Below are 72,089 nucleotides of genomic sequence, written 5' to 3'. Positions count from 1 at the left end.
GGGCCCTGAGGGGTGAGCATCTGCCCAGCCTTCAAGCCACCCCAGGAGCCCTTTTCCCTAGCTTTTGGCTGAATAAAGACCTCAACAGTCTTTTGGTTTCTCAAATATTCCCATTTCCTCTCGATCTCTGTCTGAAACCTGCTCAACCACCTCCCTCTCTGCTGCCCCCAACTTATACACAAACCCCCTTACCCTTGAACTGAATAACTCCCAGCCGTTTTTCAGATCTTAGATCCGAGTTCCTATTTTTAGGGATGCCTTCCCAATTACCCCGAGTATATCAGAGTCCCCGTTGTATGCCTACAACTCTGTGCCTATTTTTCGAGCACGTACAGTATTTTCAGTTACATATTTGTATGCTCATCTAATTCATACTTACTCCCTCCACTAGACCGTAAGCTCCATGAGAGCCATGTTGTGTTTGTCTTGCTTTAAATTTTATCCTGGGTGCCTAGCATAACCCTGCACAGAGTAAGCATTCCAAGAATATTTGTTGAGTCAATATAGAAATGTAAAGATATGTTTCTATTCTGTATCACACTGGGTCAGATGTTGAGGTGTAGGAAGGTGACATCTTACTTTCCCCCTGTCTGAGTTTGGAATGAACTTGGAGATAGATGCAGGAGCAAGCAGGTAAAGATAAAACCTTCACTGTTAGTACTAAAGAGAAATAATATAAGAAATCCCCTCTCCAGTGTAAAGGAATGGAGGCTCCTTGGAGAAGTGGTTGATTTCAGGTCTGGAGAAGAAACTATACAAGATGAGCTTGAAACATCTTGCAGTAGAAATAAAGACACTATTTAAAGTTTAATGGGGATATATTGAAAGGACACAAGAGCTAGTTTCAAAAAGACAAATGACATTAATGGGTCATACATAATTAAATAAACAAAGAGTTCATGAGTCCATAATGATACTCAAAAAAGAAAGGAGTGGGGTGAAGGGGAGGAACGCTCTTCTTTACATAGAATGCCAGTTAAAAAATGTAGAAGAAATGATACAGAATTAGAACATTGTCATTTGCAACTACCACTGTACTAAAAGATTAGCAATGGATACAAAAACCATTGGGTATAAAGTTAGTTGGAAAACAGGATATTCATATTGTTTCGTAGTTATCACCCTACAGATTGTTAAGTATAAAGGAAAAGATACCTCTAAACTGAAGAGATCTGGTGGATACCACCTTAACCAAGGGATTAAACTCAGCATCAGAGATCATGGGACAAACTAACACTATGTTCTTTCTGATGTGATGCAATTGGAAGCACATCACATTGTCAACATAGTATTCTTGCCAAATATTTAACATAAATTTGTCAATGTTTTGTACAAAGGAGGGAGATTATTCTAGATGACGGAGAGTAAAGATACAACTATGCAGTGCGCGGTCCTTAAAATAGGTATACAGGAAATTTTGAGGTAAATTGGAGAAAATTAAATATGCATTGTACATTAGATAATGTATACTTGTTAAACTTCCTGGGACTAAAAATGGTATCATGATGAAGTAGGAAAATGTCCTTGTTCATAGAAGATGCTTACATCAAAGTTGGGGAGGTAGGTGGTTGGGAGAAGATGGCTTTAGGTGTGTTGAGTAAGTCAGCTTGCTCATACTTCCTTATAGCTGAATTTGATAGACTTACATTGCCCTAGTCACTTCTGGACAACCACAGGCTTCTCCTACCTTCTGTTTCCTTGGCCCCTTGCCACGGGACCTGTTATTATAAAATTGATGGTTCAGAATAGCAGAATAAATTTGGTAAACTTTGTAGGCAGGCAGATCCCACAGAAAACCCAGTAGGGCCTGAGTTACGAGGCCAGAAACCCTCCTCTAGGGAGTGGTTCTCAGACTAGATAGCACATTAGAATGACTTGGGGATCCTCTGCCTAGACCATCACCTAGAACAATGAAATCACAATCTGTGGGGGTGGAACCCAGGCCGCCTTTCCAGTGTGCAGACAAGCTTGAGAATGGCTTTAAGGTGAGTCACTCCATGTGGAAATATGATTAACTGAGAAATAAGTATTCGCTCCCAACATCAGTCAGCAAAGAAAAGCAATCCACCTGGCGCCCCTAGGTTGGGATAGGATACGGAAGGAAGAAAATAAAAAAGCTCCTCAGGGCTTTAGAGAAGAAAGAGAGAGGGCCTTGCCCCTCCTTCCGTCCAGCCCCTACCCTGCTGCAGTTTCATTGGCCACAGTATTGTACCACTTGCTGATTAGTCCCAGTAGCTATTTTGTAGACCTCATAGGATTTTCTACACAGTAATAGTTGTCTGCAAATAAAGACAGTTTAACTTAGTCTTTCCAATCTGGATGCTTTTTATTTCTTTTTCTTGCCTCGTTGCACTAGCTAGGACCTCCAGGAAAGCATTAAATAGAAATGGTGAGGTCCGACATCTGTCTTGTCGCTGATCCTGGGGAGAAAGTTTCTGTCTTTTGCCATTAAGTGTGATGTTAGCTGTGGCATTTTCATAGGTTCTTATTAGTGAGAGACGGAAGAAGTTCCCTTCTATTCCCTAGTTTGTTAAGAGTTTTTTTTTTTCTTTAATTAGGAATAGATGTTGGATATTGTCAAATGATTTTTCTATTTCTCTTAAAAAAACTTTTTGAAATGTAAATTTCAAACATAACAAAAGTAGGCAGAATAGTAATATGAACATTCATGTACCCATCATCCAACCTGTTAGAAACTGAAATTTCCAGGCATCCGAAAAGTCCTGAAGACTTGGAAACTCTGCAGCAGGGCCCAGTAATCTGTGTTTTAACAAGTCCTCCGGGTGGTTCTGATGCCTGCTACAGTTCTAAAACCACTGCCCTAAAACATTAAGGAATCTTTTAAAAGCTAACTGCAACACAATTCTCACACCTAACGTTTTAATCTGTAATTTTTTATCTTCAATATCTATTTAGTTTTCTAACTTCCAATTGTCTAATTACTTTTTAAGATTTTTTGGTTTTGTTATTTTTATAGTTGGTTGAATTATGATCTAAATAAAGTTCACACACTGTGATTAGTTGATTTGTCTTTCAAATATCTTGTGGGTTGTCCCTCCATCCCCCACATTCCCCTTTCCTTGCAATTGCACACACCTGGTCATTTATAGACTCTTCCACATTCCAGATTTTGCTAGTTTCAACTTCTCATAATTCTCCTCTTCTCTATATGTCTTACAAATTGGTAGTTGAAACATAATGCTGAGATCAGGTTTAGGTTGCATTTTGGAGGCAAGAATTCTAAGTAGATGGTGTTGTCCTCACCTCTTTAAAAGCTCCTGGCCAACACTTGGTTCTAGCTATTTGCACTGCAGCTCTGTAGTTACTCCAGGCTCTGCCTCAACCTGCCTCGCTCATCCTACTTTCTCTGTTCCCGTCTCCTTGCATTCTATACTTCTCGTGGCCCAGTTTGGAGACCTGATTTGACTCTCCTTATGACCTTTATCTAACATTAGGATGCTACGTCTGGGTAACTTCAGCTTTAAGCACAGAACAGGCAAGAGGCTCTCTCTTCCAGGATACTGCCCAGGTCCTCAGGGCACTTCCCGGCAGGTCCTGCAGAACCCCACCTTCAGCCCTCAGCTTACCTGTGGGAGGGGATCAGAAAATAAAGGATTTTCTGTGTCACTTCTCTGGTGTCTCCTCTCCCCAAAGAACTCTTGTCCGGACACCTGGAGTCAGGCCTGCATCTGTGTTTCAGTAAGTCTCCAGGGTTCTGGTAAGTAGACAGGCTGGGGGCCACTTCACTAACTCTGCAGAGCCACTCTCCCTCCTGATCCCTCAGTAGAGCTGGAATCAAAGCACTGCCCTATTGTTAATTCCAGGAACAGTCCAATAAGAGACTTTACAGAGAAAGCTAGATAAGAAAATGCAGTCAAACAGGTTTGAATATCTAGAAAGTCTCTCTTTAATTTTAAATAAAAGGAGAAAAATCCACATATGGTAGTCAAGCTTAAAACTAAATGCTATGGTTTTTTTTTCCACTAAGAAAATCCTTTAATCCCCTCACTTTTCATAGTTGGTTTTGGGGTTCCAATGTAGATGGACTAAATTCCTGGTAATTTGTGAGTTGGCTCGTGTTCCCTCTTTGGTCTGGGCTAAACTCCTTGTTTCTTTTATTTTCTTACAAGTAAAGGACCTGGGCCAGTTCGCCTTAGGGGTGGGGTGGAGACTGAGAAGGTCTGCTCATGTGCTGGTTGTTTGTGTTTTGTTTCTTGACCTGGGTGCTGGTTACAAGGATGTGTTCCGTTTGTGAAAATTCCCGAAACCCTATGCAGTTAATCATGCGTGTCTCTATATGTGTTATAATGCAAGAAAAAGTTGAGAGATGACCTGTGTCAGAAATAAACAAAAAATGTAAAACATGAAGTCATCATCATCAGTAAGGACAAATGCTTAAAATGATTTTGTTGTGTAATCCAAGCCAGTTTCAGTGAAAATAAGAGTGGCAGTGTTGCCGGCATACACAATAACCATTGTTGCCTTTGTCAGCTCTGTGAGATGGCCCAACACATGCAGACACCCTGCCCCAACCCCAGCTCACAGACCTCCCTTGTTCTTCAGCTGCTTTTGCCCCACACTCTCATTTGCATTCCACTCTGGCTTCGTGCTGCTGACCACTGTCCCAAATAGGGCTCTCTGGGCTCCTGTATTTGTTTGTGGTCCATGGGCCTCCGCTGCCAGGCTTTTCCGCTGCTGCCTCCAGGCGTAGGAAATTCCCTGTCAAATATCTTGCCCCCTACCCTGGGCACCTGGCTGCGAGACCTAGCTGTAGTGTTTTACAAAAGTTCTGCCCATTCTCCCCTTCTTCCACTTTTTCTTTTTGTAAATTGAATTCTTTCTGGCTGTATTAGGTACATTGGCTATTTCAGGGACCATTCGTGATGAATGTTCTAAAAGTGGAGACAATTTTATCTTGCTTTTCAGATTTTTCTTAAAACTGAGCTAAGGTGCTATAGGTCAGACAACTGATCTACTAAAACTGGAGTTGATCATTTGACTGTTTGTCAGCTACCCGAAAGTTCAATAACAAGTAATGATTTGTAATTCTGCTAAGGCAAACACTTGAGTCTTGTGACTTTGAGAGTGAAAATAGAAGAGAGGGTCTTTGATGGAGGTCCAGAGTTCACACTTCTAGGGAGGGAACCAAGAGTGGGACAAGGCCTTTGTCCAGCTCTCCCTAGCCCAGGGCAGGCTGAGGAAGTGCCAGGAGTGGGCCGAGAAGCCCAGGCTCAGGGGTGAAGCAGCAGGGCTGAGAGCCGGAGAATCAGGTCCGTCAGGGTAGGAAGTCCTCGGTTCTTCTCTCTATATTCTTTCTTCCTCACAGTCCTCATTTATCTGCAGGCCTTCAATGTCCCAACTCTATCCTGCCCTCTTGATCTAATATTTTCAACCATGGGTCATCTCTCTTTGGATGTTTCACTGTCAATCAAATGCTGCATATCCAACATCTTTTGGCCTTTAGCATTTACGAGGAACAGGTCCAATGACTTGGGTGAATTCTCAAATACCAATATAATATGTTTTCCACATAACATGCGTAGGCCTGAAGAGTAGACAACATAAAAGTCATATTGAGCAGGGGACCCCAGGTGGCTGGGGAGGCTCATTTATAAGCTGGGTGACATTCTCTTGCATACCTGCCTTTATGATGCGATTGTGAAGGTTTCACCTCATCTAAATTAGAAACCTGTACATGTCATGGATCTTTGCAGTTCCTGCTAAAGAGTCAAACCATACTCACCTAAGGAAGCTGGGTATTTATAGATCACTCTGTGGGTGGAATCCATAAAATGAATTTTAAGCAAACTATTTGGTAATTCTTAATGAATAGTAAAGTCTCTTCTCAGGGCTCCTTCTTGCTACCCAGACAATTCCTGTTTCATTGTGGTTAATGGTTCAATCTTTTGCTAGTCATGCAGATGACATGTAAGGCCACCTGTAGCTATTTCTTCTCCCTTATCCTTTGTAGCCAACCGTTCACTAAATTTTGGCACTTCTGCTATCCCCTCTTTTGCCATGTGTAGCTACAACAAACATTTATTGAGAGCTTGTATATACAAAGTGTCTCAGTTTCTATTGTGATGTAAGAAATTACTATAAATTTAGTGATTAAAAACAACTCTCATGTATTAGCTCACAGTAGGTCAGAGATCTGGTATGGTGTGGCTGTGGTCTCTGCTCAGTATCAGAAGGCTGAAATCAAGACATCAGCCAGGTTGAGTTCCCCTTTGCAGTCTCTGGGGAAAAAAAGAACTGCTTCTAAGCTCACTCAGGATGGCAGAATTCAGTTCCATTTCGAATCTCTGATTTTTGCAACCAGCTGGAGAAAACGCTTAAAGGATCATGTGATTAAGTCTGGCCCACCTAGATAGTCTCCCCATTGCAAGGTCCACTGATTTGAGACCTTCATCACACATGCAAAATCCCTTTCCAGCATTAGCTAGATTAGTGTTTGGTTGAATTAGTGGGAGAAAGTGTGTATACATCAGGGCTGAAAATCTTGGAGATTACCTTAGAATTCTACCTACTATACAACGGAAGCAGAATTCTAAGAAATTTGCATGTATTTTTCTCAGCTAAGTCTTTCAGTAACTCTGTAAAGCAGATGCCACTATTGTTTCCATTTTATTGGTTAAGAAACCGAGGCACAAGAGGAGTCTTGTCCAAGGTTAAGCAGTTATTGTCATAATACTCCATTGCTCTTGGAATTTCATGTCTGTATTCATTAACTACCTTTTTAAATGGTTTTCCTCCTTCTACATCTTCCTCCTCTAATTCATCCTATATTCCTTGGCCAGTCCAATGTTAGTTAAAACATTTTTTTTCCCCTTTAGGTCACTTTCCTAGGTATAGAGAATTATACTTAGCTATAGCAACAAAGAGTCATGGCTGTGATATGCCAGAAACTGAATTTATGCCCAAATGAGAATCCTTTCAGCTCTATCCTTCGTAAAGGTTTTATTCTAACTGACCATTGTAATGATGTGAGTGTGGAGGCGGCAGGAGGTGTGTGTGTACGTGAGAGTGATTTTAACACCAGGTATGGAGTGTGGATTGTATCTTCCCAGGCTCCAAAGGCAGAAGCAGTACAGATAATCTTCTAGCGAGAAGACATAACAGAGTAGTAGTAGGTTCAGAAGCAAATTTCATAGGTTAAATTGAAAATGTAAAAGTTAGCTATTATAGAGTGTATATATATATATATATATATATATATATATATATATATATATATAAGAAATTTGCTTATAGACCAGAATGAATCTCATTACTCTTTAAGAGAGAAACTTTTCAAGTTTAGTTTTCACTTGCTTATTCATTTACCCATTTAATAACCATTATGGATTGTCACTGTGTCAAGCACTGTACCAACCAAATTTATTAATTTTTTCTACTGGAGCATTGCAACAGCCTCCTAACTGGTTTTCCTGCTTCCACGCTTGCCGTCCCCTCCTATGCCCATCCCAGACATTATCTACATAGCAGCCAGAGTGATGTTTAAAAAGACCTATGTAAGACCTTGACACTCTGCTGCTCAAAGCTTTCTAATGCATTTTTAACTAATTTCAGAGTAAAATCCAAATTCCATGGCCCATCTTGTGGCCTAGAAAGCCCTTCTCCTCTCTGTATCCAACCCGTCTTCTCCACACTCACTCTACTCCAGCAAACACTGGCTTCTTCCCATGTTCCCTGGACATGGCAAGCATGTATCCACCTCAGGCATTCACGTGGCTGTTATTCCATCATCTTAAACAGCTATTCCTTTAATTCATACAGATTGTCTACTTTAATATCACTTCATCGGAGAAGTGACATTTAGCCACCTGAGCCAAAATAGCAGCCCCCCCCCCACAACCCTCTCCTCTTTCTTCTACTTTTCTTCCCAGCACTCAGTTACCACCGGATAGATATATGTACATATCATGTGCGTATATATACTTTTAAAAAATCTATTATAGTTGGCCGATTGTCCCCTCCCCTACTAGGATATCAGTTTCTGGAAATAAGGGCTTTGTTTAATCTACTATATTGCAGTGACTGGAACAGTGTCCAGCACATAGTAGGTACTCATACATGTTGAACAAATGAATGAATGAATGTAAATTCTCTCATTTCTTTGTGGCATTTATTTTTTAAATACTGAAGTAAAAATATTATTCAACCATTTCAATGAAAGAGTATGGTTTTATATTTTTGACATATTTTTATCATTTCTTGGTCACCCATGCCCCCTAGAATATGATGCACCCGTTAGTGAATAATATTGATATAATTTCTAGGGGGGACATTTCCCCATCAAGTGGAGACGGTATAGACCAATAGCAGTGGAAATCAAGTCACGGATTTTAGAACTTTTAAGAACCTCAGCAAATGGACTGTCCTGATGGCTCAAATGCCAACAAACACAGCTGGATGCAGTGCAGTACAATTGGAAAAGCTATAGTCTAATGTAAGCAGTGAGTGACTTAGATTTCAGCAGAGGAGTTCTTTTGAAATGACCCATCCAACCAGTTGGGAGACCTTGCAGACAGCAGGACTGAATGTGGCAGTCAGGAATCCGTCTGGGAGTAAAGGCACCGCTCCCAACCACTCCCTCCTCAGTGTGATTGAGAAATACGACTTTCAGCCCCACAACATACTTGATGCCAATGTTGCTTTTTGCACCACAGTTTGGAATTTTCTCATGTCAGTGAAAAGTCAGCTTGTGATGGTGAAACTGCCAGTTCTCAGTATACAAAGACTCACCTTATATAGATGTTCTATAGCTGAATCAAAGCTTGTACAAGGATCTTGATGGCCTCCCACTAAAATATGCCACAGAAGAGTATGCATAGTCACTTATTAAAATTGCTATGCTTAGAATGTGGAAGTGAATTTTAATAATTTAATTGAGATAATAACTGAGAGTTCAACTTTTGTGGGGGGGTAGTAACCTGATTACATTTATACTTTATATGCAATGAATCCCAGTTAATACAAAAATAACAACAAGCCAAACCATAATCAGAGGGTTGAAAAAGAATTCAAATGTGTGACTTTTATGAAACTCATTCCTGGGAAGGGTCATTTAGATAGACTTATGAAAGGTTTCTATCTTGTCCTTTCCCCTCTCCTAAAATGTATCTTGCATAAATATAAATGCAAAATTCAACTTTATATTTGAAAATCATCCTTTTTGATTCCTGAAGGTATTAGTAGAAACCAACCCATCTAGCAACCAAACCAAGCCACATCAAACTCCCTGGGCTTTCATGGAAGAAGGACTAGGTTCAAGCCCAAGTTTGAATGATTGGTTATGGGACACTTAACTTCTCTAGTTAAGCAAGTCACTCAACTTCTCTGAAGCTTAGCTTCCTCAACAGTTAAAAAGAGGTTATTCATATTTACATTTGATCCAAACAGTTCTGAGGATCAAATGAGATAATATGAGAAAGCTTGGAAAGCTGCTTTACAAATGTAAGGATTGTAATTTATTTCTTATAAGAAGTGGGTACCTCTTTCCAAAAGGGAACAGAGGCAGCTTATGATATGTTTATGTAATATCATAGAATAAGCAGAAAATAAAGCTAGAGAAATAAAATAATTCGCCATTACATTCTTTATAGTTGTTTGGAATTGGCCACAAATTTGACACTAAGTTCCCAGGAGATAAATCAGAGGTAAATATTCAGTTACAATAGTCATGAGTCTGTCAGACAAAATAAATAAATAAATAAATAAACTAACATTTGTGTGTGTGCTTATTCTACTGGGGTAACTATGGAGAGGGAGGGGGGATTGTGGTATGCTCAGGAGTGAAAAGCCGTAGGATAAACTTTCTTGTGCTTCAATTTTACTTGAGTAAGTTAAAACATTTTTACATTAAATTAAAGGTATATCATTAATTTAAAGTTTTGTTTAAGTATCTGCTATATATCAGACATTCCAGGAACTGGGATGCGACGGGATAAAAAAGGTCCTTAGTCTCATGGAGTATATATTCCAGACCAGAGCAATGTTTGTAGATGCATCAGAACCAATACCCTTTTTACTTTGCTAAAATGAAAGTCACATATAATCAACCTACACATAATTAAAACTTAATCCTTTTATATAAAGGTGAAATAAAAAGGCAGTAATTTATAATAAAGCAATATTCATTTGAAAATGTAAATAAATATCTAAGCATGTCTACACCTAAAGATATCTTGAAATAGGGAGGTACTTGCATCTACTTACAGAAATAAATTTGAATTAAAGGGAAATAAAGGACTAAGTAAGTATATTGCATCCATATGTACCACATCCATGAATTCAACCATTGCAAATGTAGAATGTCACAGATATGTGTCTTAAAGACTACAGACTGTGTTGCTATTAAAACACCACAAGCTATGTTGCCATACTGACATGGTTTTTTGACATGGCAAGCAACTTTTCCTAAACAAAACAGAGATTACTATTCCTGGAAACTTCAGTGTGTATAAAAACTGGCTGAAGCCATTTTTTATTTAAATGTAAAATAGAGTTAGGTCCTCAGCTCAGATAATTACAAAGAGGGTTTTCACTTACACGATTGCCCAGTGGGACACTAAATGTCATGCAGAACATGGAGCAGTTGTTGGTTGTGCAGCCTGACTTAAGTATCATAGGATGTCTAGCTCCTGCCCACCAAATACTTGTAGTGGCCTCCTGTCTTTTTGAAAACCAGCAAACAGCCCTGCAAATGTCAAAAATACTCCCAGAAGGTGGGACCCCTTTATTGATAACCATGATTATAGAAGTAGAAGACAAAAAATAAATCATTTAGATACAGGTAAATGCTATGAAGGAAATAAAACAGTGCAAGAGTGGGGTGGGGTGTGAGATTTCTCTATATAGGAAGGTCAGGGAAGACTTTTCTGGGTTGGAAGCATTTGAACTAAGACCCGAATGGTGAGATGGAGACAGCCTTGGAAAGAACTGGGGCAAGAACATTTCTCACAGTGAAACAGTCCAAAGGCCGAGAGGTGGGAACAAAGTTAGTATGTTTAGGAACAGAAAGAAGACCACTGTGGTTGGAGCTAGGCCAGATAGGTAGAAAGCACTGGCTTTTTAGGGCACGGAGAAATTTCCCAATTATTTTTATGCGAATGCTGAAGACTGATAATCAGTAGCCCAGTTTAAACTACATTCTCAAAGACTGTCTTTGCAGGTAGCCTCCGATCATTTGATGATGTGTCTTTCCAGTAAAAGGAATTATTTGTCCACCACTCATGATGGACTCTTAGGAAAATGCTCAGGGAGCACGGCCTGATGTTTTGTGTCAGCTCCCAGTTGCACCACTGTGGCAGGTCCTGGAGGGACAAGGCTCTGAAATTCCTTTTCTCCTTCTGTCTCTTGTGCTCCATTGGTATTCCTTGCCAAGGACAAGCAGACCTATCTATCCTTGGAATTCAGAGAAAAGAAAAAAGTTTGACAAGGATTCAATCATTGGAAGTAAAATGATCTTTATTGCTTTTTCTGATTATAAAATATGTATATATCAACCCAGGAAATTTTTGGTTTTCCCAAAATGCAGATAAATACATACCTAAACCAGCAAATGGAGGAAGGGTGTTAGGAAGATGGGCTAAACTGGGAATGTAATCTTTTACTCCGCTCTGGATCTTTTCATGTCTTGTTTTGAGTACTCACTGAGGTGATCAGATTTGAACTTTTAACTCGAGTCCTAGTTACTCAGTGGTGGCCTCATTTGTCCTTGCACATCAGAACACCAATTCCTAGAGGGAAAATTCTGAGCATCAAAAAGGACTCACAGCTCTATGGCAAAGCACTGAAAATTTCAGTCTGATACAACATACAGAACTTAAATTCAAAGAACAAATAGAAAGCAGAATCCGGGCTCTTTTCCAGCTCTTCATTTTCTTACACGCCATCGACATTCCCTGTAGCCAAGTGCTCCTAACTACTTCTAAATTGTCCCTTCACTTGTAGAGGCTGTCCACTCGCTTCATTTCACTACCCACTTCTTCCAATCTTGGCAGCACCTCCGGGTTCACAGTGCACTTGGAAGGGCGAATAGGGATTTGTCTATCCAGTCCAGCCTAGTTTCGGTCACTGAGTTACAGTTTTTCACAGGCGCTTTTGCAGAGAAAGCATATTGTGTGCGGGGTGGATGGGTCTAAGGGAGGACAGCCGCCAGGTTCGCCCTAGACGTGGAGGAGACACCCACGTACGACCAGTCCACACCCGCCTCTGGAGGGTGCGCAAGGTGGGACAAGAGTCAGCAGGCGACCTTGCCCAGGGTCCTCGTGCGCCCCCAGCTCCCTCCGCCGCAGGAGGTCTGGGAAGAAACGCAGGCCCCGCCCCCAACCCCGCGGGGCACGGTGGCCCCGCCTCTCAGTTCCCGTCACGTGCCGCAGAGCCGCCCAATCAGCGCCCGCTGCGCGCAGGCTCGCGATTCAAACTGCGGAGCTGTCGGTTCCCGGAGAACAGAGCTGTCGCGGCCGCAGCCGCCGCTGCGTGCGGGCCATGGAGCACCGCATCGTGGGCCCCGGGCCGTACCGGGCCACCAAGCTGGTGAGTGAGCGTGCGGAGGCCTGGGCAATGCTGTCGGCCCCGCGATGCCTCGGCCTTCTCTCCGACCGCGTCCTGGTCAGTCTTCGCTTCTCCAGGGCAGGCCGGACCGGGTTTGGAGGGGGGCGGTGTTCTGGCTGGGGCGGCAGTTTTCTGGACGTTGCTTAAAGATGCTAACCATGATTGGAACCCAGGCTGTCGCGGGTGGGCACAGCTTTGTTCCCGAGATCTAGACTGGGTTCTCGGCAATCAACGGCGCCCCCGGATTTAAAGAGCCCGGAAGACGAGGTGCCCACCCCTTCCACTCCCTCCAGCCTCTGTCTTCGGTATCCTAGGCCTGCAGCCGGGAGGGAAAAGACCCACCCTCATCTTGTAATGCTACCCTACCCCTTTGGCAGTCCGGGCAGGGCGTGTCTCCGTCCTGAGTGTCACTTGTGGTGACGCTTGAGGTTCTTTCTAACGGTGCCCTGAACAAAGGTGGATCGCCCTGGCCACGTTTCCGGCCCGTTGTGTTTCTGTTTTTGTCAGCACCCGCAAATGACGGATGGACCTGGTTGGATGGTCTGAAAGAGCATTTGCATACCTTGATGGTCCAGGGTGCTGCCTTTTCTCCTGGGAGAAGAGCTTTGCTATTCAGAGTTCTGAGGTGTACTTGATTTCTTTGTGACCTGGAGCAAGTAGTTTAAGTGATTTCTGTTTCAAAGGATTACCATAATGGAATAAGTGGTGACAATTTGGTATGTCCACGGCAGGTTTTCAGACAGCTTTCTATGAAAGCATAATGGTAATTTGGGAGGAAGGGACTCGCTCCTTGGTCTGTCACCACATCTGGCCACATCTTAACTTGGGAATTAGTATCATTGCTCTATGGCCAGTTACACTATGGCCAAGCCAGAGCTAAGAAGGCCAGCTTCTAGAAGAAGAAATCATAGTTGGGGCAGATGGTTGTTTGCTTTTTTATTTGGTTCACAGACCACTTTGAGAATCTGAAAAAGATTATCTCCTTTTTACCGAAAAATGCACATGTCACATATTCATGAAATTTTACATATGATTTCAGGAGATTTGGGGAGTCTGCATTGTTTTATTTGTCCTAAAACAACCATTTACTTGCTCACGATTCGGTGAGTCAGCAATCTGGGCTGCGCTTATGTCTGGGGTTCTGTTGGGTCACTCATGTGCCACCAGCGTCTGGTAACTTGACTAGGACTGGTGGTTTAACATGGCTGCTTGACTTGCTTCTGGCTGTTAGCTGGGCCAAGTGTCTTCACATAGAGTCTCATGGTTCCAGCAGAACGAAAAGAAGGTTTCTGCTTGTGACTTTTTGTTCAGATCTCGTTGGTCAAAGCAAGTCAAACAGCTAAATCCAGACTGTAGAAATTCAGCTCCATTTCTTGATGGACGAATGTCAAAGTCACATCACAAGGTGCCTATAAACAGGATAGGAGGAATTTATCTTTGGAAACAATCTATTACAGACCCCCCCGAATTATTCATTCATTTGAAGAAATTCAACTAGTGTCAATTTAGGTTTTCCTTTGGGCTAGCCACTAAGAAATATGGCTGGTGATAGCAGGGAACCAATAGGGTGTTTTAGAACTGTTTTCATATCTGCTTCCACTTCACAATTGTGTCTACCATTTGAAAACATCTAGGGTCAGGGCTATTCGTAGGTCCACCTTTAGGGGTGAGGTACAGCTTGTACTTTATCAGGGATTTTCAAAGACTTTAATCTCCTTTGTGGATAGAAAATAATGCATCCTTCTTCCCTCAATTTGTTCACATCACTTATTCAAGGCTAACAGAGAGGCTCTGGATCTTGGCAGAATTAGTTCTCATTCTTCCTGTTTTTAGACTAAAACAATAATAAATTACATCATAATTGGAAGTGTTTTTAATCTCATATTCACAGAATTGTATGCGGTACGACTTTTCATAGATGCAGAGTACAAAACGGACAACCCACTACAAAAATGGCACTTCTCAGATGAAGAAATAAAAATAACTAAAGATGAAAATACAAAAATACAACCAAACATAGAGATGTCATTTCTTGTCTATAGATTGACAACAGTGGGAAGAATGATAACATCTAGAGATGGTCAAAGATAAGGCAGTAGGCTCATACATTGTTGGTAGGAGTGTGAATTGTAACAACTGATTTAAATATGCTGATATGCTTTAGAAATCTGTTCTATCAAAAGTAAGTAAATCAAAGTGTTGGTACTTTAGGTTACGTAAACAAGAATATACTTTTAAAACAAATTGGAAATAGCTGTATGCCCATCAGTTAGAAAGTGATCGAATGAATTATGGAACTCATTTATTCTCTAACTCTATAGGTATTGACACAGAAAGAGATCCATGGTATGTGAAATGCAAAAGCAAATTGTAGGATAATGTGTACAATATGATTTTTGTTTCTTTGAGAAGGAAGCAAACAATGACAATAATAAACAACACACATACATACAAAGGGAAAAGTTCTGTATATGTGTGTATATGTTTGGTAGGTATGTGGGATTGGAGAGAGACAGGACAGACTTGTATATATTTCTGCATTTAAGTTGTTACAACGTATGTTATTTTGTAATTGAATTAACAAGTAGAGGAACTGCTAACCAACCTGAATAAATTGATAGACTTTATTTATTTAATACATTTTATTTATGGACATTTATTTGTATTTTGAAATATTGGGTCCCAGAGAGCCATGTCTTTATTATAAAGTACTATACATTAAGTAAGTTTAGCAGATAATGATTATGATATTTCAATCAACAAAAAATAAATGAAAATATTTAACCTTTCCTCTCACTCTACCTCCCAACGTATTTGATCAAGACTAACATGAGAGCTAGGTGTCAGCAGAGAATTTTTAAAAATGTTAAAAGTACATGGGACTCGTTTAAAGCTATGGTACTGTTCATGGGTACTTGGTATAGTGAGATGATGACTTGGGAAGGAGATCACAGAGCAGGGTTCCAGGCCAAGTACCTGAGTGACAGGTGCCGCTTTGCGAGTCCCCCTGAGTCTTGATTTTACCCTAAAGTTTCTTTCTAGCTGTAGAATAGATTGAACACCCTAATTTGTTTTAAGAGGTTATCCTGGAAATTTTATATATTATTCTTATATTTGAGGAATGCATTATCTTTTACGAAGGGCTTTTTGTAATGATGATTTCATTTGACTTCACATCTACCACTACAACCAGCCAACTCGTATTTACCAACTTTCAGGTTAGTAATCTAAAATTGTGGATTGCCCTTCAGTAGGATTTTATTATATGAACCTGTGTGTGGTTTGTTTTTGTTGTTTTTTTATTGAGTATAAATAGGGAAGTGCACAAATTATAAGTGTGCAACTCAATTTTCACAAAGTGAACACCCAGGTAACCAACACCCAGGTCAAGAAATAGAGCCAATCACTGAGAGCCAGGTTGTGGTCCTCACGCCTGGAGCTCTCCCCTGCTGTCCCCTGGCATTGATCTGGGACCCGGAGATCCCTAGACACATTTCTAGTTACTTGGAGAAACCAGGTTTCCTAGTGTCTCTCAGGCTAAGCCATAAATATGTAATGTGTGGAGGTGGGGCTTGCTCTCTCCTGGAGGGCTTTGGCTGGCACACCTAGCCCGCTGACCTTGGAATATTTGTACCCAGCTTATGCTGTGGAATAATGAGAGTTTTTTCCCAGTAAACCCTAAGTTATATCTGCAGCACGCGGCACTAGTGATGTGTACACAGAACCCCTTGCGTGACTCAAATCTAAAGACAGGTAATTAAATCTTTAATAAAATTTCATTTTTTATCAAGTTCTTTTGTTTTGGATTTATTACTGTAGCTGTTATGCAGTTCGGTGCATATATATTTATGACTATTGTTTTCATCAATTGTGTATGTTATCATTACAGAACACCTCTCTGTGTTCTATTTAGTATTTTAATCCTAAAATCCACATTATTTGATATTAGTATCAAATAATGAGATTCTCTCCTGTATTCTTTGTTTGCATTGGTCACATTTAGCCATTCCTTTTATTATCCCTATTGCTTTCTTTTAAATGTATTTCTTCTAAATAGCATATATTTGAGTTTTTTCCTTTTAACCTAATATGATAGATAGTATATTTTAATAAGAAATTTCAAATTATTACATTTAAAATAACTAATGCATCTTATTTCATTATGTTATATAGAAATACATATAATAAATGTGTTACTCTGTTTTTATTTATTGCTTAAAAGAAATACAGCATTACCAGTACCCCAGAAGTACCCTCTGACCTCAGTTTCCACCTCCATACAAATTAACCATTATTATAATTTCTAATGTCATGGGATTAATTTTGCCTGCTTTTTAATTTTAAGTGGAATCATATAATATTTACTTTTCATATCTGGTCTTATATCAGTATGACATTTTATCTATGTTATTCATCTATGTTTTTGCATGTAGCAATATTCCATTCATTTTCACAGCTGTACAACATTCCATTGCATGAATAAATCACAATTTATCTCTTCTGATGTTGATGGACATTTCGGTGGTTTTTGCCTATTGAGAATAGTGCTGTCCTGAACAGTGTGTTTTTTGGTGAACATATGTATGTATTTCTGTTGGATACATACTGTGGAATGGAATTGCTGGGTCATAAGGTGTGTAATAAGGTGTGCATATATTTAGCTTTTATAGATATTGCCAATCTGTTTTCCAAAGCGATTGTACTGATTTATTACCTCCAGCAATGTATGAGATTTCCATGCTCCACATTCTATCAGCACTTAATATTGCCTATTTTTTTCATTATAACCATTCTGTAGGCATGGAGTGGATTGCATTGTGGATTTGTTTTGCATTTCACTGATAATGAGGTTGAGCATCTTTGCACATGTTTTGGTAAATTTGGAGATCCTTTTATATGAAGTGTCTGTGAAGTCTTTTTCCATTTTTCTATTGGAGTGTCTTTTTTCCTTGATTTGAATTTTGTTTTGTTTTGTTTTAGAAATTCTGGTCATATGTTTCCTACTCTATGGCTTGCCTTGTTTCTGTGTTAGTTTTTAAGAGGTTAAAAAATATTTTAAATGTGTACCAACTTAATTTAGAGCATTGCTTATAACAGTGTTAAATGAAGTACAAAGATTAATATGCATAAGGCAAAAAGATGTTTGGATTTGACCAGGAGAAGACATGATTGGGAGTCAGAGTGGAATTAAATTGCACAAAGTTAGAAGGTGGTGTTAAAAAGCAGAAAAAGTGAAAGACCAATTAGCATTTGCATATTAAATACCTACTATGTGTTGTACACTGTACCACATGTCCAGGGTGCATACTGTTGGTGGCAACCTCTTTGGGAGCTTCCCAGTGTAATCTGAAACTGGCCCCCATGCATGGAGGGCAGGGAGAGACCAAAGTAAAAGGCAGACCACTCAATATTTGTAGGTGGTAGGTTTAATAAGTAAGGAAACTTACATATGAGAATTGTCTTGGGTGGCCTCAAGATGAGTAGTTTATGGCACCTACCCATCCACCCATCATATCTTAAAGTTTATATAGAGGCCTAAACTGGGGTCAGTCATATACCCAAGAAGCCCTGACTTGATTTAGTCATGTACACAGTCCAGATAGTCTCATTACCACATTTCTATGTCAAGGTTGTATCCTTGGGGCAGCTTCTGGGAGCAGGGAACGCCAGGGGGAATGCACTTCCGACCTCAATGGAGGGAGTCAGAACCTCCAGTTGCCCAGGTCCAGTTTGTGGGTCAAATCGTTGGTCATGTCTTTTTGATAATCTTCCCCAGCACATGCCTGCAAAGATCCTACTTCAGCTCTTTAAGCACCTGGGTATACTCGGGAATTATTACTGTGGCTAAGAAAGTTAGCCATCAAAGATAGAAGAGAAATGTGACAATAATTGCAGACGTGGTTGGGCTGTAGAGAGTAGGGAGAGAAATCTGGAAGAAAGGCCTGATCAGAAGGGAAAATAAGGAACTATTGTTGGTCAAAATAAAAAGAATATATTAAGATGAGAACATACTGAGATCAAAAACTATAGTTAAAAAAAGGTGAAATTAGAAATTTGATTTGAGTAGAAAAGGAGGTGAAAAATAAAATTCAGAGTTTGTGAAGTGATATACCGTGTTTTTCCAAAAATAAGATGGAGCTGGAGAATCAGCTCTAATGCGTCTTTTGGAGCAAAAATTAATATAAGACCCGGTCTTATATTGTATAAGACCGGGTCTTATATAATATTATGTAAGACCCGGTCTTATATTAAAATAAATCCAGGACTTATATTAATTTTTGCTCCAAAAGATGCATTAGAGCTGATGGTCCTGCTTGGTCTTATTTTTGGGGAAAGATGGTACTTGAAAGAGAAGAAGGAATGGTCACAAGAATGTCAAACGATGGTTGTTGGCGCCAATTCAACACTAACAGGAATCACCAATTTGAGGTGTGGTGAAGAAGAAAATTTTATTCCTGCAAATAACTCAGTTGTGATACAGCACAGCTGTGGAATAGCATGGCTGTGAGGCAGCCCTGGGGCCAGGTGGCCCTCAGATGAGGTCCCTTTCTGGCTACACAGCTCTGCTCTGATCTGCCTAACCCGCTCTGCTCTGCTCTGGTCTGATGAGATGTCTTTAGTGTTTCAGCTCCAGCAGGGGAAACAGTCTTCAGTTTTGGGTGGAAAGGGAAAGGGCGCTCCCAGCAGAGGGGAGCTGACTTAAATAGAGAAGTCCCTGCCCGTTTCCTGATTGGTCGGTCCTATTGCGCATGAGGACTCCAAATCTTTGGGTTTGATTGGTCCAAATGGCACTGCCTTGATGGATCAGAATGGAGCTGTTCTCATTGGTCAGTGAAGATGCTAATATAGCTGCCCAGCTCTGATTGGACAGAGAAAGCCTCAGTCCTATTGGTTGAAATACAATTGCAGGAACTCCTTTATAAGGACGGGCTCAGCTGTCAGGAACACAGTACAGGGAGGCAGTTCAGTGTGGGCTTCTCCCTGAAGTGCAGTTTGCATGATAGGCCCCTGTTTAGAAGCAGCTGCTAGGCTCTGCTTTTAAATATTGGTCTGGGTAGACACCAGGAGCTCTTCTTTGTGCGTATCTACTTTCTCAGGGTCCACAGACTTAGACTTGAGTTTTCAGGACTTTTAGGAAGATGGGCGGGGCGCCTATGCGGTCCTAAAACAGGTCCTAAAAAGATGTTGAGAGTAATTATGTAGGAAGAACACCGTATGTGAACATTTCCTTTAATCTAAGGATGAGTGTTGAAGGTGTGGATGTTGAGTTTGTTGGTTTGTTTGTTTTAATAGGAAAATATTCTGCAGAATTTTAAAATATGCTTTGACATCAGGCACTATATATTGTGTATCTCTCTTCCTCTCCCCATACAATGCCTTTCAGGTAACAAACAGTAAATAATTGCTGAGTGAGGTAAAGTTATATTAACATAGGGCTCCAAGAAGTCAATCAAGCATATTGAGTTCACTTTTACCATTATTTTTGATCATATGTTTTTCATTAATGTAAAAATTTATGTTCAAATAATAGGAGAACTTGATGGAAATATCTCCAGTAAATATTTATTGAATGAATAAATTCATTTTTAAAAGTTATTTTTCTTTAGAGTACGAAGCTTGTAAACATAAAAATTTCAAGTTTAATAGAAAAATTGCATTTGTCTTAAATATTTTGGATGTAAAAACCTTTAAAAAATCAGTTGATTACTAAATGCCTTTCTTTTTTTCTCCTAGTGGAATGAAACAGTTGAGCTTTTTCGTGCTAGAATGCCATTGCGGAAACATCGCTGTCGTTTCAAAAGTTATGAACGTTGCTTCACGGCGGCGGAAGCTGTGGATTGGCTACATGAGCTACTGAGGTGCAGTCAAACTTTGGCCCCGAGGTGACTCGCAAACAAACGGTCCAGCTGCTTAAAAAATTTCTGAAGAATCATGTTATTGAAGACATCAAGGGAAAATGGGGTCAGGAAGATTTGAAGACAATGGTCACTTGTACAGGTAAACCCTCAAGGAGAGGAGTATGGGAAGAATGAGTGGATCTGGTCAGAGTCTGTTGAAACTTTCTCATGTGAAAGAATTTACCTTGCCCCTTGGAGGGATGCTACTCCTTGGGATTTGTTGAGTGGAGAAGTGAATGTGTAGTTACAATAAAACCGATTTCAATGTTTCTTGGCTCATAGAGCACCCAATTGTGCAGTCTTTTGTTGCAGTGACTTTTCAGTAAGGAAATCTTTTCATCCTTTTGGGCACCCGAGAGAATGGCTACAATAGCTTAGTCCTAGAGAATCTAAAAACGGTGAAACAGTAGCTCTGGGTTGGGCCTTTGTGAGCAATGAGAAGGTGTGCATTCAAGGGGTTAGTGGCAGACTGGGTCTGATCTTTAAGCACAGCTCAGGGCTCATATGAAAAATTGTACTATAATTCCCTGTTGTCTCAGCTTAGCCCTGCCAAAGCCTGTCTGCTTTTCGCTGAACATTTTTGCTCACGTTTCAGTGCTATTTTATGATTGAACACTTACCACCAGATAATCTGAGGGCAATGGGTGTCTCTGCTTGTACTTCCATTCCCACTGCATGTGAGGCTGTTATTGTGCAGGTGGAAGGGACCTACCTAATATTCATGTAATTGGAGAAGACTAAAGAGGAGTGAAGTCACTCAAGTCCAGAAAAGAGGAATTGTTGAGTTATCTACAGAGAGGCCTTCCAAAGTGCTAAGAAACAGAGGGGAATTAAAAGAAAAATGGAGAATGTGGACTCTTAATATTTGCTTGCTTTTATTCCAAGAGAAAAATAAGGACTGCTCTTACAACACATTTAGTGAGGGCATTTTGGGGCCACCGGGACACCTGGCTTTGAGCACAGAAAACCTGACTCTTTCCTCCCTGAACCGTTTCTTTGGCTTCATTGAGACTAGCTGCTGAGAAAGGCTGCAGAACAGGGAGAAGCAGAGAAGGGTGGTCACCCTTCGCCAAGGCTAAGACCAGACGTTGCTGTACGTTTAGTATCTAACTTCCTCGTGGGGCTTCATCAGCAATCTTCATTTTCTAGATGTCAGGATTGTCATCTGGGCAGTTAGTCATTTCTCCATTTGGCAGTTATTTCTGGCTTGCTGATCCAACTTGTCATTAGGATTGTGGGTGATTTTAGCCTATTCTGAGGCCATCGTGCATTTTAGCATCAGGCAGTGGACCTTCTAGCCCAGGTTCCACGTGCTGCACTTCACTGGGAATTCTTCAGTGATATTTCTCTTGGGGAACTAACTGCTCATACACCATCAAGATTTAGCGAGCACACTTCTGAAAGATTCCCTGGATGAGCAACTTCCAGTCTGTTCTATCATTACCTTACATTGGATGCCTTTCATTGAGTCCAATGAGGCTTTTAGAGTTATCAGAACTGTAAAATAGGACCATGCACTAGGCGGTCACCCAGCATTGACTGTGAGAGCATGTTCCCTTCGATGTGAAGACTTCTTCCTGTGTTCCCCTTTAAAAAACAGTACACACACAGATTCTATTCATCTGTGAAATAATGATTTTCCTCCTGGTTTCTCCTATACAATATTTGTGAGCTATAGAGGGGGTAGTATTTTCTTTCATTATTTACTACCTGAAAACTCACAGCCTTCCATTTTCCTGAGTGGAATTTTGTAAGTTAATCCCTGAGGTTTGATGTTCTCAGATTAATCTGGAATGAAATCTATGTAGACACGTAAATGACTATGGAGCATATGCCTTGAATTGAGGATAAGCTACTGAGTGTGGAGGCAGCTGCTGCACGCAGACATCTTCCGGGACTGCTGCTCGGTCAGGGTCCTGAGGGTTGCATGCCACCAGGGAAGAGAGGGGCAGCCTTTCCTACTTGCTCTATTTCCAACTGCTTTTTGTAGTTGAGCAGTACTACAGCCAAATTATAAGGAAAGCAGATGAGGGAGGTTAGGAGCTAGAGGAGGATTAGATTTGAAAATAGATGGAGAGTCAGTAAGGTGGAGGAATTCTAGAACATGCTTCTAAATCTCAAGTTTATGGAAGAGGAGCCTTTATAAGTAGTATTAAGAAGACTGGAATGGACAGTTGAGAGTTCTTGCTGGGCAGGAAGGAACTAAAATTCTAGAGCACCTATGATGTACCAGATGTGTTGCATTAATTGTCATTTAACTCAACACCTATAGATGTAGGTGGTATTCTAATTTTAAAGATTAGAAAATTAATAAAGCCAAAGTTACTAACTTCTCCAAAGTCACTCAGCTAGTAGTGACAGTGAGCTGAGGTCTCTTTCTCTGAAGCCTGTGTTGTGTATGCCAGACTGCCTCCGTTTCTACAACATGAGGTTTGACCTAGCTTTTTAAATAAATTAGCAAGTGAATGAGTAAACACACAGAATAATAAACAAGAAGCATTTGGTGTAGTCAACACATGTTTATATATTCACAGAATTCTAGTAATATATTATTAAGTACTATATATTAAATGATCAGCTGTCTTCAAGAAGTTCTCAAATAAAGGAGGTAAGGTAAACATAATCAGCCTAAATGTATAAATATCGCAGGGGATAGGTAGTTTCCTGGGTCTGAGAGTTAGAGCAAGGCATAATTAGAGAAAGCTACATGAAATATAAAGGCTCTTACAGTATTTTTTAAAAGACAGATTGTATATACACACACATATATGTTGGAGAATTTTATAACAAAGATGATGAGTTAAACTTCTATTTTGGAATGTGTCAAATTTTATTTCAGGTTTAAAAAAATGTTTATGTCGTGTTTGTTCTGTGACTGCATGGACATTTGACAGTGATTTTTTTTCTCAAGAATCAAAGAGCTAAGTATAGAAGATAGAAGGAAATAGTGAATTTTAGTGTGTGAGAAAGGAAAGCAAGATCCTAATATCTGAATGTTCATAATAATCAAGGAGATGTTGCAGAGAAGTACCCAGAGCTATTAACTGAACACTTCTTTCTGTTACTAGTACGGATGACTAGAAAGAGTTCTGGATTTGCTGCTAGTGAAAACAATTTGAGATTGCACTGAATGGTTCTCATAGTTGAGTCCGAGGTCGTTTTCTGCATCTGAGAAAACTTCGTGGTCCTAGACTGCTGATGAGGAAAGCCAGTTACGCTACCTTGTGGTTTTATAAGAAATTTCAGTTTATGAAGCAGTTTCTCTTCCATGATCTCATTTGATCTTCACAAAAACCCTGTGATGTGGACAGGTATATATTTCATCCTCAGAGAACCAGGCACTTTTCTCTCTGAAACATCTAAACAAAACACCAGACATGTTCTAGTTAAAGAGATTCCCTACTGATCATTGAGTCCGCCCATTTATGTATGTGAACAGACAATTATGTAGGATTATTTAAAGCTAATGTCATGGGTTATATAGATATAGAAGTGTGTATTATGATAATTGCTTGTTTTGTACTATTTAATGAAGAGAGTGTTTTGCCCAGTGCAGATCTTTAGCAGTAAGGGATCCCTCGCCTGGAGCCTACACGTGGCCCTTGACCTGCTGTCACTACAATGCAAGCTCTGGTGGGTGCTTGTAACTGAGAAGGTGTTTGTGGTTTAGGTGTTCTGAGCCAGACGGAGTCACTGGCTCAGCTGTAGTGCTTGAGAACTCATGTGTAGAGAACCATTGTCTCTTTATTTTCCTACCTCTCTGTGTTGTTTTTATTCGTTCCTTCTCTTTTTCCTTCTTTGTTCTCTTTATGCGTGTCATTCTCATGTTCTCTTCTTTTTCTTTTCCTTTTTCTTTTTCTCCGACTTCATTTTTCTCTTTTTCTTTCTGTTCCTTTCCCCGTATATTTGCGTTTTTCTTTTCCTGGCCTATTTCCAAAATACTGATTTTAATTTGAAACTAAAATTTGTTATGTAGATATTGTCAACTTTATTGAATACTGTTACTTTCACAGTTCTTAATTAAAAAGAACAGAGGACTCATGCAGCTTTAAGACTTGCTATATAAAGCCACAGTAATGAAGACTGTGGTATTGGTGAAGAGAGAGACGCTTGGATCAGTGGAACAGAAGAGATCCCAGAAACACACTCAAATACAGCCAGTTGGATGTTTGACAAAGGTGCAAAAGCAACTTAAAGGAAAAAGAGTAGTCTTTTCTGCAAATGGTGCTGGAACAATTGGATATCTGTCCTCTATATGCAAAATATGAGCCTCAACCCAAACCTCATACTTTATACAAAACTAATTCAAAGTGAATCATAGATTTATGTGTAAACTGTAAAACCTTTAGAAAAACAGGCAGAATCTTTTATGCCCTGGGGTTAGGCAAAGAGTTGTTAGACATGACACCAAAAGCATGATTTATAATAGAAAAAAAATCATAAATTGGACTTCATCAAATTAAAAACTTTTGCTCTGTGTAAGGCACTATTAAGAGGATGAGAAGACAAACTATAAATGGAAAGAAAATATTTGCAAACCATATAAATGACAGTAGACTGGTATCGAATATATAAAGAAGTCACAAAACTCAACAGTAAGAATACAAATGAACCAATTAAAAAATGAACAGCACAGTTGAACAAACACTTCACCAAAGATAACCAGATAGCAAAATAAACACTTGAAAAGATGTTTAACATAAATAGCTTTAGGGAAATGCAAATTAAAACGGTGATAAGATACCACTACATCTCTATTAGAATGGCTAAAATAAAAGGACAATAGCAAGGGCTAGTGAGGAAGCAGCACAGTTGGAAATCCTATTTATTGCTGGTGAGAGCCTAACATGGTAGTCACTTTAGAAAACAGTTTGGGTTTTTAAGGTTAACACGTACTTACTGTATGATATGACTCAGCATTCCTGTTCTGGGCATTTACCCTAGAAAAGTGAAACTTCTACATTAATATTTATAGCATCTCTATTGATAATTGCCAATAGCTGAAAACAACCCAAATATTCTTCAATGGATGAATGGATAAACACTATATCTATACAATGGAAAGCTACTATGTGTTGGTGGTGGTAGGGTGCAGTGGGAAGGTGTGACTACAAAGTCAGAGCAGGAGGGAGTGGTTTTTGGTCGGGAATAATGGGACCGTTCTGTTCCCTGATTCTGGTGGTTATACAAATGTGTTAAAACTGATAGAACTGTACACCAAAAAAAAATAATAAAAAAATCAATTTTACTATATATACGCTAATAACATTTTTTTAATGCTGGAGATTTGAAAATTCTCTATTTGTACCTTTAGTGACGGAAATCTGAATTTACGTTGTTTAGGTATGTCCCTTTAGTCATTTTCAGTGGCCCTGGGAAAATTTGTCATTACTGCCTTAGATCTTTTGAAGGGAACTGCTTTAGGAACCTCACCTTTAAGTTAATGGATTATTGGCTCCCTCTAGTGGAATCGTTTGTTTTCCTAGTAAAGCTCAGAATGTGTGCCTGTGATTTTTGTTTTTCTTTTGTTTTTATTCATTCCATCAAGTCTTAGGCTCTTGTCCTATAATACTTGGATAAGTTCCCTAGCCTTCCTACGCATCAATTTTTTCATCTATAAAATGACAGGGATGGACTAGATCTTTAAGGACTTTTTAAATTCTAAACTCTTATGATTCCAAACATTGAGTACATACCACATGTTTCTCAATCCAAGGCAGTGATGGAGATAAAAAAAATATATATATATATATATATATATATATATAACATGATTCTTTTCCTCTCTAACTTTGCAGTCCCATTTGATTGAGTATACATATGTGACAAAGATAACTAGCAGAACCAAGGCAGTATTTAATTAATTAATCAAAATTAATCTGTAACAAACAATAAATTAGAAGTGCTACACTGGCAGTCCTTGGGTTGACACATCTATTTTGTTTGACTGGCATAGTGCTTTTAGTCATTAAAATTTTTTCTATCTCATTTTTGTTTTTCAATTTTGTGTATTTTGTGAAAGTAATACTTCATGTGGTTCAAAATTTACAAAGTGCAAATGAATATATGCAAGGAAAAGTCTCCCTTCCACCTCTCTTCCCCAGCTACCCAGTTCCCTTCTCCAGAGGCACTTAATGTTATTAGCTTCTAACACAGTGTCTTAAAAAATTACGAACCTGAAAGTTTTTAGATGGGGCAAACCCACTTTAGTTGCCACACTTCCCACCATTTCCCTGACTGTATCATGATATGTTGTCTGCCTGGCCAGTGCAGGAATTGTGTCTGTCACCTACTCGGTGTGGCCTGGAGTGTTTTGAGACCTCGTGGAGGAGCAGATGGAGAACTTCACCCTGGATTCTGAAAATAATACGGGATGAGAAGGGAGATGATATTTCAGGTGACAGGGATGGCAAGACCAAGCTCTTAGTCAGAAGTGCATGTCAGCTTTATATGGAGAGCAGGGAGGAGATGTCCTGGCTGGAGTTTTAGGTTTAGGATGTCATCGGGGTATATTTGGTGGAGTCTCTTAAACACCTGGCTATGGAGGAGACTTGTGTTTTAAAAGGAGAAGGCAGCGAAGGTTAGTATATTGAGTAGGAATAAAGTCTGTGTTCTAGAATAGAGTTAATTGAATAGTAGTAATACGTAGGATAGACATTTGACTTTGTTTTACAGCTACGCAGTCTAAACTTTCCTGTTTTGTGAGAGTCCAGTTCGTATGAGCCTTGGTGGGAGGCAGGGCCCTGTCCCCACAAGGGAACTCTAGGTAGGAGAGACTCCCGCTTTTTGCCCCAGCAGTTAGGGTGCAGGCATGTATCCTACTCCTGGGGCATCCTATCCTTGGAAGTTGGTATTTTCCTACTGAGGTCTATGAATTTGAGTGAGGGATGCAAAGAGGGGAGGGGACCTCCAGAAAGGTCAACTCCTACATGCTTATGGGACTTTCTTCCTGAGGTGAAAACTAGCAGATGGAAACTACTTGGAAGAACACAGCCCCTACTGCTGCAGCTAGTCTCATGGTTATGACCGGGGCTCCTTTGCCTTCTCCACTCTCCATTGTAAACTTCCTCACACTCAGCTGTCACCTTGGTGGGTTTTGGGTGGCTGGTTTACCTGGTAGTGTGACCCAAAAGTTTATTTCTGAGACTTGGGACCCTTGACAACCATGCACTTCTCAGGCTGATATTTCTGCACATGCTCATTCACAGTTACAGTGGGACAAGGAAATACCAAGAGGTGCCAGTCATTCCTCCCTGCCCCCACGCAACCCGCCCTCTTCCTGCTGGTTTGGATCAATTACCCCTGCCATGTTAGTGATTCCTCTTCTGGACCTGCTCCCTGCCACGAGGAATCCAACGTGCCCTGCTATCTCACATGTCTCCTGACAAGAGTACTTCTCTTTTGAGGACAGGACCTCTAGTTGTGGGGATGAGTCACTGGGAGCGGTGGTAAGCAGGGAGACTCTTGTTTCCACCCCGTGTTCCTGGGCCATGTATTCATATGGATATGGGACACAGCGCCATGTAGAGTCCTGTAAGTCCAGGACTCTACAACATTGTCTTGATGACAGTAGGTTTTATAATAAATCTTGAAATCAGCTTTGTGTCCTCCAACTTTGTTCTTTTCCAAAATTGTTTTGGTGATTCCAGTTCTTTTGACTTTCCATAAAGATTTTAGAATCAACGTGTTTATAAAAATTTCTGTTGAGATTTTAAATGAAATTGTGTGGAATCTGTAGATCAGTTTGTGGAGATTTGACAAATTAACAAAATTGAGTCTTCCAAATCAAGAACATATGGTGTATCTCTCAGTTTATTTACGTTTTTAATCTCTCAGCAGTGTTTTGCACTTTAAGTATACAGACTCTGCACAAGTTTTGTTAGATTGGGATCTAAGTAGTTAGTTCATGGGTACTATTGTCAATGGTAGTAGTTTTCCCTATAAATCTTGCACATTTTTAAAACTTCATACGTAGCTTGTATATTTTGTTCTGATACAAATGGAATTTATTTCCTAAATCGTTATTGCTAATCTAATGTAGGAGTGCCTTTCAGATCAAGTCACATCTCTCCCCTCCTTAAAAATACTCATTTGATCCTTTACTCACAATGGAATATTCATTCGTACGTAATAAGGGGCAGTTTCTGAGCTAGGAGTTCAAAGGTCTCCTTAGTTTGGCAACTAATTTTTTTTTCAGCTTCATCTCTCATTCGCCTTCCCTCAAACACTGTATGTCCCCGATACATCTTAAAGCAGTATTGTGAAATGTAGTCATTAGCAGTTTTTCAACATTTAAGTGATACAGTACTATAGAGCACTACTGGGCTGGAAAAATATGGTGAATGGGTACAGAGTACAGAGAAACCCACCACGTTGCTACGGATTTGCCTAACCCAGGGTTTTCTGGGAAATGGCAGTCTCAGAGAGGTCAACTCCTACAATAATCACTACTAGGCTTTTTGTTTTTTTGTAGTATTAAGGCTTTAGGTTACATACTAAGGCAAAGAGGCAGGCTGGCAAAAGCTGCAGACGCTGTCAATTTCTGCTGATACTAAAGGAATACTTTTAGCATATATGATGGCAAGGAGTTTAAATCTTGGTGCCCTCTGTTGTTTATGAGACAAATTTATTAAGATTATAAACTATGTTTCCCTTGTGGTTTAGATACTCTAGAATATTTTTATTAATTGATTAGGTAATAAGTTCTAATTTATTTCAGGTAAATACATCAAAGGATAGTAGTTCTGGTATGGATTATTTTCTAATTTTTTTTTCTTACCGATATTTGGTAACGGGGCAATAGGAGACTTGAGTTGTTTTGTTGGATGACTAGCTGTGGCCATTTCCTTTTCTGGCCTCACTTTCTTCAGTGGTCAAATGTGGAGTTTATACTAGATTGTTTCTGAGGGTCTTTATAATTCTAGAATCTGTGATCATGTTAAGATTAAATTTATAATTTTTAAAGCAAAAACAAATGTATCCCACTAGAGGGAGCTCTGCTCTGTTTTAAATACTTGAACAATTTTTTTTGAAAAATATGTCTTTCAAAGGAGAGTGTATAAACTGTATCTGAATAATTTGTATAAGAGTGACAAAGCAAACACCCGTTTATCCACAATTTGCATCTTCTCCTCAGAGGTCATCAATATCCTGACTTCTGTCTTAATCATTCCCTTGCTTCTCTTTATTGTTTGAACACTTATGCTTGTATCCTTAAACAATATATTGATTTGTTTCTGAAATATTTTTTCTGTTTTGAATTTTATGTACAAGTAAAAGATATCAAAAAGTATGTATAATATTCTTCTCTGATTTGTTCTTTTATTTCTCATGATTTTTGAGATTTATCTATGTTGATACGTTTAATTATAGTTCATGGAATTTTCTCATCTATATTATATTTAATTATATCAAAATACTACAATCTATTTATCTGTTTTTCTTTTAGTGGCGATTTGGGTTGCTTTCAGTTTTTTTTGCTATTATAAACAATGCTGCCATAAACATTTATGGACATGTTTCCTTTTGCACCTGTAGAAGTTTCTTTAAGATACCCAGAGTTACCTACTAGTGGAATTAGATTAGAGGATATGTTCATGTTCAACTTTATTCGGTAATGCCAAACTGTTTTCCATAGTGGATATGCTAATTTTTATTCCAGTAGTAGAAAATATTTGATATTGACTGGCTTAAAATTTTGCCAATCTGGTAAGCGTAAAATAAAATGCTATCTCCTTGTGATGTTATTTTGAATTTCCTTGATTACTGATGAGATTAAGTATCTTTTTATATTTTTATTCATCATTCCTGATTCCACATCTGGAAATGCCTGGTTATGTCTCTGGCTTTGTTCTATAGGATTTTTTTCTTTATGAGTTCTTAGGAGTTTTAAAATATATATTCTGGATATTAATCCTTTGTCAGTTATATGGATTACAAAGCTCTCCCATTTTTTCACTTTATGGTGTCTTGATGAGCTGAAAAGTTTTAAATTTTAATGTAAGTGAATGTATCAGTCTTTTCCTTTATGCTGTGTGGTTTTCATATCTTGCTTAAAAAGAGTCACTTCATTACCCAAGGTGGGAGGGATGTTTTCGTATATTATGCTCTAAGTTTTGCCCATGATTTTCACTTATGGTGTGAATTTGGGATTGTTCTGTTTTTATTTTTATAGCTGAGAAACAATCTACCCCAAACTTTAATGGCTTAAAACATTTTATTTGGTCATGGTTTTTGTGTCAGGAATTTAGAAAGAGTTCATCTGGCAGTTTGCCCGTTACCCACAAGGCATCAGTTGGGCTACAAAATTCACTTCCAAGGTGGCTTCTTCTTTGCTCACAAACATGGTGCCTTTGTGCTTCTTGGTCCCTTTCTCTTTCTGCATGAGGTTTCATCCTCTATGGCATCTCCATGTGGGTTACGCTTGTGGCATGAAGGTCTTAGGCTAGTTGCTATCCTTACATTGTGCTGGCTTCCAAGAGGTTATGTCCCAAGGCTGGGCATCCCCAGAACAAGTATTTCCAATAGGCAAGGAGAAGAAGCTGCCAGCAGCTAAGATCTACCTGGAAATGGCAAATCATCGCTTCTGCCCTATTTGTCAAAGTTATCACAAGGTCCACTCATATTCAAAGGGGTAGGGAAATCTCCTGCTGATGGGGAGTGTCAAAGTCACGTTGTGGAAGAGCATATGGGATGGGAGGGAGGTTTTGTTGTGGCCATCCTTGGAAAACTCAGTTAGGCCACAACATTCATTTGCAAAGTGCATTCACTTCCTCCATCAACACTCCCCAAATCCATCCCATTTTGGCATCACATATAGCAATCACTGACCCATAGCCCTTCTAGAATGCAGTTGAACATCTCTCTCCCGTTCCTTGATTAGGGCACAGTTCTGTTTCTTGGGAGTGATTCTGTGTGGTTCCTGTGTCTGCCTCCTGGGCTCTTGCCTCTGCATTCTGAGTCATTCTTCCTTTTTCATAAGAAAGGGCCTATGTTTGCTATGGAGGGGCTTTCTCAGATACCTCCTGCTTATAGAAGCTTCAGAGTCTTGATTGTTCTTTTCATTTGAAACTGTTTCCTTTTTCGTCCAAGTGGATGGTGATTCTGCTAGTACTGTTGTCTTAAAATGGTGTGGCTTTTCTATGAATCTTATTGTGATTTAATCCATGAGGTAGAAGTCATGCTCACAAATCTCTTTGAGATAGGCACTTCTCTGCCTTGGGATGCTTATAAGTCTGCAATGGTACAACACCCTTAGGATTTTTAAACTGTTCATTTAAGAAGATGGTCTATAAGGTACTGCTTTAAATCTTTCTGAGATTATAGCAAAAGTCTTACTCTGAGACCATATTTTGCCAGAAACATCTTGAATTTGATATTTGCTATAAGGCCATTTTTACTTTGAGAACCTTTTGCTGGGAGAAATTGGGGAAGAGAAATAGTTTGACTTTTGAATTAAGCCATGGCTCCTTTATACTATTTCCTCTAAATTCTTAAAAACTGAACAGTTACTTCTTTAGTTTATCTCTATCCATACCTTGTTATCGAGGCTAAAAGAAACTAGTTGGTACTGTCAACATTCATGCTGGAAAACTCTGTAGCCGGGGCCACCTTTTGTACTTTCCATGTTACTGCAGGTGACAGTTTTAACTGACCTTTATGCCACTACATAACGTGGGTCTTTCTTCCAGCTTCCAATGACAACATCCTCTGTTAGGCCAGGCTCCACTAACAAGTCTCCCTGAGCCCCTTCAGGACTCGACTCACTGCCGATCCTGACGCCACAAATTTCTGTTTTGGTTGTCTGTTTTCATGTAACAAAGCTATGCCTGAAGTTAGTGGCTTGAAACTATTCTTGTAATTTTTCCATATTGTTTTTTTTGATTGGGAATTTGGAAGGGCTTAGCCAGGTATCAGCTGGGGCTGCTGAGGCTGAAGAATCTATCTCCATGATGACATCTTCATTCCCAAGTCTGGGGCTTCAGAGCTCATTGACCTCAATTTCTTTCCATGCAGAGTCTCACCTTTTAGGGACACTTCCTGTTGCTGAGGAGTCTCAGGGCATGCTGACCTCAGGGTAGTCGTTCTTCTTACATGATGGCTAGTTTCCAAGAGGGAGCTTCGCAAGAATGAGGAATATAGAAGAGTGAGAGTTCCAAGAGACAGAAAGAGCGTTCCAGGCCAGGGAAGGGCTAGTGCCCAGAACTGCCACACTGTCACTTCTGCCATCTTCTATTTATCAAAGCAATTAGAGAAGGCTTCATCCAGAATCAAGAGTGGAGAAATTCACTCCACCACTTGATACGGTGGTAGTGGCAAGATCACGTTGCAGGAGAGCCTGTGGGCAGGAGGTACTGTTGTAAAACCACTTTGGAAGTGCAGCCTGCTCAGGGATGCAATTTCCTTTTTCCCAAATGGATATCCAGTTGGCCAGAACTCTTTATTGAACAGTCTATACTTTCTCATTGATCTACAATGTCTGTTCTGTCATAAATCAGATTTCTAAATTGTATGTGTGTTTGTTTTGGATTGTCTCACTAGGCCCATGGGTTTTAACTGGGGGCCATTTTGTAGGGGACAATGTCTGGAGACACTTTTGGTTGTTACACTTAGAAGGGGGTGCTACTAGCATCTGGTGGATAGAGGCTCGGGATGCTGCTAAACATGCTGCAGTGCACAGGACGGCCCCCACAACCAACAGTTATCTGGCCCAAAATGTCAATAGTGCTGAGGTTGAGAAGCCATGTTCTGTGTCCTCAGTATTGTCTTATTAGCCTCGATAGCTGGCAAGTCACTTCACTTTGATTTTCTTCTTTAAGATGTTTTAATTATTTTTGGCCCCTTGCATTTCCATATAAATTTTGAATCGGTTTATCATGTTTCCTGAAAAACTCCTTCTATTTTGATTGGAATTTTATTGTAACTATATATCTTTATGAGGAAAATTGACATTTTATGATATTGAATCTCCTTATTCACCAACATGCTATATCTTTCTATCAATTTAGTTCTTTAATGTCTTTTAATAAAATTTTACAATTTTCTTATTAAAGGTCTTCCAAATCTTTTGTGTACAATTTGCTCCTTTGGCCAGTTCGTTGTGATTTTTAATAAGTTACTTTCCTCTTTTTGGGCCTTAATTCCCCAAAGTGAAAAATGTGACATTTGGACAAGACCATTCATAACAGGCTTTCAAGCCAGAAGTGACATTATTAAAATATAATTAAATTGAAAACTTTCAATGCACAAAATTAAACTAATCCACTCAAGGGAGCTCTTCTGCATTTCCTCTCCGGACAGGTTGCCAGACTGCTATGAAGATACCACATCTGCTATCGATAGCTGCAGATGTTAGGCAGACCTCATCTTCTCAGGGTGGAGCAAAAGTAGTTCTCTGGTGTCTATTCCATCACAGTTCTCCACATAAGAGATTCTGCTTTGGTCTTTGGAAGACCTTGAACAACATGGTTGTTGGGGTGCTGACCCCCATATAACTGAAAATCTGTGTATAACTTTTTGTTTTGTTTTGTTTTTTAGTTATCTCAATTCCTTTTCTCTCTCTGTCTTTTTATTTTTAAGGAGGGTGCAGCTCACCGTGGCTCATGTGGGGATCGAACTGGCAGCCTTGGTGTTATTAGCACCACTCTTCAACCAACTGAGCTAGCTAGCTACCCCTCTCTCTCTCTTTTTAACTGTATTAGTTTCAGGTGTACAAAACAACATCATGATTAGGCATTTACACCCCTCACAAAGTGATAACCCCAACAAGTCTACTATCCCTCTGACATCGTATATAGCTGTTATCCATTGACTATATTCCCTAGGTGTACTTTATATCCCGTGACTATATGTATATACTGGGGGTGCCAAAAAAAAGTACACATTTTAAGAGATGTTATCTATGTAATACTTTTTGAAGTTGAATTGAATTATGGTAGCAATGTGTAGTATGACGTTCGCTTAAAAGATGGCGTTAATCAAATGAATGCTAGCTTCATTCATTGTATTACAATTTTAATACAGTTTTTTCCTTTCTTAAAATGTATATACTTTTTTTTTTGGTTCCCTCTGTATATATATATATATCTAATTATAGTTGACATTCAATATTATTCTACTTCAACTTCAGGTGTGAAGCACAGTGGTAAGGCCTCTACAGTCTATGAAGTGATCCCCCTGATAAGTCCAGTGCTCATCTGGCACCCTACATGATTTTTACAACATTATTGATTATATCCCCCATAGTGTACTTCACAACCGGTGACTATTTTGTATCTCCACCCTGAACATGCCTGATCTCGTTCGTGTATAACTTTTGACCCCCCAAAACTTAACTACAGTCATATCTCAGTGACTGTGGGAGATTGGTTCTAGGACTCTGCATATACCAAAATCTGCTGATGCTCGAGTCCCTTATATAAAATGGTGTGGATAAATGTGCATCCAGCTGGCCTTCTGCATCCTCAGATGCATCCTCAGATCCAAAATAGTGTTTCAATTTATGGTTGGTTGAATCTGCAGATGCGAACCTAGGCACATGGAAGACCTACTGTATATTTATTGAAAATAAAATTGCATATAATCAGACCCATGCAGTTCAAGCTGATGTTGTTCAAAGGTCAATTGTACTTGTTTCTGGGTGTAGAAATACAAAAAACACGTTTTGAATGTAGGAGGAAAGTTATAGGTCATCCAATTTAATTCCTTCATTTGACAAATGAGTAGAACTATGATTTAGAAACCCTGTTACTTTCTAAAGGACACACAGATAGTTTGAACTTAGGTTCTGGTGTCTTCACACAATAGTTGAGGGAAAGGGGAGGGAGGAGTTAAGGAATAGGTATTAGTGGTGGGGTGGAAGGTAGGGGTTGTGTTTAATTTTTAAAAGACTTAGAAGTTGATGGTCTGTGGATTCTCTGGAATTATATTCAATATTATATATGAATGGGAGAGTGTGTGGAAGAGAGAGGAAGAGGGAGCGGAAGCGGGAGAGAGAGAGAGAGAGAGAGAGAGAGAGAGAGAGAGAGAGAGAGAGAGAGAGAGAGTGTGTGCTCACACATGCTATACTTTGGCTGGAAATAGGACTTCTCTTGTGATTATTAGCTTCTAAAAAACAAGATTGGATTTCTGTGAGCCAGCCTCTACTTACAAACTAGGATAACTTTCACTGGCTTTAGAGTTTCATTTAATTTATATTTTGGAATTATTTGGAAATAACTGCCTTGGTAACTTAATACCCAAAATTCAAGCTGTCTTTCAGTTTATTTATCTTTAACTTGATTTAATGATTTCCAGACCTCATTTTATTCTTACTGACTCAAAACTGACCTTTCAAATGAAGTGCAGTTATTGGATGTTCTTTTCAGAGAAGATGAAACTCAGCTTCTCTCCATCCTTTTACAAGTCTATTGTGACCGTTTTTGAAACGTTTCTCCATAGTACTCTTATTATTTGTGATTATCCTGATTCAACTTGATGAAACTTTCTTTGTAAACTAGACATTTTGAAATTCTTTATTTCTGCATTTGCCTTAGGAATAAGATCTTCTTAATTTGTTTGAATTATTTTTTCCTATATATCATGGACAAGATTTTCAACCTTTATTTTGGCTTAAATAAATAAAAAGTCAAAATAAAGAGTTGATTACCTACTGACTTCTGTGTCAACATTCAGAACTACAGTTTTGCATTGCTTTCTCAGTGCAGTGCATTGCAGTGTATTTTCTGTTAGCTTTTGAACAAGCTAACAGAAAAAGATCCTTTGAGAAAAAGATGTATTTGATTACCTTTCTGTTGTTCTTTATCAGGTATGGTCTAGACCAGTTTAAAGAGAGTTAGATTGTATTAAACTTCTATGTGTGAGTCTAGAAATGGTGTGTGTGTGTGTGTGTGTGTGTGTGTTATAATAAATTTGTGGCATTTCATGTGTGTGTGCACGCGTGCTGATACATAGGAGGGATAGGAGAAAGAGTATTTATTGAAAGGCAGAAGAAGGACATTGGACAGCTTTCTACCTCTTTTGAGATGGATTTCTAGACCAAAGCTTCAATCTCAACGTGAAGTGTTGGATATTCTAGGGAAGGAGCATTAATCTTTATTAGAAATAGTTATAAAAATGGGTATTAGGTCAAATAATTTTTGTGCTACCATAATATACTCTTCCTCAGCAAGTATTACTGAGGACTTATCTATCAATAATTTCTACTGGTATACTTACCATCTATGAATTTCAGCTGGAATTTGAGGCAGTAAGGATTTTGAGCTGGGTGAAAGGTAGCTTACCCAAGCATCCTATTAAGAACATATATAATCATGAAAGTCAAATGATAAGAGAACAAGTTTTATTTATTTAAAAATGTGTTACATGTTTGATTCCTGTTTTCGTTCATAAATGTTATTTGATGGGCATGATGAATGAATATTTTTAAAAAATCATATATTGTTGGGCACGATTTGCCATGATTTGCAATGATTTGATTAAGTATGAATTCATTTGTTATATGAAGTTTGCTATTATATAAATTCTTAAGGATACAAGAAGTGGGACTATTGTTAAAATATCTGTGTCTGCTACTGACTGTAATAATAGAGCTTTTCTTCTTGGTTTTTAGATTTCCTCCTTCTTCACCCTTGAAACCATATCCAAAGAGGCCCCCAAATCCAAAAGATGTTATTAAATTTCCAGAATGGAATGAGCCCCCACCAGGCACTTCACAGGAGAACATCCCGGTGAGGCCGGTTGTGATGGTAAGTGCCATTACTGAAAGACTGAGGGCTAGCAGCAGAGAGAAGTAAGCAGCAGTCTGTGAACCACCAGGCTTAGTCCACTTTTTTCTATGGGTTCCTTATGAACAACGGTCTGAAAGTACTTTAAAATAATATCTTATCTGTCAATAGGTAAGAGACCAGTAATGAAAAATTGCCTTTTGTATTATGTTATTCTTGCCTATTGACATTTTGACTGTTTTCATATGTTCAGACCAAACAATTTTCTGTTAAAACTCCCTTATAATCTCCTTTTCCTTTCTGTTCTATAATCTGCTCTTTTCCTTCTTTGTCTCCTCCTCTTGAACTTTGTTATAATTATTACCAGTTGAGAATGAAAATATTGGGGAATGGAGTATTGTAGAATGAACCCTGCCACAAAGTATGAACAAAGATAGGTTCTGCTAATCCTGGAAAACCTAAGCTCTCTATAGAGTGAACTCCTTTTTGGGGGGCATACATATCCCTTAAATTATCCCCAGTAGAAGACTACCAAGATTGAAATAATACTAAATAATAAAATACAGAGAAAAGCTTTCATAGGACAGCTTTTAAGAATTGTGTTAACACCAATGTTTTAAGTTAATCTAGTCTTCTAGGACGAGATATCCAACTCATACTTTTGTTTGCAAAGATTTGATGTAAACATTTTTAGGCAACATAATTAGAAGAATTTTTTTTTTTTTTTAAATCTGAGGAGGTTGTATTATATCTTAGTTTGGAAAGAATAGTTAAGCAACTTGGGCTTTATTAAAGACAATTCAAGAAAAAGAGTGACTCTGGTGATGGAAATGGGGAATCCATAAAGGCTTGCAGATTTGTCAGAGACAGTGATGAATTTGGTTTTAAATATGTTTGATGATAAGTTGGGTTGCATTAAATGGAAATGTCTAGTAGGTAGATGGAGATAATGGCTCTGGAATGTAACAGGAGAGGTCATATTTGGAAGTCATTCATTTATTCACTCAACAGAGATTTATTGAATGTCTACTGTGTGCCATGCATTGTGCTAGGCTCTACAGTTAGAGTGAAATGTGATACAGTTTTTGGTCTAAAAGAGCTTATAGTCTAGTGAAGCATATAATACAAAAATAGATTATTAGAAAGCAAAGTGGATCTCCTCTGAAAGAATGAGCACAAAAGTTATTTGAAAGACTATTCAATTCATTACCAATGAGGAGTACTTAATTAAGGTCTAGTTGATAGTTCCTTGCCTAGAGAAAATTAAAATATAAGTTCTGTGAGAGAAGGTACATTTTTTTTGCACATTCGTATTTAAACACTTAATATGACTCCATTAACAGGGTGGTTTACTCAGTAGATATTTTTTTTATTATAAGGTAACCCAGTGTTGTTTATACAAAAGAGATAAAATGCCATATTAAGTTAATGTGTATTTATGTCATCAATATAATAACTTCCCTTTTCTGTTCTACTTGGTTCTGAGAAGTAATACTCCCGGTATTACCTCTAGGAAAACCAACTGCTCATTGGCACATGTTAATGCACCAGTGACAATGACTCCTGTTTTCTATTTTCAGTTTCAATTTTTTTAGGAATGAAGAAGTGGTATACTAGTGTCTTGACTCATCAACCATTTTCCCACAAAGTGTATCATTTTCCTGCTCATCTGTATCCACATTTCTTTTGATAGCTATTTTCTTGCTTTTTTTCATACTTCCTCTTGAAATGAAGTGGTAGAGGTTTGAACACTCACGCCCCCCTTGTAATTCCACTAAAGCCTAGACTGCTGCTTCTTGCAGATTGTCCAGAGAAAGAATGGCAGAGCAGGATCTGTTTCCCCAGTTTGGCCTTGATATAGCTTCTAGAATGATGAAGTTGATGGTCAGGAAAGAAGCAGTTAACCTTTCATAGAGAACCTAAGCTCATCATTCATTTCTTCCTTCTTACTTTCCCTCTTTCTGTCCCTGCCTCCACTTTGCTTGTAGGTTTTTGTTTTTGTTTTGTCCTATTTTCTCTCTTGCCTAGCCATTATATCAAATAAAATGAAATACATAAAATAAAACTATTTCTTGTGTTTGCTGAGGGGACAATAAAAGTGAAAAGTTAAGAGTGTGGGCCCAGGAACCAGATTACTGGGTTTGAATCTGGGCTCCTCCATTTATTTACCAGCTATTTGAGCTTGTTTCTTTGTTTCACTCACTGTGGTTTTGTCTCAGTTTTCTTTTCAGTGGAACTGGGATGGTAATACTCTGGGGTAGGGTTGTCATGAGAATCAAGTGAGTTCCTATCTATAAAGTGTTTAGAATGGTGCCTGGCACACGGGTACTTAATAACTTAACTGCTATTTCTATTATTAATGTTTATATATATTTATAATATATATTTTTATATTTAATTCTATTAAATATAATTCTGTATTTAATAGAATTGTTTACAGGCAGAGACAAAAGATAAAAAAATTACCCATAATATCATCCGTAGAGAATTAATATTGCATGTTTTTCACACCCAGATGAGATCATGCTGAGCTCTTTTGTAGCCTGTGTTCTTCACGTAGAACAATGTTATGCCCATTTTTCATGTTATTAAACATTCAATATCATTTTTAATATCTGCATCATGCCTATTATAAATGTAACATATTTATTTATCAGAAGTGGATTTGCTAGGCAAATGCAACAACCTATATATGCCTGCCTTCAGAAACGAACACCTAATTTAGATACTTTAAAATATTCACAAATCCATGTGACCTTTGACTTTCTTTTGTAATTCAATAATTCTCCAAAAACAAAACCAAAAACCAAATCAAAACACAACTTTCCACCTCCTTTTTTCCAAATTAGTAAGTTTTCTACGACACTTTTGCAAAAAACTACTACAGAAACTCTTCATAAATGATTTTTTATGTTTTGCCTCTACAAGTTCAAAGTTTGTCTCTGTGATTACCAAAAAGGAAGTTTTAAGACTTATTTATGTCTAGTAGCCTAAATGTGAGAAAGGAGATACTAAGAATGTTGAACTGGTAAAGCTGTGTGACTTTGAGCAAATTATTTAACCTCTCTGAGCTTTAGTTTTTCTCCTTGCCATCTCCAGCTGTCCTTTAGGAGTTCTTGTTTTACCTGCTTTCTGCAGATGTCTACGATCTGGGGGCTGCTATCCAACATTGTACTTATTTGATCTTTGCTTACCAAAAGGTAGAGAATTCTTGAGTATAATATAATTTTATCTTAATCATTCAGTGGAGATAGTGTGTGAATTTGCATAGATTTTTCATAAAACAATACCATTATGTATTGAAATATTCACCGTCTCTCTTCCTACCCCCTACCTTAGAATTCTGAGATGTGGTTCAAGCGTCACAGTATCGCTATTGGAGAGGTGCCGGCTTGTCGTCTAGTCTCCCGCAGACAGCTGACAGAGGCCAACGTAGAAGAGATATGGAAGTCTATGACGTTATCATAGTATGTGCATTTGATTTGATGAGACCTTTTAGTGTTTTGTTTTTCTAATTTGCTTCTCCACTATTCTCTGCATATTTAATTTTCTGAAATGATGTATAAAAATCTCAACTTTGCATTGTTTGTAGCTATGCTGCTTATCAAATATAATTTAACTGAATTCTGGGTATTTTCTATTGTCATTTATATAATAGATAAGAATTGAAATTTTAAAGTTCTTAAACTTTCTAGTACCATTGAAATCTTAAGCTTAATGAAACACATAATGGGAAAATATGGTCTTTTAGATATTTGATGTACTATAGGTAAATAAAGTCAAGGGTGTTGTACCAAGTTTTGTTTTTTTCCCACAAGATGTACTAGTAGCAGTTTCTCATCATTGGGTAAAACTATTTTTTGTTTTTATAATATCTTTACTATAATATCATTTTCTTGGCATTCAAGGTGTTAAATGTCATTAAATTAGTGAAGCAGTATGTTAATGGCAAAAGGATATCTTCCAAGTTTGTTCTGTCATACTCAATTTTTAGTCTTTTTGTCCCACAGAGCTTGGGGGAAATGCATGAAAACAACACATTTTAAGGGTTGATCTTTTATAGTGTCAGGTTCTGGGTAAATAATGATTTTTTTGGAAGTAACTAATTGATTTAATTATGATTTCTCTCTTTAGTTTACAGAAAAGCCTTGGACTAGATTCTTTAGAAGAAGTTCTAGACGTTAAACTTGTCAACTCCAAGTTCATCATCCATAATGTATATAGTGTGAGCAAGCAGGGAGTTGTTATCCTTGATGACAAGTCAAGTAAGTGTATAAAAACCACTTTGTTTCCCGTTGACCTAGTATTTTGCCTACATAGGTCTGTTGCCTTCTATTTGACCATTCTCTAAACCCAAATAAATCTACCCCCTCATTACATATAGCCTTTTCTTCCTTCCTAATACCTTATAACTAATTGTTTGGGTTAAAGAAATGTCCTAGAAAGTGGCTATTCAGAAATGAAAACCTCAGCAAAATCCGTCCAGAGGCTAATTCAGTGTTAGCCACGGGGCATCAAGTAGTTCTGTATTATCCCCGGAAAATCCCTGAGAAGTGAGTAGTTTTAAGACCTGAGCGCTTGAGCCAGTTTTTAGGTGGGTCCTTGGGTCTGATGGATTTTAGGTTCTCATTGACCTTTTTATTTTGGTGTCTCTGTGTCAGATTTTCTGGGGAACTCTTGGTTTATGTCATTTTTTCCTTTTTTATAAAGGTAGCTCTTTAAATGTTGAAAGTATTTGAATTTTTTATACCTTTCCTTCCAAGCCAGTTTACAAATCAGAAAGAAAAGATGTTTAGCATCCACCTATCCTGGTTTTTGATTTGCAAAAATATGGTCATGGTACCAGTAGTGGCCCAGAATCCCCAAACTGATTTTATAACTTCCTTCCCTGGATAAGGGATGGACTAGAATCAAATGGGCTCTTTGATTGGTTCTTCCTTTGCTTCAAACCCTTGATCCTGGGAATTAGCTGGAGCTAGAATGACCTTTGGATGTGGGAAGGTGGTAGAGTACTTCTGCGTTTTTATAATTTATTATTAGATTTAGGGCGGGAAGCTCCTGGGCAGCAGACAGAGCTGTACCAGAAGGAGCCTGCACACTGTTGAGAGGCGAAGAGGTTTCTCAGGGCCATGTTTCCTGACAGAAGCACAATGTATTTTTGAAACCTGAAATGCTTCCCCTTTTATAGCCCTTGTATCAGGAATGGAGGACATCAGGAAACGGAAATAGATCTGTGACTTCATGAGTTGTCTGGTTAATATCAACATATAAAATTAAGTTATACAGAATGAGAGTGGAATACATCTTTGAAATACATCTAAAATCCTTCCACTTTCTTTGAGCACAGCAAACATTAATACTTTTAGCTACCAGTTAGCCAGCTATCTTTCGTCTTAAGTGAATTCTTCAGAAAGAAAAGAGCACTTCACAAAACTCAAGATTCATTAGGTCTAACAATTCAACCAGCATCTTTGCAATTTTACTGGAAGTGGAGAAGGTGAAGAAGTGGAAGCATGAGTGCTGGCCCTTTTCATCAGATATCTGTGGCAGGGCCCGGAAGAAAGCAGAAACCCTACCAAATGTCTCAGTTAGAATTTTCTGTACTAATGTTAACAATTATTATTTTCAGACTGTCCTAATACGAACAGCTTATATTAATATGCCAGTAGAACTTTGTTGCCTTAAAACATTTTGAAAATTGAAACATGTAAAATGATACTTAAATTGGGAATTGGTCATACAGAATTTACTTTTTTTTTTTTTTTTAGGTGCTTGATGAATTGGTTTCACAAATGTATTTGATGACCAATAGTTTCGCTTTTTCTGTTTTTTTCTTTGCCTTCTATAAGTCCTAGGATAATTTATTGTTTGTTAGTTTATTTCTTTGTGACAAACTATCAAATTTCTTTTTTTCACTAAAGATTTAAAAAGTGTACCTCATACTTAAAGAATTTTGCAGGCATCATTTATAGAAGCATATGTTATAACACTGTTGCCAAGGAAAAATTTCCATCTTTTAAATGTTCTGATACATAAATAGGTGATTTGTGATTAGCAGATATGTTTCATATTACTTGGGCAAGTACTACTTTCTTATGATACTACCAATGTGTATAATTCTTTGAGTTATATGCAACTGAATAAAATATCTCTTTATTTTTATTATTTTGCAGAAGAACTTCCTCATTGGGTACTGTCAGCAATGAAGTGTTTGGCAAATTGTAAGTACTAATAATTGGCCAGTTTTATGAAATTAATAGAAATTAGTGTCCTGAATTAGAAAGCATTTTTGCTCAATGGCATGCATATTGATTTGACACATGTGAGACTGGCAATAGATGTTTTGGGATTGCTGTACTTTTAGTGATAAATTTGTGACTTAGTGAAAGGGCTGAGTTACAGAATGTTTTAAAAGGAATTTTATGCTTCTATTTTCTAGTAGATATAATCACACTGTAAATAAAGTCCACACGACTTCTTCTGACTGTTTCATCACAGGAAAAGAAAAATTAGTAATATTGTTAACAGTTCATAGGTTTTTTTTCCTAAAACCTGTATTTTTATTTCTAAAACATGTATTCTTAAGTCCTATGTTTCCATCATCAGCTTGCTCAGCAGAGCCTGTCTGCTATTGGATTTTTAAAGAGCAACAATTTAAGTGAGAGAGAAATGTTTTAGGAGACTAATCTAACTGGTATGCAGGGCGGTTTGGAAGGAGAAGAACCTGCATGCAGAGAAACAAGAAAGACTGTTTCAGTAATTTGGATGTAAGATGAAGGAACCTGGACCAGGGTGGTCCCTCTGAGGTTTTTCATAGGCTTATGAAATCCATTTGATAGGCATTTGATATCCTTCATTGGATGTCATAGGCACTGTAAAGGAATGTGTTATTAAAGCATCTCACTTAACACGACCATTTTCTGGGGGTTTTCAGAAGGCTTGACCCAAAGAAGGGATTCCAATTATTAATGGCTTAACCCCAGCAAGTGATTTCAATTAGAAATCTCTGAATTATTTATTTGACAAAATTAGTTTTTTAAAATTATACAATGAAACTGAAATAACTATTCAACTAACTGTGGGTAATCTCAGTGGTAATATGAAATGATTATATATATCATTCTGAATATGAATAGTAATATTGGTTTGTGTGAAGCCCAAATTTCTCTGTGTTTAACTATTAAAATTTTCATTGGTTTTTGATTAATCTTTTGGAACTTCTGAGATGTACATCATTTGAAATCAATTAAATGGAAATTATATCTTTGGCTAGAGCTGGCAATGATGAGATAGAGGTATAAATGGGAAGTTAAATTACCCGTTTCTGAATTCCTCGCCAACCAAGGATTTGGAAGTGGACCCGCTGGGAATGAACAGAGGAAGCCAGTATAACAAATCTAGGCTATAATATGTTGTAAAGTCTCTACTAAGGTGTGGTTATGATGTTGAATTTTCAGTGTTGATCAAAATGTGGTGAAGAGTATAGTTCTCCCTCAAACAAGCTGTCTGCACAAAGCCCCAAACTTCTGCAGAAAGGTTAGAATAACTGGAATTACTCATCAGTGGAGAGGAAAGCTGGGAGGAACTACTTAGTAATGTTCTCCACATGTATGAGGTGGTGTTTATTAGGTAGAATTTCTTGGGGACAGGAACACGTTGCACATGGAGCAAGTGCAGTTCTGTATGGCTGGCTGGCATATCTATAAAGATGCTTGTTTATGTATCCAAGAAAGAAAAGGGGGGCCAAAGGGCAAGGTCAGCTTTCTGAATAGTATTACAAAATTAATAATGTTTCCAAATTCTCATTGCCCCTGCCCCAAATTTGCTTTGATTCTGTCAGTCGTGACTTGTTCCTTATCCTTATTTTCATTACAGTAGTCTAATCGGGAGCAGAAAGGACAGGCTGATTATATGATATTTTGAAAGCCTCATGCCTGCTTTTCTATAAATCCGCTGCTCCCTTCTTTCCTTTAAGTCCATCTGCATTTATTGTAGACCATGTGCATATAGGCCTGGGTACTTCGATGTTAGCCAGCCTCATGGTTGGCCATAGAATGAAAGTCAGATGCTAAAGAAACACAAAACCAAGTTGACTGTGTTTTTTTTCTTCTTTGTGCATGTAGTTTGCAAAAATTCAATAAAAAATGGACACAATTCTTTTCCAAAATATGTCAGGAGTAACATTTATAAAAAACTGTATTAAAAAAATATTCTGAAGTTCAAGATGATTATGAAATAAAAGATCTTAGAAATATGGCCTCCTGTTACAGGGCTCACTATGCACTGGCGTTTTTAGAGAAAAGTTTATTTATTTATTTATTTTTCATATTTTTAATAAGAATGATGAAATGTTCACAAAGGGGTACAACAAATAAGTAATTCAAGGCAATGTGTATTGCTTGCTGACATATATCAAACTAATTATAGTATTTCAATTGACTAAGCTTGCAGTATTTCAGAGGAGAAAGCAAGCAAAAATGGTGGCTATGTTTGTTGCTAGGTTAATATGGTACCACACATAGAGATCTTTGAAAATTTTCATTATTTGAGTCAATCAAATTTATTTTTTAAGAAGTATACAGAATATTAAAAGGTTAAGAAGAGTTTTTAAAGGGACTAACAAGAAGCCATATTCACAATGTCCCAGTGGCCTTGAAATGTGAAGGCCCAGAATGCTTCGTTGTCTTTTTCAGTTTGATCCTTTCTTTTCAGTTATGGCGAGTCTGTAGGAAGAATTTCCTTTCAGTTTTTACTGGCTTCATTTTTCGTTCTCCTGAGGGTAGAGATCTATTTGGGTACAATTTGGTCTTGTGTTCTGCTGGCCCAGAACTGGCCAGGGCAGTTGCATTCCTTTCTTCCATGCTGTGTTGGAAATAGAGAAGGCTGGCTACACTTCCTCATGGGACTGCTTGCCATTTCCCCCCAGGCACCTTCCTCTCTCCACTTGGTGGTGTGAATCTCTGGTCTCTGTATGGATTGTTGGGGGCATTTGCTGCCGACTCTATGGAGAACTAAGGGCTTCTTGTTCCTCGTTGGTTCCAGATACAAGCAAATCTTTGCCTCACTGCTGGCATAAGATTGTTCCAGGCTTCTTAAAGTTACTCCAACTTTGCAATATGACTGATTGATAAACTGTAAAAAAAACTGCCTTTTGATTTTGGTTGGGGATCAATTAGAGCGTTTCATTATCAGAATGAATTATAAGGCACAATATAAAAATCTCCTTTTCAGACTATCTTTAAGAAAAAGTATAAATTCTTCTTAGTCTGAAATAGTTTAGTTAGAGGTAGAAATTGATTATTTCACTCTAGTCCGACTCTAGAACTTTATAATATAGCAATGATGAAATAATGGAAAGCTTAAAGTGGCTTTTTATGTTGTCCATTACACGTGAGCTAATTGTTATCATGGGGTACAACAAAGACCAGGAGAATCAAGAATTAAGACCAGGAGAATCAACTGTATCAAGACCAGGAGAATACTGAATATTTCAAAGAAAATTATCTTTGTTCACGTTTGCTAAAAATGCCTTTCAGAAAGACATGAAAGAGTGAGTTCCTTTTAAAATGGAAGTAAGCCAGTGATTTTTTCTCATTGTTTTCTAATAGGTTTCAACTTAGACATAAAGCATATTTGTGTAAACAAAATGTGTGTCAATTTATTTAATATCAGTTTTCCCCACGAAAACGTTTCTGTTTTGAATATCTATCTACACCACACGTATGCGCAAACACTAACACTTAGAGGTGGTTGCCCTTTAATGTGTCTCTTTTTATCTCTCTTTTTTAAACAGGGCCTAATTGTTCGGATTTAAAGCAACCTATGTACTTAGGATTTGAGAAAGATGTCTTTAAAACTATAGCAGATTACTATGGTCACTTGAAAGAGCCTCTGCTTACATTTCATCTTTTTGATGCCTTTGTCAGTGTATTAGGTAAGTTGGATATAACCTCATTATTGATGTGAATCATTTCATTTTCGCTATCTGGAGACTTCCGTTAGCCAAACTTCCATAGTGTTCTTGAGATAAAAACTGATGGAGTGCTTGCCTGGTTGGTGCTCTGCTCTGTGAAGGAGGAAAAGAACATAGTTAAGCTCTATGATGAAACTCAAAGCAAGGACCAATAGTTTTGATTTCTTAAGAAATTAATATGTTATATGTCATTTTTGCACAAAAACATGACTTTATTGGTGGGTAAAAATGTAAATTTGACATTTACTGTTCATGAATAAATCTTCTACTCTGGATACGACTTCATGAACAGTCAAGTATGGGAGATGTATTTTCATTTAGAAATCTAATTTCTTTTTATAGAAGTAAAAGGTTTTTTATTTATTTATTTATTTTTAGGACTAATTATTATTTGTGATATGTAAAAAATATAGTCTCTTTATCATTCTCTAAAACTTGTTATTCCTCACATAGATTTATACTTCAGAATTTATACTGTCAAAGAAACATGGTAAAAAGGAAAAACATCAATATTATTGTTATAGGTCTTCCTGATATTGTTCATTCTCAGAAATCAGATTTTCTGCTTTGTGTTGTGCTTGTTCAATGAATATTATTGTTTTCTTGTCAAAAGATTTGCTTTAATGTCCAAATCATTGTGTGGGTATCATACTCTGGTATGTAAATTTGTAGGAATTATGCGTACTCCTGTATTTGAGTATTGTGGGGGTTAACAATCTTCCCCTTTTCTTCCCTTTCTTCTTTCAATCTTACTTTACTCTTGGACAGTATAGATGCTGCCATAGTAGCCTAACAAAATAGAGTATCAACAATATGTGAACAATGTACCTGATATCATAGCATAATACTTTAAATGTTAAGATAGTGTAAGTTTTCTGATAATAAAAACCAAAATACAGCAATTATAAATCATGTACATAAGAGTGAGTTTGTTTTCAGAGAGACTGATATGGGAACAGATGAAGGGATTAGGCCTATTCCTGGGTAATGAGGCCACTGGGTCTTCTTGGTATTTTGTTTTCAACCAAAGAAAACTAGAGGCTTGTGTACTTGTGAACGTCATTCCTGACGATGAATTCTTGCTGTTGTTTCATATGTGCATGGGACTGATTGAGTAGATTCTCATTATAGCTACTTACTGCCATTATGCTACTGGTAAAACAAGAGTTTTGAAGCCTGGGTTAAGAATCACTTCTTAGATTTTCTTCTCATTTTCATTTTCATAATTGTTCTATTATAAAATTTGATTTGGAAACAGAAGAACTTGGAACTTTTAAAAATGAATTCTAATTTGAATCATTTGTATTTATGATGTCACTGGTCTATTCTACCACAATTGTTCATTTTGAACTCAGCTAGGAATTAGAGCTGATTATTTACAAATTGCCGTCAGAGTTGCCCACACTATATCATCTATAAAGGGTTTAGGGTGGAGAAAGATGGATAGAATGGAGAATTTATCGCACTTAGGTATCAGCAAAAATAGACTAATATGTGTAGATGATTACAGTATATGAACCTTCCCTGATCCAGTCCTTCTCAAGTGAATATATGTGAGACAACCTGCATTGAAAACCATATCCTTATGTAGTGAAAGGCGAGTCTTCTAGATTATGGAAGACCATAATTTGTTATATGATTAACAAAGATTATCTAATATACGAATAAAAAAGATTATCTAATATACACGCAATCCTGTTAGAGCCTGTGGGAGAAGATGTCATATCTAGAAATTACATATCAACAAAGCAGATACGTACTTTGAATCTCAGTAGGGTTAACTCATTCCACTAACCTTTTGACTTAACTTTGGAATAGGATACCATTAGGTAAAAATATTTAAAATAGATAATCAGTCTATTTTGTGCAGTAGCTAAAAATTCTACAGCATTCTCAATGGAAATGAATTTCACTTTCAGTAATGAAAATTTTTTTTGAGGTCTATTCTTTTGCTTCTAGCATGAAATAATGCTGGCTTGATGCAAAACTGTGACCCTAAAAGCAATTAGCCATTATTGGTATATGACACAGGACATCTAAGAGTTCTTAAAACAAAAAAATGGAAAGAAAAAGAAAAAAGAAATTTTTGGAGGTGTAAGACTTATTTTTACTTACAATTAAAAAAAATGATTTAAATGTACTCAGCCGTCTGACCTGACATAACTGCCCGTAGTGATTAATCATCATTTCCAAAATGGCAGTTCCTTGTGTTAAGATCAGAGTTCATCTGAGTCCTGAATGGGGTTAATGAGAGAGTATAGCATACCTGACTCACACTACAACCCCTCCCCCCCCCCCCCCCCCCGAATCCTTGTAGCTTGCAATCATTTGGGATATTGAGAAGGGGAAGGCAGATAGGAAGCACAGTATGGGAACAGGGAAGAGTGTTTTGGAAAACTGGGTGATTTGTGAGTTGTATAATTTGTTTTTTTTCTATCCCACACCCCTTTTGAGGATTCACTTTTTTTTTTTAATTAGTTCCAGGTGTACAAAACAATGTAATAGACATTTATACCCTTCACAAAGTGATAACGCCCCTCGCTCAACCTACTACCCCTCTGACATCGGATATAGCTGTTATAATTCTACTGGCTATATTCCCTATGCTGTACTCCATATCCTGTGAATATATGTGTATAGATTTATAGTTGACATGCATTATTATTCAACTTCAGCCTCAGGTGTATACCCTGCAGTGGTCAGGCATCTACACCGTCCATGAAGTGGTCTCCCTAATAAGACAAGTGTCCATCGGATCCCCTACAGAATCTTTACAACATTATTGATTATATTCCCCAAACTGTCTTTAGTATCCCCATAGCAATCTAGTGGTTACCAATTTCTGCTTTCTAATCCCCTCACCTTGTAAGATCTGAAACCATGAAACTCCTAGAAGAAAATATAGGAAGTAAATTTGCAGATATTACCCTCAGTAATATTTTTACTGATAGATCCCCTCAGGCAAGGGAAGTAAGAGAAAAAATAAACAAAATAAACATGGGATTACATCAAACTAAAAAGTTTTTACATCAGCAAAGGTTGTATAATATTTTATTATACATGAGAGTCCACACTGAGTCTGAGAGTCCACACTGGTGATCTGTGGCCCATATCTAGCTCATAAATACATTTGGTTTGACCTGTGTGTTTTGAAAAGAAATTTAATTAATTGTCAAACTCTAAGAAACAGGAAATTCGTATAATAATTTATAATTTTGGCTTGTTCAGAAAAATGGGAAAATTTGGTAATTCTGTGCTTGCAATGTAAGTGGCACAAACTGCTGCAGCTTGTAGTGAGTGTCTCTACTAGGAGCAAGGGTTTTGGAGACATGAACTCCAATGTCCTAAGTCTCCAGTGCTCCCCATTGCTTCTCAGACTCTGAAGCAAAGGTCACTTGACCCCCTTTGCTCATTTATTCCATCTGTCTGCTTCGATAGGCAGTTGAGCTTGCGACTCCTAGTTTGTTTGCTAGTGGGCTGGAAGACTGAGATAGTAACTTTGCTGTTCGCTTCCTCCTAAATGTCGAGTTTAGAAAATGCCATTGAAATTCACTAGACTGATTGGACACTGAATCGTCTTAGTAGGTTGAGATCTCATTCTGTGTTTTTTAACCTAGAAGTATCCATAAGGTTAGGTTTTCTATTCTTTGGTGCTTTTGTCTAGTGACTTTTAGGAGATCCTCTGGAGATGTGCACTAGCTTTGCCTTTTTACCGCTCTGCCCAGATGTTCCTCGTGTTTGTTACCTTAGGGTCCGTATCCCATGATAATTCTTAAGGGAAAACAATTCTTTTTTTCAGAGAGTGCCCAGTGGGTGCGCTTGACCAGGCAGAGGGGGCTTGCCCATGTTAGTCCAAAGTTCTGGCTGTGGTGCCCTCTGCTCTCAGGGCCCAGGGCTTGCTGATGGCTGGAGCTTTGGAAGATGCAGATGGGCCACAGTAAGGATGTTGAATCACCTCCAAATATAATGTTACTGTTATGTCAAAATTATTGGAGTAGAATGGTTTTAGGTACTCCTTAAAGTGGAAATTTAGGGAAATGCCTAGGTATTCCCTATCTATAACTAAATACGTAAACTATTGGGTTGGTGCAAAAATAACTGGTTTCAAAGGTTAAAAATAATTGCAAAAACCACAATTACTTTTGCACCAACCTAATAAGTATACCAGTAATCACTAGGATAATTAACAAAACTTTTGGGAAAAAATTTAAGACCTTTCCCATACAACTCAGCCGGATACATTCCAGCTGGGTTAGAGAATTGTAAAAAATGCAAATCGAAAATACAGTTGATATTTACCTGATGTTGGCATGAGTGAAAGACTTCCTAAGCATAAAAGTAAAAGAAGTCATAAAAATGCTAAGGCGTTGGGACTCTTCCTGTAGGAAATGATGTCATCTTGTGCGTGGGTGAATCTGTATCTACTTTTAAGCTATTCACAAAGGCGTCTTGTTTGCCTTTCCTTAAAAGCCTCTAGAGAAATAGTCCTTCTTGCTGTGTCTTTCTTTAGGCAGCAAGTTCTTGCCAATTGATGTGTAGTCTGAATTCTTTTGGCTTAGTATAAACCTTTTCCTCTTTGTACCTCTTCTCAGTGAAAATGAAACTGTGACATATGTTTTTATTCCTTTGGTTACTCAAAAACAGCAATGCACCATTCATGAGTTTCTTGTTCTCTGGCTGAACAGACATGGTCCCAGTGGCCTTTGTGGGAACTCTCGGCCTTCTCAAAAGTTCCTATTTCAACTCTTTGTTGACACTCCCATAAGGAATAGCTTATGATTAACATTGCATATGCTAGTGGAATGATCAGGTCTACTTTGCAAAAATGAAAATTCGTGTTCCTAATGATTTGAAAATAGTGATCTGATGTAACCATTGGGGAATGGGAGGGAGTGCCACAAAGGAAGGACATCATGGTCAAAGGATTACCCAACTTCTAACAGTACCACAGTAGGACAGTATAAATTACCATTGGTTCTGATTTTATTTATTTCTATGATAAGGAACAGTTGCGTTTCTTTTAGTATTAAATTATTTACTAACGTATTGTTCCTCAATTCAGCTGAATAACAAATTATTTCCTTGATTGAAAAAACTCTCACAGATGAATTACTTAAGTTATTTGGTAGATTGTTTATTATCTTTTCATTAATTTATTCTTATTTCAGCAATGGAAACATCACCACACTCAGATAACTTGGTTTGTTGACCTAGTTGTATCCACTTTGGTAAATTGTTATGCCTTTCTGAGCCCGTTTTCTCATTTGTAAATGGCAGTAAAGCCTGTCATACTTATAGATAGGAAAACATGAAACTTAAAGCAACGAGTATACTTATCTTCCTACTAAGTATCTTTTTTTGGTTTGTTTTGAAAACAAAAATTGGAACAATGCATAAATTAAGATAGAGTAATCATATATTCCTATCTGGTTATTCTCTCAAGTGATAGCAAGCTTTTTTATGTTAGAGTACTTGTGACAGATCTTTACAATCTGTAATTGGGATAAGCACTATTATATAATCTTGAAAAGCAAGCAACAAGCTGGGGCTACAGAAGGCCCTTGTCATTTTCTCAAAAGAAGGAAGATTTTTATGATGACATTGAGATTGTAGAAATACTGAAAGATGAAAAAGTTACTCTTTTAGTTTCTGTTTAGCAAAATGAAATGAACCCAAATAATAAAATAGTTACAACATTAATACTCTTTGGCTATAAAATGAAAATAGAATGCTAAGATCCTTCAGAAGTTCTGAAAATGGAACCTAAAAAAAAAATCAGGGAGCTCTTTAAAATCAGTAATGCTTTATGGTCTTGAAGAAGCAGAAAGTACTTGCTGAAGATGTCTCTTGAGTTCAACTGTATTTTAAAGCTAAGTTGTCTTGTAATCATTTTTTCCTGAATCCTGTAGTGTGCTTTTGTCAGTAAGCTTTTACTGAAGGGGAAAATAAAGATTAGGTAATGGTCAGCAATGAGAAAGAATTTAGGAAACAAAGATAGAGCCCAGAGTAAACTATTTTTGAGAAATCTAAGTATTGCTACATGTATTTGAACTGAGAAAAGCAAGACATAACACTCTAAGATTCAAAGGCAGAACTAAAAGCGAGTCCTTGGTGCTTTGACATTTGAACAGATAGAAAAATAACATCTCTGGGACTGGATGCCAAGAAGGACATAAGTAGTATAGATGCATCAAACTTCAGCCCTTTTCCCATACATCTTCTCTTTGATCACTTACATACCACTTCATGAATCACCCATGTGCTGAATATTTTCAGTTCTGTATCCGAGATCTATCTCCTGAACTCAAGACCAGAATATCTGTCTGACTTCTGGCTGTGTTTCCTGGATGTTTTATTATACAAGAGCCTCAGTTCAAAGTCAGTCATTCCTAAGCCATTTTTCAGAAACTGTGTGTTGGACGTGAATTCTATGTAGCAGAGCAGCATTGAAAAAACAAAACAAAAAAGACATAGAGTAGTGTACAAAATACCAGAGTGCATTGTACATAGTAAGAGTAGGTATTTTTATAAACTTTGTTTTAGTTAAATACCTATGAATATGCATATGTAGTGTTGCAATGTAAAATATATTTGTAGTTTTAGTTGTAAAAAGTTTTTGATAAAAAAAACAGATCTGAATTTCATCTTTACCTACCTACACAGGTGATTGTGAAGATTTAACGAATGTAAAGTCCTCTCAGAAAGTATAATATTGCTCAAATATTACTAGTATTGCTAGTAATAATAGTTAATTGTGACATGCTTCTATTACACATAGGTTTGTCCTTTACACTTAGATAAAACAATACATGGTTTATTCTTTACACTTAGATTAAAAATACCTCTTACCTGGGCTCATATTTTATAGGTTTACATTCAGTTTTTCATTCCTATGTGTTGTGGAATTAGCATTTTAAAGTGATTTTAGAGTTTCTTTAGGCATAAACTACATTCTATTTTTACTTTATGAGAGAGAAACTAGCAGTAGTTATTCTCTGGCTTTCACTTTAAACTCTCAAGAAAATGGTGTTGAGTGCCCTCATACTAATAAAAGAGCTAATTTCAGGTTTAGCTATGTTCAGAAATTCTCTGTTATTTTTGCCGTGTCTAATCCTTGCCCCAAGTTGAAGAATATAGAATGGTATTTTATTTGACTATCTATTTATTAAATGTTTGTGATACTCTTTGAACCAACATTTCTCCTTCTAGGAATTTATCCTTAGGAAAGAATTGATCACATAGAAAAAGCAGGTAAATATAGCGTGGGATCTAGGAGTGCATGCCCTAGACTATGTGGGCTCAAATCCCGCTCTACCACTGTCTAGCCATGTGACTTGAGCAAATGACCTCATCTCTTTAAGCCTGAGTTTCTTTATCTGCAAATGGGAATAATAATTGTGTCTACCTCACAGAGATTGTAGTAAAGATTAAATGAGATATATAAGTGTTTAGCACACTGTTAGGTACCTAATAAAATGGTTAACAAATGTTAGCTATTTTCACCATCGCCATTGTAAATGTTAGCTGCCATTATTAGTTCTAATTTGCAAGGAAGGAAAATTAAGGTCTAAAACCACTATCACACTTTTTTTAAAAAAATTTTTATTGGGGAATAATGTGTTTTTCTACAACCCATCTGCTCCAAGTCAAGTCGCTGTCCTTCAATCTAGTTGTGGAAGGCGCAGCTCAGCTCCAAGTCCAGTCACCGTTTTCAATCTTTAGTTGCAGGGAGCGCAGCCCACCATCCCATGCGGGAATTGAACCGGCAACCCTGTTGTTGAAAGCTCGGGCTCTAACCAACTGAGCCACCTGGCCGCCCCATCCCTATCACACTTTTAAAAATTCTTTTCTGCTGCAGCGGGAGATGTTCTCCTGAAGTTCTGAAATATTTTATGACATTCATGTGCTTTTACACGTAGTAGAACAGTACGCTCCCATCAAGAGGGACAGCCTGGACGTGCTGCACATCAGTGCTTTCTGCACACACAGTTTCTGTTTTATTCTTCAGCGGTTCTATTTTTATTTAATATGCATAATGATGTGATAAACTGGGGCACAGCTAAATGTCCTTGTGACCCAATTTCTTTTCCTGTCTATAGCATCTGTGTTTCGAATACTTAAAGGAATTCTAGGATTGTGACTTTTTACACTATGGCCTCTTTAAACATTCAAAAACTTTAAAAAAAATTTATCAAGTATTTCCCTTCCAGTTTTCTAAATTTTCTACTAATTAATTTTTTTGGTGATTTCAAATTATATCCTTGATGTGGTTCAGAAATGCTTTTAATTTATGTCTGCTTTATACTCTAGGTTTAATCTCTTTTGAAATATAGACTTATTTAATGGCTACTAGAGCTTTAAGGTTTTTTTTCCCCCAAGTTCCTGGAGATTTTGCCAAAAGATTACTTACGACATAATACAATGATAATAGGTGGCTTTTAAAAACACAATTCAAAATTAAAATGATTTTAATTTAGGACACATATAGTAGCCAAGAAAAGTATGCCTATGAGTGTGTGTGTGTGTGTGTGTGTGTGTGTGTGTGTGTGTGTGTAGAGAGAAAGAATGATATTGAGTAGAGAGAGTAATCTTTAAATTGATAATTAATAATTTCTGACCATTCAGTTTTAGCATTAAATAAAAACCAAGTAGAGTTTATAGAGAGGAGATTGATAATTACTGTTGTTTCAGAAAGCCGTCCTCCTACTGAGAGCATAATAAGGTAAGGAAGAATAAATAACACATAGATTTGCTAGGGCTTATTTTCCAGTTAGGTCTTATTTTCAGGGAAACACGGCAGTTAGACTATCTTTTGTAATAGACTTTTATGCTTATTCCTTTATCTGTCATTTCTGAATTACATTGTTACTCTGGTAGCTATACAGGCAATTGATTGTAGGAGGATAAAAAAGAGGAAGGAAGATGCAAGGTCTGGATGAGGTTGTAGTAGTTGGAACTGGTAAGAACTAATTAAGTTACAGATCTATTTCTCTACAAAGCCTTCTACTTTTTCCATGAAGTCTTCTATCACACTAGGCCACAAATCCCTTCTTTTCTCAATTATAAAAAGAGTCAGATTTCACCTTATCTTCTTATGTTTCATGTACATATATTGCCCAGAATTCTCCCGTGGCTTCTCAGCTCACTTATAATAAAAATACTGTCATTAATGATAGCCTACTGGGTTTTCTGTGCTCTGCCTCTTGGTTTCCTCTCTAACCTCATTTCTGATTTGAATATTCATTATACACACCTCTTCACAAAGGCCTCAGTGCTGTTCGTCAAACACTTCAAACATACTCCCACGTCACAGTCTTTATAATTGATATTTCTTCCTCCTTAAAAATTTGTCTCTTCAATATTTCCCCAGCTTACTCCCGTTCTTTCAGATGACTGCTTAAGTGTCACCTCCTTAGAAAGAAACATTTCCTGAAACAATGTTTTCCCATCACTCTCCAGCTTCTTTTCTTCTTTATTTTTTTCATGGCATTTTTCTGCCTAACATCGTATTTATATATCTCTTTGCTTATTATCTGCTGGGAAGGGAACTCCATGAAATCAGACAGGATTTTGTTTTATTCCCCACTGTATTTCTTCTAAAACAGTTCCTGCAATATAGACAGGGCTTAATAAATATTTGTTAGATCAATGCAAGAATGAATTAAAATGTGGTCATAAACCTTTTTTTCTTTAGATGGATTAGATGATGTAGAACTGAAAGCAAATCTATATACATGATGATAATAATCAGTAATATTTCTGGTGAACATTTAGGATCTGAACTTGGTACATAAAACTCCCTCCTCCTGCCCCGTTTTCTCCTATGTATATCCATTGCTTTTGGGATCAAACCCAAGCTCCTTAGTCTAGCATTCAATGCTTTCGAAGATCCCATCTCTGCTAATATTTTTAGCTTCACTTTTATACCAAGGCCTTACCCTCACAGCCTATGCTGTATTTATATTGAGGGACTTATAGTTACCCTAATATGCCCCGTGCAGATGTCTCTTGCAGCACCTCTTAACATTTACATTTTGTAAATTATTATTATTATTATTATTATTATTATTATTATTATTATTATTATTATGGGTCTTTCCTTCGCACAGTGCATATGCTCTTCAAAGGAAGGGACCTGGCACATTTTTGTAATTCCAGGACCTAGTATAGTTCCTGGCATATCATACATGGTCAGAAAATAGTTACTGAATGCTAAAGGTGGTTTTGCCTTCAAGTCACAGACTAGTGGGAACTTGAAAAGGTTGGATCTGGACCAATCAATCGGTGAAAGTTGTTTGATCTCTTTAGTGGGTTTGGAATGGCTATGTCTGGAGACAAATAGGGTTGAAGAACACATAATATTAGAATACCTTAATTGTTAGCAAAATCATACTGCGTGAGGACGGATGTCATGCAACACAAGTGAATCAGCACACTTAACTAGAAAAAATCACTTAGGTTGGAGGAAGGGTTATTGGACAGGTGTTATTTAGAAAGAAGCAGAGCCATTTGGCAGTGGACTGAGCATAGCAGGATTTGTCCTATTATTTAGCCTGTGAGAGTTGTGCGAGGTGGTGACCCTGCTCATCATGAGGAAATGATAGAAGGGGGAGAATTCAGGGTAGCGATGGCACATTCACGTTCTCGTTCATGCTGGCTTGGACTTATTAACAGTGTGAGTGTTAAGGGTTAGGTTAGGCTTAGCCTGACTGCTCTTGGTTCAGTGGGAAAGAATGCTATGAAAATTTGGTTACATCTGTTAAGGGTGTGCAGGAGGAAACGGCTGTATTTGTTCTATATATTTGTCATTCCTAGTTGATGGTTTGCTTTTTCTGTGCTGATTTGTGACTGACAGTGGATCTATTTTCCCTTGGCCCAGTATAGTTGAATACGTGAACATGTTCTATATAATTTTAGTAGTATATAGTTTGTAAAAAAATGTGAACATAATGAAGTTAGGGTTTCCGGGCGGGAATTCCCACCCATTCTCAGGAATTTTTTTCTCTTTCCCGTTCCCGAATCCCGAGATATAAACTGTTTTCTGTTCTCCATGATGAATCGTTTCCACAAAGTGACGGCCAATACTGCCAACCTCCTGGGTTCAAGGAGCCGATTTTCCCGATTTCCCGACCAACTTTTCTTGGGATTCGGGAACAGAAAAGCAAAATAAAATTCCCGAGAACGGGTGAGAATTCCTGCCCTGAAACCCTAAATGGAGTCAAATAGGCTATGGGTTGTTGAAGACTAAAACCTCTTTTTCTAAATCAGGTTTGTTACAGAAAGAGGAAGTGGCCATTGAAGCATTTCAGATTTGCTGCCTCCTCCTACCACCTGAAAATAGGAGAAAGTTACAGCTGCTGATGAGAATGATGGCCAGGATCTGTTTAAATAAAGAGATGCCACCACTCTGTGATGGCTTTGGCACCCGGACACTGGTAGGTTGAATTCTAAGCTCTAACATGACTTGATTTTTGGAATAAAATTTACCTGAGTAAAGTTTATTAACTTGGCAACCAGAGGAAGGTATAATACATGGCAGTCTTACTTATAGAGCTGTGGCTTGGAATCCACCCAGACTGCTATTGTGCTTTTGGTCTTTGTGTCCTAAAGAACAGAATGAAAAGGAAAGAGTGAGGAAGGGTAGACTCTGAGTGGAGAGATATCTGCTGCATCTTGCCTACTGTTAGCACAAAGAGAAGGAAGGGTGGACAGAAAAGATAAGTGGTCGCAAGTAAACATTTCCTCCTCCAGGTCAAAAAGGGCTGCAAAACCTTTGTTACTATAACCAGTAGGAGAGATACAGCTTCTATAAATGGTTTAAAGAGGGAAGAGATAAAATATGGTGTTGAACCAGACAACTTGGAAGGAGAGAGACAACTTGTATCTCCCACGGGATGATGTAAGTGTCCATGAGTGAGGATGGTTCTTAAAATATTCTCAGTTTTGCTTAAAAACATATGTTAATTTTGAATTCTACTTTTTAACGTTAGCATGTGGTTTAAAATAGAGTTTATGTTTAGAATTATTTACTGGCAAAATTTCTTAATTTTCCTCAAAAAAAGTCTTGGAGCAAAACTGATGCTGCATTGGGATGTATGTCCTTTCCATCTCCTGGTGAACCCCTGTGTATCACGGGAGTCCACTGGCCCAGTTCTAGAAGTATGGAGAAAGATCAGAGGAGCACTGCCCAGTGGAGTGATTCTTGACCTTTTTTGGCGGTGGGTGGGTGGATATGTAGGGGGGCTAGCTCTTCAACCTGTTTGAAAAGCTGAAGAAAACTTTGTACCTATCCTCCAGAAGGGTGCATGTGTAAAATTTTGCATACAGTGTCAAGGCATTCATGGATTCCCTGGGGTCTAATCTCCAGGTAAAGAATTTTTGTCTGTGTGTCTCTCTCTGTATACATAAATGTGAATGAAGATAAAGTATCATTATCAGAGTATTAATAAAGTAATGACTTATTAAACAGAATAACATGCTTATAAGTTTTGAACTAAGATTGTCAGCAATAAAATTATTTGGAAAGGAAAAAAATAATCCATCCAAAAGATAGCATTAAGAATGGCATAGTTACTGTGAATTCTGTGGAAGCAGCAGCTATAATATTTTTTTATATTTCTGCTTACTGTAAAGAGCTACATCATTTAATGCACTTCTTGTAAAGTCTCATCGTTTTCTTCAAAGGTGTCTGTCAAATGTACATACAAAATCCTAGGGAAAATAACAATTAACTAGGAAAAAATATAACAGTTGAAGAACACAGACTGTGCTAGATTAAAAAACAATCAGTACTAAAATTAGGATATTAGACTGTAAAGTACATTGGCTGTACTTTACAGTCTGTAAAGTACGTACCTTGGATGGCTGTAAAGTACATTGAATATCAAAGTCTACATGACCCGTGTCATGGTGTTGATAATAGTCTTCAGAATTTGTTTCAATATTTATATTTAAGATCATCTGTGAAAAGGGGTGCCTTTAAAAGCCGTTCAGACACACAGCTCTGCTAAGTCTGTGTGAGGGGAGATGCACATTCTGTTCATGCTGGTTGATGAGAAGAGCGGCTCACCGGAGATGACCAGGCGTGGCCAGGTGCCAGGTCGGGTGGCACCCTGTGCTGTGGGCCATTTCTCAGTGACTAGTCACATTTGCTTTCTGCAAATTAGATTGCACCCAGTTCAGAGTAGGGAAAAAATGCTCATCTGTGTTTATTTAAAAATCCCCCACTTTTTTTTTTTTTTTTTTTTTAGATGGTTCAGACATTTTCCCATAGCATCTTGTGTTCCAAGGATGAAGTGGACTTGGATGAGTTATTAGCTGCTAGGCTGGTGACATTTCTGATGGACAATTACCAAGAAATTCTGAAAGTCCCTTTGGCCTTGCAGACCTCTATAGAGGAGCGCGTGGCTCACCTACGAAGAGTCCAGGTAAAGGAAGGGAAATTATCAGTCCTATGAAATTGTCAGCAGAAAGTCATGTAAGCCTGGTAGGCTTTTGGGACTTTGTGTTATGAGGATTAAGTGAATTAATCTGTACAGAGTGCTTACAACAGGGCTTGGCACATAGTAAGCATTACACGTGTTTGTTATCATTAAAAATTTGGGGAATGCCTACTTAGTTTTGTTTTGTTATATCAATCAGTGCTGCTTACTTTTGATTGCAAATTCCTTAAATGAATTTGTTCAGAATCTACATATACTTCCTGATGGAAATGATTTACATGTCTTGACTCGTAATAGCCCTGTGACCCAGATACTATTAATATTTATATTTTTTGGATGAGAAAGCTGTGGGACAGAACTTTAGTAACTTGTCCACGGTCACAGAGCCAGGATTCAAACTGATGAAATCAGTCTCCAGAATCAGTGCTCTTAACTACTGTGTTTCCCTGAAAATAAGACCTACCAAAAAATAAGCCCTAGTTAAGATCGTCAGCCAGACGGACGCATTTAGTTCGTTATGACGATGTTCCAGAAGAAGATGGCATGATTGTATTTGAATAAATGTAGATTGTTGTACATGAAAAAATAAGATATCCTCTGAAAATACACCCTAATGCGCCTTTTGGAGCAAAAAATTAATATAAGACCAGGTCTTATTTTCGGGGAAACACGGTACCATGCCTACTGCCTCTCTTTAAAGCGTGGTGTAGTAGAAGAACACGGCTTTACAAGCCATAAAGACCTGGCTGGCCAAACTCCTAGCTCCCCTCTTTCCTGGTGTGTGGCTCTGGGCAAAACCCTTAACCTCTCTGGATTTTAGTTTCTGCAAGTGTTGATATGGCCATACTTGCTCTATAAAGTTGTGAAGGATAGAATACTATACTGTAAAACCCCTAGCACAAACATGACATGTGACAGGTACTCTTTAAAAGGGAGTGCTATTATTGTTGTTACTGTTATATCTAAACAATACAAAATAAATTTAATATAGCACTGTTGTGTGGGCCCCAAAGTGGGGTTTGCGTGTCAGCCTGTGGGAGCAGAAACTTTTGGTAAGAAGCCTTTTGGAAGAAGTTCTTCTTGGCTCCTTCTGAATAACTAGACTTCTTTTCATTTAAGCGCTTTTTGAGGTTCCACAATTTAAAGACCAGTGAACTGCTACCTCTCAATGTATTATTAAGGTAAATTAGCTGTTACCAGTGAGCAATTGAAACATCAAAGTAAATTTTTTCTTCTATTTTGGTAATTATTAACCTAATACATTGAAGGAATTTGAAAAATATAGAAAATATACACTAAAAAATATCAGAGTAACACCAAATATTCAGGCAGTATTATAGTCTTTAAGATATTTTTCTGTATCTTTCCTTTCCCTCTTCTCCCTCCCTCCTTCTCTTTCTTTCCTTCCTTCCTTCCTTCCTTCCATCCTTTCTTCCTTCCTTCCTTCCTTCCTTTCTTCTTCTCTTTTCTTTCTCTCTTCTCTTCTCCTCTCTTCTCTCTCTCTTTTATAACTTACTTTCTCTTACTTGACAATATAAGAAAAATTTCCCACATCATTAAATATTCTTGATTGACATGAGAGTGGCCAAGAGCGTAGACGTTTGCATTCCTGGTGTGCCCTTTATTAGCTGTGTGACCTTGGGCACGTTATATAACATGTCTGCTTCAGCATCTGCCCTGACATCGCTCTTTCCTCATCTGTAAAATGGGATAATAATAGTTAATACCTACGTCCTAGGGTTGTTTTGGGGATTGAATGGCTTAAGACATGTCAAGTGCTTAAAATAATATCTCATAGTAAACTCTCAATTGATAGCCGTTGTTATTATTATCATCATTATTGTTTTATTATTCCATAATATCATTGTTATTCCTAACATAGTATTCCATAATATGGTTATGCCATAATTTATTTAAATGGTTTTCTTTGGTTGATATTTAGATTATTTACATTTTTTTCCTATTCTGTAAACAATTTAACAGTAAATATTTTTATACCTGGATTTTTATTGTTGTTGTTGTTGATCTGTGATTGTTTACTAAGAATAACGTCCTAGGAGCATTGCATGATCCAACGCCAAGTATTCTGCATATGCGTCTTTCCCTTATGGTACTGGTCGTCCCTCTTAGATTGTCTAATTGATCTGGTAAACTGATGCTGAGCCATGGAATGTACTTCATGTAATAACCCTTCTTGGCAACATATTTATTTTTAACTGTGGTTTCTGGGCGGAAAAAAACTTAAACCAAAGAAGTGAATGTAATTGTAGAAATTTTATCCACTGCAGAATAACAAATGGTGCTACATTTTGGAGAAGATGAACCTCTTGGACTCTGAAATTAAATATTTGTAATGGATGCTCATTTATTCACAGGTCTTTGTATCATCTTTCCTCTTATTTCTCCCTTTGCCCTGTGCAGTTCCTGCACATTTGTTTTCACCTGATTCTCACTATTAGCATGTTTGGATGTGGTTGCCGTACTTCTCTCTACACGACAGCTGAGCAAAGGGTGTACCTCTGTCCATCCCCAAGGGAGGGAGGACCAGTCTCTCCAGATAGCAGAAGGAACCTGGGTACTTCACTGTGTGTGTTCAGCATCAGCACTGTGTTGAATCGTTTTAGTCAACACATTCAGTTTATGTTTCAGTTTCAGATCTTATTAAAAAGAAGGAACACTTTTTTTGTTTATTAAAATGGCTCTTGTGTTTAAAAAGGTAAAAATCTCATTTAAAACTGGCTTTAAGTGATATATTTTTGAAGTTCCGGATACAATTTTTAATATGGAGTTTTCCCTAATCAAATTGAAGAATGACATGACATTCCTAGTAAAAGATATGCTATGTTTCATCTGAACAAATATTTGTAATTTATTTGAAAATACAGTTTTTTTGTTTTTCACTACTAATTTTTTTGCCTCAGATTAAATATCCAGGAGCCGACATGGATATCACTTTATCAGCTCCATCATTTTGCCGTCAAATCAGTCCAGAGGAATTTGAATATCAAAGAGCATATGGCTCTCAGGAGCCATTAGCAGCTTTGTTGGAGGAAGTCATAACAGATGCCAAACTCTCCAGCAAAGAGAAGAAGAAAAAATTGAAGCAGGTAAAAAGGATATTCTTTATAAGTCATTTCTTCTTCTCCTCTCTACTCTTCTTACGTTTTTTAAAAATTCTCTATTTTTTCTCTCTAATAGGTTTCATATGAATCTCATTTTCTGAGACATAGCAGTTTTGAAAGTATATTATTCAGTTTATATATTCCAAAGTCTCATTGATTTACACAGTTGAGGTCAATTTCCCACATCTATAGTCTCCAATGTAGATCTTTCATCATTATTAAACTCTTCATTTATAGAATTATTCTCTATATTTGCCTTTTGTTTTGATATGAGGCATGATATGTGTTACTTTAAATTCAGAGAAGCTATCAAATGAGGACAGATTTCTTTGAGAGGCAAACCAGACTGAAATCCCAAATATAAAATGTCTAGAATTTAAAAGCCTTTGGTTTTAGATAGCCAGTATCAAATTGGTTTCTTGCCTCAAGCATCATTAAGTCTTCAGTTCCTGTTAGGCAACATAGCTTAGGGTTTTAGAGAATGGTTTTTTAACTCAAAATAGGTTTACTGTGATCATTCCCTAAGTATTGATCAAAGATTAAGTGAATGGTTTTTATTTTTAAAGACTAAATACTGCCTAAGTTGATTCCTGATCACACCATACATAAAGGATTACACACAAAGCACTGGAGTTTCTAGACTTCCAATCATATCTTTTTCAGTAATTTTGAAGAGTTCAGTGCTGAAGATTAAAGGAAAAACATATTGCCTCTCTTTAAGCTTTTCATAAAACAAAATATACTAGAATTTTTTCTCTTCCATTTGGGTAGGAGCAGGTGTGGCTGAATTGGAGACGACGGGAAATGGTGACTGTAGTTGGGCCAAAATTTTCTCTGTTTAGAACTTAAGTGATTTTTAAGTTAGAGTTACTTGTGAATATTTTTTAAAGTAAGGTCTATTTATAGTTGGCAGTGGGGGAGATTGTAAGAAATGCGACTGAAATGAGAAGTTTATTTGAAGACTGGATCAAATTAAAGATGAATTCAATATATAGAAAGTGGAATCAAATGATTTAACAAAAAGAAATGGATTTGTGTTGAAGTAAATTTGATTGTGATGTTTTCTTCTTCGTTGTTCTCTTTCTGATGGAAAGCAATAAACATTAAAATAAAACAAAAACAGGAACTTATGGGCTCAGAAACTCTTATTTTAAAATTAGATTGTCCAATTTTATTGGCTCTTAGTTGTTTTTCTGACTCATCTTGGATCCTTTTTTTTTTTTTTAGTTTCAAAAATCCTATCCTGAAGTGTACCAAGAACGATTTCCTACACCAGAAAGTGAAGCACTTCTGTTTCCTGAAAAACCAAAACCAAAACCACAGCTGCTCATGTGGGCACTGAAAAACCCTTTCCAACCATTTCAAAGAACTAGAAGTTTTCGGATGTAATGCTTCCATAACCATTAGAGATCTCTGTTATTTTGAGTAAATGGGTAGTTAGAGAGTATGGTGGTGGAAGAAAGAAGAGCAGAAAATATAGACTACTGAAATATAAGATTATCTGACTTCAAAAAATGTTGAGCCATTATCAGTATTTTTCTGAAACTCAATGCTATTTTTAAAGTGTAAAAATCAGTTAAAAATTATGACACAAATATATGGGGTAATGTTAACATGTTTGTAATTTTTAGAAAATTTAAGAGTATTTTTATTTGTTGTTTTTCATGGTGTTTATGAAATAACTGTGTGTACGTCCTAGTTACTGATGTCTTTATTCAAACAAAGTCTTAAAAATAGTGTATATGCTTGAATAAGAAAGACACTGGGTACTGTTACTGTGATGCTATTGACTTAATAGCCAATTGTGATATCTCCTGTGTAAATTCTGTTTTTCATTGTTGCACAAAGATTCTTAAATGTCCTGCGTTGTGATGGCTGTGTCTTTTATTGCAGATTTGTTGGAGCTAGGACAGATTTTACTAAAGCTGTTTCTTTTATAACATATATATTTGTTGGTATTTACCTGTAAGCAGTATATTTTCATCTGCCAGGAGTGGTATAATTTCAGTCTGGCTAGAGATGGAAAATTGAACGGGATAAATTCGTTCCATTCCTTTAGATATGTGATTCTAAGTCAAATCTTTATTGTTTCATGAAAAACACAAATGGATTAAGTAAAATGAGACTACTTTCTTTATTAATATATTTCCTCAAGCCTCCTCATCCTTTTGGAAGTAAATGGAATGTAAATAAACACTGCTTTTCAAAACATTGTACATGATATGGTGTTTTTTGTTTGTTTTTGTTTTGTTTTATTTTGTTTTTGGATTTACTTAGGTCAGTTAGAAAGCATCCTCCAGTGCTAAACATCATTGCCTTGGCCACTGTTCTCATACCAGTCGTTTATCTCTATGAAACAATAAGAAGTACGATTTGGACTTTTGCACTAGCATTTAGGAGGGTGTTTTGCCCATTTCTCTTGCTTTGCTTTTCGTTTTTGTAGATAGTGTTACACTTGCATTACGGAGCATCTGGAAGTTTTCTGAGAGCAACTACCCAAAAAGCTAAGAGTGACACTCATTAATGCGCTTGCTATGCTCTCTGTTCTGATCTTTCCTCGCACTTGGGCTCTGCTCCTGTTTTTTCATAGCAAAATGCCTCCTACAATTGACTCAGATTTTGCTTACTTAAAAATGGATAAAAGTATTTGTATTTGTTTGGGTACCACTTTACCTTGCAAATATATAAGGTCATGGGAGTTTTTAGTGTTTCAAAATTTATTCTCAGAGCTTGTAATTCTGTTTACAGCAAATAATAAATCTACTTTTTGCTCTATTTGCTCTCCAAGGTAGAGTTTACTTTCCAGAGTCTCTTTTCCTATTGCTTATCTTTGGAAATATGTTCGTTTTCTTCCCCCCTGCTCCCTTAATATTACTCTTCTTTTAAGTATAACATACTTGTGGAGAAATCATAAAACATCACCATCACCTCAGTGTGAAATTGAAGAATGGATAATACCAATTTTTCAAAGTGGTTGTGCCAATTAACACTCCCATCAGCAGTATATAAGTTCCTTTTGTTTAACGTCCTCACGAAAACTTGATATTGTCAGAGTTTCAACTGTCCATGTGGTGCGTGTATAATGGTATCTCATGATGGTTTTACTTTGCGTTATTAATATAGTTTAAGAGTATTCCCAAATATTTTTTGACTTTTTCCAGTTTTGTTCAAATTTTAATATCAGTTTATCAAACTGCACACACAAACTTGAGATTTTGATTAGATTTGTAATGAATTTATAAATCAATTTGGAGAGAATTGCTATCTTTACAGTATTAAGTCTTCCAGTCTATGAACATAATTTATACCTCCATCCATCTAGAATGAATGAGAAAAATATTTAAATTTCTCTGTAAAGGTTTAAAAATGTTTTGTTAGATTTATACCTAGGTATTTGATATGTTTCAAAAATGTAAGTATTAAAATTTTCAAATATTTGTAAAAGTAAAGATAATCATACCCATCTCTATCTTCAACAGTTATTATTCAACTGATAAAACCTTGATGTTTGATTCTATTGTAAATGAGATTATTTTAAAATTTCCATTTTCTGTTTGTTGCTTATATATACATAGTATAAAGCTGATTTTTGTGTACTCATTTGTGTACCCGACAACCTCGCTAGAGTTTCCTATTCTAAACTTCTAGTGGGATTCCTTTGAATTTTCTACATTCACTACATATAAGCAAACGATGACAGTTTCTGTTTTTCATTTCTGTGGTTGACAGCATCTAAAATATCCCCAATGATCCCTCCCTCTTGATATTTATGCCCTTGTGTAGTCTCTCCTTGAGTGTGTGTAGGATCTAGACACAATTGTAACCAACTGAATATGGCAAACATGATGGGATATCACTTCTGAGTACGTTACAAAAAGGCTCTGGCTTCCTTCTTGCTTGCCCTCTTCCTCACACTCCCTGGCTTGCTCTGAGGAAAGCCAGATGCTCTGTTGTGAGCTGTCCTGTGGAGAGGTCCATCAGACAAGGAACCGATGTCTGCCCAATAGCCAGTGAAGACATGAGGCCTGCCAATAGCTGTATGAGTGACCTTGGAGGTGATCTGAGGCCTGCCAACAGCCATGTGAGTGATCTTGGAAGCAGATTCTGCCCTAGCCAAACCTTGAGGTGAAGGTAGCATTAACTGACACCTTGATTGCAGCCCGTGAGAGACCCTAAGCCAGAACTCAACTAAGCTGTCTGTGCCTGGATTCCAGAGCCACAGACACAATGAAATAATAAATATTTGTTGTTTTAAGCCACTTAATTCTGGGGTAATTTGTTATGAAGTGATAGAGACAATATACTTTCCAATTTTTATTCCCTGCTCCCTCCCCCTTGATTTTTTATCATTATGAAATATGCCTATCTCTAGTAGTGCATTTGTTTGCAATCTCTCTATATTCTTATATTTTAGTTTTGCCCCTTGTAAACAATATGTAGTTGGATTATTTTTTTTAAGAAGTCAATTTGACAATCTTTATTTTAAACTGTAACATTTAGACAAATTATATTTAATGTAATTAGTCTATGTTTGAGTACAAATATTTATTGATGCTTTCTAAATCTTTGTCTTCATTTTCTTGGCTTTGTTCAGATTTGAAAAATGATTTCAAGTTTTCTACTAATTTGAAACTTAAGCACTCTTTCCAATCCTCTTGTTGAGTACTTAGAAATGACACCTTGCATACTAATTTATCAAAGTGGAAAGTTAGTCAATATCTTTTACCCCCTCTCAGAGTAGTTAGGGACCTTAAAGCACCAAGGAGACCCTCCCAAATTAGATACTATTGTGGTAATGTATTTTAATTTTATTGTTTTTAAATCTCATACTGTATTGTTATTACGTATAGCCCTTGTTTATTAGACTTACCCACATATTTTACCACATTTTTCCTTCCTCTTAAAGTAACTGTTTAGAATTTCTCTTGAATAAGGGTTTGCTGGTTTTGTTTGAAAAGTTTTTATTTTACCCTTATTCTTGTTTTTAATAGCTTTATTGAGATACAATTGACATTCCATACAATTAACCTATTTAAAGTGTATAATTCATTGGTTTTTGGTATGTTACATTTTTAATTTTTTAAAGTTGTGGTCAAAGATATATAACATAAAACTTAAGATTTCAATCATTTTTAAGTGTGAAGTGTCATTTTTAATTTTATTTATTATTTATTTATTTTTAAAGATTTGTATTGGGGAAGGGGAACAGGACTTTATTGGGGAACAGTGTGTACTTCCAGGCCTTTTTTCCAAGTCAAGTTGTTGTCCTTTCAAGTTGTCCTTTCAGTCTTAGTTGTGGAGGGTGCAGCTCAGCTCCAAGTCCAGTTGCCGTTGCTAGTTGCAGGGGGCACAGCCCACCATCCCTTGCGGGAGTCGAACCGGCAGCCTTGTGGTTGAGAGGACACGCTCCAACAAACTGAGCCATCCGGGAGCTCAGCGGCAGCTCAGCTCAAGGTGCCGTGTTCAATTTTAGTTGCAGGGGGCGCTGCCCACCATCCCTTGTGGAACTTGAGGAATTGAACTGGCAACCTTGTGATTGAGAGGATGCACTCCAACCAACTGAGCCATCCGGGAGGCAGCTCAGCTCAAGGTGCCGTGTTCAATCTTAGTTGCAGGGGGCAGAGCCCACCATCCCTTGTGGGACTCGAGGAATTGAATTGGCAACCTTGTGGTTGAGAGCCCACTGGCCCATGTGGGAATCAAACCAGCAGCCTTCGGAGTTAGGAGCACGGAGCTCTAACCACCTGAACCACCGGGCCGGCCCTGAAGTGTCATTTTTAAAAGAGATTTCCTCTGCGTTTAGAATTGTAAGTTGATAATTATTTTATTTTAATACATTTTAGTTACCATTCCTTTGTTAGCTGGCTTCCATTGTTGAGAAATCAGCTGCCACACTAATTGTCGCTCCTTTATAGAGAATGTATTTTTTTGCAGGCTGCTTTTTAAGACTTTCTCTGTGTCTTTGGTGGTCTTCAGTTTCTCTGATCTACTTTTTAAACAATTCTGCTTGGAATTTGCAGGGTTTCCTAAATAACAAGATTGAAGTCTTTCATCACTTTAAACACTGTCTTTGTCACAGTCCCTCTGCTTTTGTTTCTCTGAACATATGTTAGATATTTTCACTCTATCCTCTGTCTCCTAATCTCATGTAGCTGTCTTTTTTGCTGCATTTTGTATAATTTCTCCAGTCTTTCTTCCATTTCAGCACTTCCCTCTTCAGGTATATCTAGTCTCCTGTTAAATTCTTCTGTCTACTGTTAGGGAATTTGCATCCATTTTACAGCTCAGGAAACTGAGACTGACTGACATTGGGTAACTTCCCTGAGATTTCCTGGCTTGTGAGTGTAACATAGCAGGCAGTCATAGCCGGCTCTGACCGCAGAGCCCAGCCTTCTGACCAAGATGTCTTCTTGTCTCCCAGTGAATAGTTTCATGGTTTTTATGAACAATTTTAGATACTTACATATAAGCTCACATGATAGTGTTCATCCTATACTTTCTGAAATTTAAGATCTCAAATTTCTTTTTGATTTGCAGTATTTTCATTGTCCTAACCTAGCTTTGCAAATTTATTTCCAGTTTGTTTTGGTCACTTTCTGCAAATATCTGCTGAGTATTTTCACCAAGTTTCCTACAAATTTCTGCAAAAAATACTGTAACAGTGATGAAAATGAAGTATTTCTTTGAAGCTCTGTGGATGCACTCATGTATTTGCTTTACTTGTAGGTATGATTTTAAAATAATTTTTTATCTTTATGTATAATTGCTTTTATTTTTAGATATACGTAGAAAATGCCATAGTGATTATCGTTAATCTGAGAGACTATGACAGAGAATTTATCAAATGAGTGTTCTTTACAGAAAATGTGAGAGCCCTACAGAACATTTTTAAGGTTGAATATACCCTGTGCGTGATTAGGGTGATGGAATTCAGCCATTCCTCATTCTGATTTCTCATCTTTGTGTTCCTGCATCTGCCTTCACGGAAGTCATATCTGGCGTCTAGCAAATATAATAGACATATGGGTCATCACTTAGCATTTGTGTTATCCAGGAGCCTGAATCTGATTCACAGCTAGAAGAGAGTTTCTGCACATTTTTATAGGAAATATAACTTAAAAAGAGCTGGTATTTGAGAACTGTGTATGTACAAGAGTAGGAAATTATTTCTGTTTGAAATGTCACAAAAATATTTTATCATAATTAAGAGAGGAATCAGTTAAAATGGCTCTTTACCATATTTAATACAGTCTGGCTGTATTAAATTACACCTTTACCATTATCCTCAAGAGCAAAAACCTATAAACGTTAAAGGCCTATAGTAAAGTAAGACTGTTATTACGTATTAAAATTGGTATTAAAAGGCAATTCAAATGTATTTCTAGCCATCATCATAGTATTTGCCTAAATTTGAAGTATTCACTTCAGAATGAGACCTTGGAAATTCTAATTTTAAGGCATTTAGAACATTCTTGCATTTGCTTGCTTACAACAACATAACCTGCAAAAAAGTATAATACCTTGACATCATTGCATATTGGGTCTTACAGGCAAACAAATTATTCTAACATACAAACTGATTGTTGGGTGTTTAAGAAATCATTTGCTCCTGGATAGCCAAGTGATTTGAAAGTTGGGATTACATTAGTAAACAAAGAATTTGCTTATTTGTAGCAACTTGGCAATGCATTTATTATTTAATTGCAAATATACTTCCTGGGATAAGTGGAGGGTATATTCACTAATTTAACAGTATACTGAGTAACTGCTGATGGAGTTTTTGGTGTTCCAATGTCTAGTTAATCTGCATATTCAAACTTTCAATTTGAGAGAATAAAATGGGATGGAACAATAATCGGGATAATAGGGTACTAGCCCAATTTTTACTTTTAGTTGTTTTGTGCATATTTATGTTGCTATGTAAATTTCGTAATTTCCTAATGAGTCTAAGATTTAGTTAAAAATCTATAGTTTTTGCAAATTCCACCTTGGAGAATTTGTTAAGTAAATTGGTTGCCTCATTTGAGAATCTAGAATGAATTATGCTTTGCATAAACCATGCCTATTTCAAAACAAAAAATAATATATATATTTGGCTACATCTGCTAACTCTCTAATACCTCCTTTGGGGGCTCTTCTGTTAAAACTGAAAACACCAGTATCCAGAATCTTCTAGACAATATAACAAAAGTTATCCTTCCTTCTTCCAGTCCCCATAAATTTTACACACTGCCACCAGCATCTCTCTAATGGTAAAAAGAAGATAGTCGTCTTGAGTATTCTTATGAAACAAATACAGCCTTATTAAAACAAACAAACAAACAAAAAAAACAAAAACCAAAAAAAACAGGACAGATTATTTTATTTTC

The 72,089-nt window shown here is 37.4% G+C and overlaps 1 protein-coding gene across 1 annotated transcript; it reads left to right on the top strand.

Moving 5' to 3' along the window:
• The first annotated feature begins 12,419 nt into the window (after nt 1-12,419).
• On the top strand, nt 12,420-65,878 carry DEPDC1B (DEP domain containing 1B). Its single transcript, XM_033110626.1, is given in 13 exon segments — nt 12,420-12,543; nt 20,296-20,425; nt 20,428-20,529; nt 20,532-20,559; nt 37,069-37,204; nt 40,523-40,650; nt 41,318-41,448; nt 43,357-43,404; nt 46,977-47,117; nt 58,425-58,591; nt 60,407-60,583; nt 63,520-63,705; nt 64,948-65,878. Coding segments are annotated over 13 exon segments (1,584 nt in total). The 5' UTR covers nt 12,420-12,495; the 3' UTR covers nt 65,110-65,878.
• The last annotated feature ends 6,211 nt before the right edge of the window (nt 65,879-72,089 follow it).

This window comes from Rhinolophus ferrumequinum, chromosome 7 (genome assembly GCF_004115265.2).
Source record: "Rhinolophus ferrumequinum isolate MPI-CBG mRhiFer1 chromosome 7, mRhiFer1_v1.p, whole genome shotgun sequence".
Classification (NCBI taxonomy): Eukaryota; Metazoa; Chordata; class Mammalia; order Chiroptera; family Rhinolophidae; genus Rhinolophus; species Rhinolophus ferrumequinum.
Note: the sequence above shows the minus strand (reverse complement) of the source record. Positions and strands in the feature narration are given on the sequence as shown.